Raw genomic sequence first — 72,089 nt, 5'->3', positions numbered from 1 at the left:
ATTCTTTGAAATCCAACACATATGAATTCCTTGAAAAGTCTCAGCACATATGATTATTATCTCTCATAATAACACTTTAATGCATTAAGAACAAGCATAAAAAAAATTTCTTAAAAAACCCTACACATATGATTATTATCAAAATATTAAACTTTAATATAATATAATAAAAAAAAAGACATTTAATTTCTTAAAAAGTCTAATCTATATCTATACTATATATTAAGCAAAAGGGAATTTTTAACCCCAAGGCCTGTGGGAACTTTAATATCCCAATCTGAATTTTCCAAATTTCTTATTAAAAAAAAAACTTAGCATTTATTGATTTGGTCAAAATCCCCTGATCAGCATTTATTAGCTTTTTTCAATCCACATGTCTTTCCACATGCCTGCATTTATTAATTTGGTCAAAATCTCCTAATCAACATTTAAAATCCCCTCATACAAATAATTATAGATACTGCAATACCTTTTTCAACTTCTTCGATACACTATAGTTAGTGATAAGATTGTTAAATTTTTTTTATAAAAAATCTTAAAAAACATAATTTATATATTAAAAAAATTTAAAACAAATATAAATATCTATAATTATCCCATGCATAGCACGGGTGATAGGCTAATATTATATAAGCAAAATGAAGTTTTCGTAAGGAGTATTGTGAGAGCTCCAAAACCTCATGATAAATTTGTGAATTTATTGAATTAAAAAAAATAAATTTAAAACATAGTATTGGCTAATCCATTAAAGTAATAGTTTTCAAAATATTAATAATTACATAATTTATAGTTTTCAAAAGGAATGATAAAAAAATATATATATTTTATATCTTTCCAACCTAATCATCTCCTATTGATTTTTATTTCCTTTAAAAAAAATTAAAACTTGCTTTTTACAATATTATTATTAAAACTTGCTTTTTACTGTATTATTATATTATTCATACCATATATAACTGCTCTCAAATCTTTAAAATTCATGATAAAAATTAAGAATCTTCAAAATATTTTGATTTAATTACACACATTTAATTTCTTCTGCAAACTTTTTTTTTTTTTGATTTGTTTTGTACACTCATATGTACTAATATTTATGCCTAAATTATAAATTTTTTAATACATGTGATTGGTGTGAAAAGAAATTAAGTATGCATGATTATAAGCACCATTCCCATTAGCCACAATCATTGATTTTGTTTTCCAAAAAAAAAATATAAATAAAAAATAAATCTATATCTCTCATCAATTTAATACTTTAGTTAATGGATTTTCACATTATTAAAGACAATTGTTTTAGTGTTTTCTTATAATGGTAACTTCATTTCACAATTAATTAATTATTTTTAAAATATTAAAACATTTTACACAAAAATTTGTATTAAATAAAAATTTAATAAAATTTAAATTGAAAATTATGATTTGTTTTGAGATTTCACTTGTTTGATCAAGTTCTATACTAAAAATAAAGTTTATGAACTAGCTTAATGTGATCTTAAATAATTCTTTGAGATGTAAATATAATTTAATATTAGACATATTTTAAGAATAAATATATAATTTCTTAATTGAAGTTTTATCTCTAAAAATTGAATTGATGTATAGCATAAAAATCAACCAAATTTAGTTTCTACACTACTTTTAATATTTGATTCAGTATTAGCTCGTACCTATCATAACTTAAAAAATTATTAAACATAAACTTAAATTGATTATTATTAACTTTTTTCACTAATTAACTGATCAATTTTTAAATCGAACTCAAGGTAGAACTAAAACAAGCTCTATATCTTAGGTCAACCTAGTATTATATAATTTTTTTCATAAATAAATATACTTAATTATTTGTGTAAGAATTTTTAATATAAATATATAATTTTTTTGTAAAAAATAAATAAATATGACAAAAATATACATACATTTTCTTATTTTTGTTATAAAAAATAATCACAATATATTTACTGATTTTTTTTTTTTTTTAAATGGAAGACAAAGTGGCTTGAATGATCATGAATTAGGTATGAATGAAGAAAATTCTCCAAGAATTTAATTGTTGACATAAAAATTGATCTTAATCTAACTTCTACCTTTAATGTTTAATGTCAGTACTAGCTCTCAAATTAGTTCATAATATTCAAAACCTGAGAAATTATAATAAAATTTAAATTGATTACCAACTATTTCTATTAATTGATCGATCAAAATTTTAAATCGATTCCAAAGTACGGTTAGAACAATGTCCATATTTTAGGTTGATCTTGGATAGTTTTTTCACACATAAATAAACATGCTATTCATTAATAATTTTAAATATAAATATAAAATTCTATCAAAGTTTTAATGTTTTTTAATAACTATGCATAAACATGTACATAATTATTATATTATTATAAAAAATACTAACATATATTTATTCACCAATTTAATAAATAAATGAGTTAAGTGGTTTATGTTTAGGCATAGATTAAAACAATTCTCTAATAAGTAGGATATAGCCAAGTTGAGATAAATATTGAGTCAATTAGATTTTGTCACTTTTAGTGTCTAGTACAACTATAAATCCTCAAGTCAACTCTTATATATTTTATTATAAAAAATATTAATATATATTTATTCACCAATATAATAAATAAATGAGTTAAGTGGTTCATGCATAAGTATAGACTAAGACAATTCTCTAATAATTAGGCCATGACTAAGTTGAGATAAATGTTGAGTCAATTAGATTATGTCACTTTTAATGTCTAACACAATTACAAATACTCAATAATTTTAAATATAAATATAAAATTTATTAAAGTTTTAATTTTTTAAATAACTATGCATAAACATGTACATATTTATTATTTTATTATAAAAAATACCAACATATATTTATTCACCAATTTAATAAATAAATGACTCAAGTGGTTCATGCTTAGGCATAGATTAAAACAATTCTTTAATAATTAGATAATGGCTAAGTTGAGATAAATATTGAGTCAATTAGATTATATTTCCTTTATTGTCTGGCACAACTATAAATTTTCAAACCAACTCTTGTATATTTTATTATAAAAAATAGTAACGTATATTTATTCACCAATTTAATAAATAAATGAGTTAAGTGGTTCATGCATAGGCATAGATTAAGATAATTCTTTAATAATTAGGTCATGGTCAAGTTGAGATAAATGTTAAGTCAATTAGATTATGTCACTTTTAGTGTCTAGCATTGTGATGCTTGGGTAGCTAACCCGTCTTGTTTTCTTTTAATTATGTTTATCTTATTTGCGTTGGGAGTATCGGGTATTAACCTAAGGTCTCGTCGACCGTTCATGTTCACCATCCCTGAAAACCTTTCTCGGATTCTCATCCTTATTTTGTTCTAGAGTAAGATTTTTTTTAATTTTTTTTTTCTTTTGCTCACTTTAGTCAGCGTGAGTTGGAGTCAGAGTGTTGTGGCCTTGCTAGTGCACTTTTTGGGTGAAAAGCAAAACCGCACGTGCAAGGGCTTGGGCCGCAGATGCGATGAGGGAGTGCCACCGTTGGTTGGCTACTGCTTTAATTGCACGAGTGGGAAATGGGCCGCACATGCAGGGGAGGAGTTCGCACGTGCAGGAAAGGACGTACCGCACGTGCGGAAGAAGGCGCGCACGTGCGAAAAGTGCTGGATCTGACAATTTTTTCCCTTTTCTTCTCCTTGGGCTGAGTGTATCTCACTTTTCACTTATCTCTCTCTCTCTCTAAAAACACTTTTCTCTTCCTTCTCTCTAAAATTACTCTCACCAAATTACATTAAACCCTTGATTTCTCCAAATCCATTGGAGTTTTGACCCTAGTCCCTTTATCAAAGTTGGAGAACTCTTCGAGGGTTACGTTTTGTGCGGTGGAGATCGGGTTTCAACACTGTTGATTTTGGGGGTTTCTTCTCTCTTTTTCTCCAAAACTTGAGGTAAGAATAAGTTTTGAGTTATATATACATTTTTGCAAGTTTATGTTGATTTTGGAACTTCTTCTTGTAGTATGGAACTTTAATTTTGATTCATGAGTTCTGGATGATTTTAAAAAAGCGTTTTTCTCAATGTTTTCTAAAAACTCTTAGAAGTATAAACTATATTGTTGAGGAGGAGGGATGTTATTTTGGAAAATCCTTTCAAAATTGATGAAAACCCTAATTTTGTGGAAACCGTAGAAATTGGGAATTTGTTTTTGAGAATAGGTCATGATGTTATGAAATCTATGGTTGTCTAGTATTATGGTGAATGTGTGATTGGGATGTTCTTATGATTGTGCATAAAGAGGAAATTACATGGGAAGAAAATGAGTAGTAATCTAATTAAAGCTTGTTGTATAGCTTATTAATGGTTGGTCTTGAAATGACCAAGTGAAAAAATAGAGAATACATGAAGATTTGAGATTGTTATATCATCTTTTAGAATTATATTATGATGATTAATATATGGAAGATGCATGATGGCTAATGTTGTATTATTTTATCTATTATAATGTATCATAATTTCGCATTGATGGAGATGTAGAATTTGATCACAAATGGAAGATTGTGGGACGAATTATGAAATTGAGATTATTTAATGGAACTTCATACACTTGCATTACCATCCTCTTTTATCGTTGATGCAATTGATTTTAAATATTGCATTGGAAAAGAATTATTTTGAGAATGGAAATTGATTTGTGAAACAAGATCATATCAATTTGTTTTGAGGTAAATATGTTGGTAAGTCCGGATAGGGGTGTAGATGGTATTGATTAAGTTGGTCTGAGTGTCCATAATGAAAGATCAAAAACACGCGTGAAAGAGGTACCACGTGCCTTCCAGCTAGCTACCGATAAAGTGGGGATTTAGTAGTGCTTTTTAAGCCTACTTGCAAACACCAACCTAGGAATTACCTAAGTCGTATTTACCGCCATTGTTAATTACATTGAAATCGTTAAAATCTTGATTTCTCATGATTGCATTATGCACGAAGGTTTTCAAAAGATAAAAATATATGATATTTTGAACATGGCATGGCATGTGTATTTTTCTCGTGAGATTGTATAAAATGTATATACTTTTTTTAAGGTTTTCCTACTGGGTTTTGTACTCACTCCTATGAGATTTAGTGCAAGAAAAGATGTGGTGATTCCGCCAAGTTAGAGGTGTGTGATATGTTTTTGAGAGCACAAGGCTCTTTTCTTTAGTTGTAATTATTTTTGGCAAGCCAAGGGCTGTACGTGTATGGGTTGAAACCATTTTTGTATAACCGGACTTAAGTCTTGGAAATTGTAGCCTTGAGGGCATTTAATTGTATTTGAATTGCTATGCCACATGCTATAGATTCATAAACTAGGAATGTTGAATGTATATTTGCATGTGGAATACCTTTTGTAAATCTCTTAATGATTGATGAATACAAATGTTAGAAATTTGTAGATGATATTAACATTGAACACTAACTCATGTTCATATTTAACAATGGGAGTTGGTGAATGTTTATTGTGAAAATTTTCGGGACGTGACAAGCATAACTATAAATCCTCAATAATTTTAAATATAAATATAAAATTTTATCAATGTTTTAATTTTTTTTTAATAACTATGCATAAACATGTATTTATTTATTATTTTATTATAAAAAATACTAACACATATTTATTCACTAATTTAATAAATAAATGAGTTAAGTGGTTTATACTTGGGCATAGTCTAAGACAATTCCTTAATGATTAGGTTATGGGCAAGTTGAAATAAATGTTGAGTCAATTAAATTATGTCACTTTTAGTGTCTAGCTTAACTATAAATGCTCAAGCCAACTCTTATTCTTTTGTATTTGTGAATTATGGCATAGGAAAAACCATAATTTTATGCCTAAGTAGACATATTTTTAATCTTTTACAAAATAGATAATGGGTAGTTAATAAATTGACAAATATAATTCATTATATGATTGGGCTATCTCTGACATAAAATAAACTAAATTGCAAAACTTATAAAACAAAATGCATTTATATTTCATTGTAAAAATAATTTTTGTAATTTTATTGTACTTTTTTAAAAATACATTCTGCCAAAGTTTATTTATTTCTTATAAATAAATTTTATGCTATTATTTAATTTCAAAATTAATTTTTAATTATTTATTTAACCCTTGCATAGCACGAGTATTATGGTTTATAAAGTAATTTTAAAAAATTATACCCGTGCTATGAAGATTTGTTAAGCAAAGGTAAGTAAGAGAGAATAACAAGAAAATGGCCCAATGTGAGATGCCAAAACTAATAATTGTAAGAAAATCTAAAGGTCACTGGTAACTCATTGTTTGTCATTTTTATTTTGTTAGTCAATTTTTTTATTTAAACAAATTTTGCTAGATTTAGTTTGATAAAAAAATTATTATTATTATTACTATCATATGGCATACTAAAAAAATGTAATTAGTTAAAAATCATAATAATAATTATTGAGTTTCACATAGTTTACGATATATCTAATCTATGGTAAATTAAAATTATGAAACTCTTAGAAAATAATAGTGTATTTATATTTTATTATAGGTGTAGTTTTTGTTCTTAAAAATAAAAACTAAAAAGTGTGATTTTATAATTTATCATATTTTTTGTTTAATTTTTACTAATTACATTATGATTCATGTTATTATTATTTAGAACTTAAAACATAGCACTAATGGTAGGGGGGAAACATAAGCGAAATTGGGATAAAAATACTTAAAATTTAATTAATTTTATTTTTTTACTGTTTAATTTTAATTTTAAAATTAATTATTAATTATTTATTTAAAACAATGCATAGCCAGAGTATTACGCTAGTTACTATATAAGAATATAGTGAATTAGAAAAATGTAGAAGAACTCTCAATTCATTTACATACATAATGAACAATATTGTGTTTTTTTCCATATTTTTTTGCAAAGAATAAGTGAAAGAGGGTGATTTAGATTTTACAAATTGAAAATAATTTTCAGGTAATAATTTATCGGTGCCTTTATCTCTGTTTTAAATCTCATGAGAGAGGTAAGCCAAACCCGCAAACATCACAACACGATATATGACTCCATCATCTTTAATGAAGGATTGGAGCTGTTGTAGAGAGAGGTGAGCCAAACCCACAAACATCACAACACGATATGACCCCATCATCCTTAATGAAGGGTTGGAGATGTTGTAGAAACAGGTGAGCCAAACCCTCAAACATCACAACACAATATATGACTCCATCATCCTTAATGAAGGGTTGGAGATGTTGTACAGACTTTTAATTTAGACTTTGAAGTTAAATTAGTTAGTTTGGAACTTTAATTTTAAACTTACTAACACTATAGGAATTACTTATTTGGGAACCCTCAAAATTTGATGAAATTTTTGGACCCAAGGTGGCTCCGTCTTGTGCCACTGTTGGCCATAAGAACCAAACAAATTATGCAATTTTAGGAGAGAGAAACAATTATAAGATACTAAAATTTATGTGATTCGGTCTAAACCTACCTGAGAAAGATCTACTTTATTTTCCACTAAAATTGTTAGGTTTTTGTAATTAGCAATCTCGTTGGACAAAACTCTTTTCAGTTGTATTTTTATTCCCGTTGGACAAAACTCTTTTCAGCTGTATTTTTATTCGCTTTATTGTATCTATGAGTTATATAGCGATTCTAGTTTAGACCCAATCCATTTGATGTTCTGGATCCGGGTTTCATTATTTTATATGGTTGTTCATGTTTTGTTTCTCCTTATTCCTCATTGCGTTTGGATAGTGGAGTGTCTCGGTTGCATTTGGAACAGGTTAATTGCTTGTTTTTCAAAATTGTTATTGCCTAGAATTTTGCCTCTTCACTCGAGCGGTGATTCCTGTGCTTGAGCAGTCTTTATGAACTTCCATTACTTTTGCAAGTCTACAGAGAAACTAGGAGATGGCATTCTTCGCTCGAGCAGTCTTTCTTACACGAGCGGTGTTGGCTCGAGCGATGTTTCTTGCACTCAAGCGATGGTCCTCTGTCTGTAAAACTTCTGAGAGTTGGTATTCTTCACTCGAGCGGTCCCTTTGTGCGCTCAAGCGGTCCCACTTATTGTGTCTGGTCGCTCGAGCGGTCTGCGCGTATATTAGTCTGTAAAGTCACCTTTTTGGCTCACTTTTTCATCTATTTCTCCCTAAACATTTCAAAACCCTAAGTTGAGACCCTCTCTCTCTAGAACTCACATTTTTTCTACAAATACACCTAGATCCGTTGATTTCTTCATCCTAGTCTCTTTGACAAAAAGGTAAAGCATTCCGAAAGCTTTCTTTTAATCGGAACAAAATTGGATTTCGACGTTGTTGAGGTTCTGTCACACTCTCTCTTGCCTTCTAGCTTCAAGGTAGGGATATCTTTACACTTTCTTATGATTTTTGACTTAGTTATTTGTGTTTTTGAAACAACATTGTGATTTGGGGATTTTTGGACAGACCTAGGGTTTTGGGTTGAAATAAAAAATAAGGCTTTTTAAATAAATTGTTGGAAATGTTTGAGAAAATGTATTTATTATGGAGTTATGAGAAAAAGATGGATTTTTATTCTTGGGATTGGTTTATAAAGAAAAATAGGATTTTGCCCTAAATTTATCGAATGTTGATTTTGTATAGATAAATAGAATTGATGTTGGATTTGAGAAATAGGATTGATGTTTATGAGGATGGCAGAGTTGGATATGTATTATCACTCTCATCTTGAGATTTTGGAAAGCATAACCTTATTGGAAATTTATTTATCTGTTTAGAGATTTTTGTTTTGGATTATTGGTAGATGATAGCTATGATTGTTGTAAAAATTGCATGAGAACTAGGAAAATTGAATATATTTTTTCATCTATTTGCATTGGGTATTGTTGCATATTTAACACATTGAAAATGTCTATTGTTTTGAGAAAAATTGGTGAATACTTTGGTAAATCTGTGTAGGAAGTGTGGTTAGGGTATTACGTTGGCATGTGTGTCCTTGGTGAAAGTCCAGAAAACCGCGAGGTTAGGTGTCGAACTTTCCGGTTAATACTAGTAAAAATGACAAATTGGTAGTGCTTGTATAGTCTGCTTACAGACAAATACCTAGGGATTCCAGAGTTGTATTCACAGTCCTATTTTCTATTATAAAATAAATGATTTCTTGAATTGTGATATAGACGTAGCATTGCATGGTTTTGAAAGGAGATATAAAATGTTTTTACCCAAAAGACAATCTAAAAGGGGGGATGAATTAGGTATTTACAATTAAAAATTAATAATGCTCTAATAAAAATTATGACTAGCACAATAGATAAATATAGTTAATGAAATAGAAATAATTAAAACAAGTGTTCTAACAACTATGTCAGTTAATGATTTTAGCACAGTGAAAATGTGAAATATAGCTACAGCAATTTAAATAAAATAAAGAGATAAAGGAGAGAGAGGTAAACAAATTTATAGTGGTTCGGCTTCAACTCGGCCTACGTCCACTCCTCAAGCTTCACTTGAGATTTTCCACTATGATCTAGCTTCACAGGGGTGCTAGCAACCTCTTTACAAATGGAGCAATCCTCCACAAATTTTACATAGACTTTCTAAGTCAAGAACACTGAGTGTACTACACTCTTATAAGGTTGAAAAGAATGTATTTTTACTTTCACAAAAAGCTATAAAAATTATCTATCAAAGATAGATACATAAAATGAAGTTTTGATTTTTCTATAAATCTCACATAGGAAATATGGACTTAAAACTATACGTCTCAGTATATAATTTCTGAAAGAGGATGTAAACAAAAATTGAAGAACACTCCTCAGAAAATTTTTCAGAGAATAGATGTGAGTGGTTATAGATCAAAGAATATTTTATGATTTTTTATAACTTGTTTACATTAGAGGTTTTGGTATATATAATGAAACTTATAACTGTTTATAGCTGTTGTATTCATTTGAATTTATAGGCGTTTATAGCCGTTGTACTCCATCATTACTAATTTGAATATCTTCCACTCTATCATTACAAATTTGAATATCTTCTACTTGAACCTTTTGAACCTTTTGGCCTGTTGCTGTGCCGGGCTGTTTGAACCTTTGTTTTGGGTTGTTTGAACTCCTGATTTAATCAAATATTAAATACATTCTAACAACATTTAGGATAAAGGTTTATGTGAGAAATAATGGGACAAAATAAATTTTGATTCTATTTTTCTCTTTCAAATAAATCATTAAAATAAATTTTGATTCTATTTTTCTCTTTCAAATAAATTAAAACATAATTAAATAAATCATCAAAATAAATAAGTCTAACAATCTTCCCCTTTTTGATGATGGCACACAATGATGTTTTGATTTGATTTGGGAGTAAGAAAGGCTCCCCCTCAAGTCATACTCCCTGAATTCATTTCTAAATATATAGGTTAGCACATGTGTAATAAATAAGCTTTAATCAACAGCATGATATAAGATTAAGATATTAAGATATCAAACTATAAATACATAATATCAGATTAGTTTGAAAATAATACCATAATACATAACATCAGAACAAAATAATACCATAATACATAACATCATATAATTTCTCCCCTTGTGACATTATCAAAAGGAAATCATGGGTCAGAATCTGGATGAGGAGGAGGAAAATGATAGTGGAGAATAAATGTACGAAGGACTTGAGAGCATTCAACTGATATAAATGTTTCCATATCAATGTAGCAATACACATATATCATTTTAACAAAAATTCAAGTTTCACAGTCTTAACAAAACTTTTTAAGTAGAAATCGACATTCCAAGCTCGCCACGAATAAAATTGAAGCGATCCTCGCTTAGGGGTTTTGTGAAAATATCCGCCAATTGCTTGTTAGTATTTACAAATTCAAGTACAATATCCCCTTTCTGAACATGATCTCTTAAAAAATGATGTCGAATTTCAATATGTTTTGTTTGTGAGTGTTGAACCGAATTTTTGCTTAAATTGATGGCACTAGTATTATCACATTTAATAGGGATATGATGATAATGAAAATCAAAATCCTCCAATTATTGTTTCATCCAAAGTATTGGGCACAACAACTTCCGGAAGCTATATATTTAGCTTCGGCTGTTGATAAAGCAACAAAATTTTATTTTTTGCTAACCAAGATACTAATGAGTTATCAAGAAAGTGACAAGTGCTACTGGTGCATTTTCTATCAAGTTTGCATCCGGCAAAGTCGGCATCCAAGTAACTAATTAAATCAAATGCAACACCTCTAGGATAAAACAGTCCCAAATTTTGAGTGCCAACAAGATATTTAAAAATTCTTTTAACATCACTGAGATGTGATTCCTTAGAATTTGATTGATATCTAGCACACATACAAATACTAAACATAATATCGGATTTACTTGCAGTTAAATAAAGAAGTGAGCCGATCATACTTCGATATTTTGTTTGATCAATGGACTTACCTTTTTCATCTTTGTCTAGCTAAATGGATGTGCTCATAGGTGTTCCAATTATTTTTGAGTCATATATACCAAAATTTTTGAGTAGTTCTTTTGTGTACTTAACTTGGTTAATAAAAATTATTTCCTTACATTGTTTGATTTGAAGCCCAAAGAAATAATTTAGCTCTCCCATCATGCTTATCTCAAACTCACCTTGCATACACTTAGCAAATTCCTTACACAAGGTTTCATTAGTAGCACCAAATATAATGTCATTCACATATATTTGCATAATAAGTAAATCATCATTTTTAGTTTTAACAAAAAGTGTTGTGTCAATTGGTCTTTTAGAAAAATTATTTTCAATCAAAAATTTATTTAATCGTTCATACCATGCACGAGGTGCTTGTTTCAAATCATATAAAGCTTTTGATAGTTTAAAAACATGATTTGGAAAAACATGATCTTCAAAACTTAGAGGTTGTTTAACATAAACTTCCTCATTTATAAAACCATTAAGAAATGAACCTTTTACAGCCATTTGATAAAGTTTGAAATCTCTAAAATATGCAAATGCAAGTAACATGCGAATGGCTTCTAATCTAACAACCGGAGCAAAGGTTTCATCGAAATCAATGCATTCTTCTTTATTGTATCCTTGTGCAACAAGTCTAACCTTATTTCTTATAATTGTGCCAGATTCATCAAGCTTGTTTCGAAAGATCCATTTGGTACTGATAATGGTATGATCTTTAGGTTTTGGCACAAGTTCTCACACTATGTTTCTCTCAAATTGGTTAAGCTCTTCATGCATAGCTATCATCCAATGTTCATCGAATTTGGCTTCTTGAAAGTTTTTAGGCTTAATCTGTGAGAGAAAAGACAAGTTACTACAAATATTTCTAAGTGAAGAGCAAGTTTCAATACCTTTTGTAGGGTCACCTAAGATTAAATTCTTAGGGTGATTATGAATAAACTTACATTCTCTTGACAAATCGTCATTGTTTCCTCCTTCTTCTTGAGGTGGGAGAATAGGTTGTTCAATCTCTTTGTTCAACTTACATGGTTGGTTCTCTTCTTTGTAGATACTTGAATCTTCCACATTTGGTTCCAAATCTATATTATCACTAACAATTTGCTTTTGAGCAGAGATATTAGTTTCATCAAATGCCACATGAATAGATTCTTCCACAACAAGAGTTCTTTTATTAAAAACACGATAAGCTTTACTAGTTAAGAAATAGCCAAGAAAAATTATTTCATCAGATTTTGAATCAAATTTCAACTTACATGGTTGGTTCTCTTCTTTGTAGATACTTGAATCTTCTACATTTGGTTCCAAATCTATATTATCACTAACAATTTGCTTTTGAGTAGAGATGTTAGTTTCATCAAATGCCACATGAATAGATTCTTCCATAACAAGAGTTCTTTTATTAAAAACACGATAAGCTTTGCTAGTTAAGGAATAGCCAAGAAAAATTATTTCATCAGATTTTGAATCAAATTTACCTAAGTTATCCTTACCATTATTATGCACAAAACATTTACAACCAAAAACATGTAACTGACTAATGTTGGGCTTTTTATCATGCCAAAGTTCATAAGGAGTTTTTTTGAGAATATGTCTAATTAATGCACGATTTAAAATATAGCATGTAGTGTGAACGGTTAGGCCCAAAAATATTTAGGAAGATTATTTTTCGCAAAGTATTGTTCTACTCATCTCTTCTAAAGTTCTATTCTTCTTTTCTACCACACCATTTTGTTGAGGGGTTTTAGGTGTTGAAAAATTATGTCCAATACCATGCTCATCACAAAACAATTCAAATTTCTCATTTTCAAGTTCTCTACCATGGTCGGTTCGAATATTAGTAATAAAAAAGCCTTTTCATTTTGAATTCTATGATAAAGTTTTGTGAAAGAAGAAAATGTTTCATCTTTGTGTGCTAAAAACATAACCCATGTAAATCTTGAATAATCATCAACAATAACAAGGCAATAACGTTTACCACCTAGACTAGATGTCCTTGAGGGACCAAATAAATCCATATGCAATAGTTGTAAAGGTCTAATTGTGGAAATATGAGATTTTGATTTAAACGATGTTTTAGTTTGTTTTCCTTGTTGACAAACACTACAAAGATGATCTTTTTCAAATTTAATTTTTTGGAAGTCCAATGACCAAATCCTTTCTCAAAAGTTTAGCAATTAAATCCATATGAGCATGACCAAGTCTTCTATGCCATAACCAACTATTTTCATTATTAACATATAACATTTAACATCACTAGCATAGAGATCATTAAGATGAAAAACATAAACATTCTCATGGCGATTACCAACGAATAAAGCTTTATGATCATTTGTGCTTTCAATTGTGCAATGTGATTTATCAAAAATAACTCGATTACCTTTATCACATAATTGACTAATACTAAGTAGGTTATGCTTAAGTCTATCAACAAGTGAAACATTTTCAATAGAAGGGTTAAGAGAAATACCGATACTACTAATATCGATGATTTTTCCTTTCTTGTTGTCTCCAAAAGTAACAAATCCTCCATCTTTCGATGATAGTTTAATAAAGAATGATTTATCTTCGGTCATGTGTCTAGAACATCCACTATCAAGATACCACTTCCCTTCTTTAGCTTTGGACTTAAAATAAACCTCATCTTGAGTAGAGTCTTCATCTTCAAGAGCCATGAGACATAAGTTGGCTACTTCATTTTCAATTTCATCACTTGAGCTTTCATCATTACTTTCTCCCCAAGCTGCTACCATAGCCTTTTTGTTTTTTTTTTTTTTTGTAGTTTTTTCCATGATTCTTCAATTTTGGACAATCTATCTTCATATGTCTAGGATTTTTGCACTCATAGCAAATTATAGGCTCTTTCTTGTTATCTTTGTTGTACTCTTTCTTGAAAAGTTTTCTTCCTCCATAATTGTTTTTCTTGAAGTGCTTTTTGAGATTTCTACTAAACATGGCATAGCTTTCATCCTCACTGGAGTTTTCATGTTCTTCTTCATTTGATGAGGCTTTGAATGCAATTCTACTTTTCTTTTTATTTTCAACATCCTCATATCCTTTTATGGTGATCTCATGAGTCATAAGAGAACCCATAAGCTCATTCAATCCAAGTGTGGAGAGATTTTTGGCTTCTATAATGGCCGTGACCTTTGCTTCCCAATTCTTTGGTAAACACCTAAGAATTTTTCTTACCAACTCACTGTTAGTATAAGTTTTTCCAAGAGATTTCAAAGAGTTTACAATTTCAATAAATCTAGTAAACATACTTGAAATAGATTCATCAGAGTTCATTTTAAACAATTCATAACTATGAACAAGCATATCAATATGAGATTCCTTCACTTGGTTTGTACCTTCATACGTTACCTCAAGTTTGTCCCAAATTTCTTTTGTCGAATCACAACTTGAAATTCTATTATACTCCTTAGAGTCTAATCCACAAACAAGGGTGAGTTTGGTTTTAGCATTGGCTTGCAATAATTTATGATATCTCTCATCACATTCATCTTCATATTTAGGTACACTAATATTGCCTACTAATTTGGTAGAAATTTTTGGACCTTTGGTGACAATAATCCACATGGCATAATCAGTGGCTTGTAGGTATAGAGTCCTCTTATCCTTCCAATGACTATAGTTGTTTCCGTCAAACAATGGTGGCCTATTTGTGGCTTGCTTTTCAGCTAAGGTTGCCATGAATCGAAACTCCTAGATGGTTAAATCTAAAACAAGAGTCTAGGTTTTGATACCAATTGTTGCCCAAAAGACAACCTAAGAGGGATGGTGAATTAGGTTTTTACAATTGAAAATTAATAATACCCTAATAAAAATTATGACTAATACAATAGATAAATATAGTTAATGAAATAAAAATAATTATAGCAAATATTCTAACAACTATGTTAGTTAATAATTTTAGCACAGTGAAAATGTGAAATATACCTACAACAATTTAAATAAAATAAAGAGATAAGGGAAAGAGAGGCAAACAAATTTATAGTGGTTCGGTTTCAACTCGGCCTACGTCCACTCCTCAAGCTTCATTTGAGATTTTCCACTATGCTCTAGCTTCACGGGGGTGCTAGCAACCTTTTTACAAATGGAGCAATCCTTAACGGATTTTACACAGACTTTCTAAGTCAAGAATACTAGTGTACTACACTCTTACAAGGTTGAAAAGAATGTATATTTACTTTCACAAAAAGTTATAAGAATTATCTCTCAAAGATAGATACATAAAATGAAGCTTTGATTTTTCTGTAAATCTCACACAGGAAAGATGGGCTTAAAGCTATACGTCTCAGTGTATAATTTCTGAAAGAGGATGTAAACAAAAATTGAAGAGCACTCCTCAGAAAAATTTTCAGAGAATATATGTGAGTGATTATAGATCAAAGAATATTTTATGGTTTTTTGTAACTTGTTTACATTATAAGCTTTGATATATATAATGAAACTTATAGCCGTTTATAGTCGTTGTATTCATTTGAATTTATAGCCGTTATACTCCATCATTACTAATTTGAATATCTTCCACTTGAACCTTTTGAACCTTTTGGCCGGCTGCTGTGCTGGGCTATTTGAACCTTTGTTTTGGGCTGTTTGAACTTCTGATTTAATCAAATATTAAATACATTCTAACAACATTTAGGATAAAGGTATAGGTGAAAAATAATGGGACAAAATAAATTTTGATTCTATTTTTCTCTTTCAAATAAATCATCAAAATAAATTTTGATTTTATTTTTCTCTTTCAAATAAATTAAAACATAATTAAATAAATTATCAAAATAAATAGGTCTAACAAATGTTTTTAGCACGAGCATTTCATATGCATTCATCTCATATCTTTGTTAAGATTCATAAACTGTGTTAGTGTATTTCTATTGGGTTTTGACTCACCCTATATGGGAAAACCATTTTCAAGTGCTGATGATATACTTCCGCCAAGGACATAGCTTGAAAAGAACTTGGAGCTGAAGGCTTCTTTTTGTGTTAATTGTTATAGTTAATTTATACAAGCCTAGGGCATTAATTGTATTGGATTTAAATCCATTGTGTTGTAACCAAGTATTGTCTTGGAAAATTGTAGCCATTAGGGCATTATCTTAGTTGTTTACTTTTCAATCTATTTCTCTATTAAGTGACATATGTTACAGATTCAGGGTTAGGCTTGTGAATGTATATCTGCATATGTTATTCTTTGGGGCAAGTAATCGGAATTAATGAAAGAATTTAATATATACATTGTCGTTGTTTATTAATATTGTGGATGTTTTACTGTAATTATTTCGGGGCGTTACAAGTTATGAGAGTTTAGATGCGAATCTAATTCAAGTTGTGCCTGTGTAGAGGAGTTTGTGCTGACATTCTGTATCTTGAGTATTCCTTATTTGCCACTTCGCTAACTAAGTATGGAAGCATCACCTTTCAATCTTATCGCTCGAACGGTAAAGTGTGCGCTCGAGCGGTCTTCGCGACTCTGTTTAGTATAAAGTGTATTGTTTGCTATTTTTAGGATTTAACCTGTTTAGATTCTTAGAAACGAAGATAAAACAAAGTGTTTTATATTAGAATGTGTTTATATATGGGTTTCTTTGATGCATAGAGGGTGATCGATTGATCAACCAGTTTCATATTGACTATCATTGAGGGTTGTTTTGTTCTTTCATTCACAAAAAGAGAGATGTGTTCATTGGTGGATTCCGGAAAACTTCAGCCTGAAACTTTGGTAGATTTTGGAGTGGCTTATCGTCGTAGATTCAACATTGACGTTGTGAATTTGGGCGTTGTGAAGATGGTGATGGAAGAGGCACATCGGGTTCTGTTCAATTCAGGTATGGATTCCCTATATAATTGAGGGTTCTTGTGTGTAATTATTTTTTTGTTTTCTTAGTGGATTGTTTTGTGACTTTGGCTCATAATTTTTTTTTATCACAATTGGAGATATTCCAATTGTGATTTTTTTCATGTTAAATCGTTGTGTCCGTTTGTTATTAATTATTTAATTAAGATTGCTATTCGTTATTTAAAATTAAATCATAATATCTCCTTGTTTTAAAATTTTAAAAAATAATATAAAATTATAATTAATATTTTATAAATAGTCAAGTCAGGCCTAACTGAACAAAACTTCTTATCCTTAACCCAACACGGATATTAAATTTCAGCTCAATCCAATTTTATAGACTATAAATATCTTCGTCAAACTTTAAAAATATCAAATTGAACCAAGCAAATTGACAGGTCATCGAGCCCATGACCATCCCAAGTTTCAAGCAAATATTTTTTTATTCTTTTTGGTGGGCCAAAACTCATGGTCATCCCCGCAAACATCACGGCACGCTCTATGACTTCACCATCCTAAATAAATTCAATTCTCATGGTCTAGTTGAGTATTTTTGCCCAAATGTGAATTTTATATAGGATTCAGTTGAAGGTTCTAGAGGCCCCAAATATAAGTATTATTTATTGTCCTTTTCATTTTGATTCAACAAATCTTGCATTACATTAAAATATTTCGGAAAAATTATTTTAAAAATAAAAAATAAAAATAAAAAGATCTCAATCTTTTTGAACTGACAAGAAATGAAATCCTAACTTGTTAATTCTTTGAATTTTTAAAATAATATCAATTTTAATTATCAATTTATATTCATTGGTTATAATTATCGAACAAAATGTAATTTAGACAATTTAACCTTTTGTTTTTTTCATTACTATTGACAACCACCTCCCATCATGTCGTTCGTCCATCACCACTCCTCTTTCTCAATCCATTGCATCACTTCATTCATTTTCCCAGTCCTCTGTTACTTTTCTCTTTCCCTAACTCATTGTTACCCATATCCTTCCTTGCCTAGTCCATAATAATTAAAGTATCTAATTTAACCCTATTCTATTTTTTATAACTTACAACAAATGATTAAAATTGACATCATTTTAAAAATTGAGAGTTTAAATTAAAATAAATAAAAATCAATGGTTTGATTTGTTACTAAGGTGAAATCCTAATCACTCTGTTTGTTTCCAGTTTTCAGAATTCACTTTTCAGAAAATTCTATTTGTTCTTTTTTCGTATTTTTTTGTTTTCACTGAATTTTTTTAATATTTTAAGCAATTTTTTTAAAAAAATTTACACACACCTAAAATAAATACACTTAAAAAGAATAATATTTGTAAAAAGAAATCTTTAACAAATTCACTAAATACCAAAAATATAAAAATAAACAAAAAATAAAAATTTAATATATTTTTCATATTTTTATGTATTTATTAATTTTTTAAAATATTTTTTCACAAATAATTTACTATTTAGATACATCTAAGTAAGGTAAACTTAAAAAAGTAGAAAATTGCTTAAAATTTAAAAAATATTCACTAAAAATAAAAAAATATGAAAAACAAAAAACTCAATTTATAGAAAACTAAATTGAAATCAAACATACTGAATTTTTTTTATTTTTTCAAATATTTTTTAATAAATTGGAAAATTTTAAAAGTATATGCTTTTTCTTTTATTGAGGCTCATCGTTGGCGTATGATTTGTAGATTATGCTATCTTATTCAATAAAGTAGATTGGTCGGTGGCATGTTGAAATCTAGTGATCTACGTTCTCAAAAAAAAAAAACAAAAACAAAAACAAAACAAAACAAAATCTAATAGTCTATGATTTTTATTTTCAATTTCTTTTGTGGCATTTTAACTGCTTTACTTTTAGCTCTTTAATTTAAGTGCAGTTATTTAGATAAGTATATTTATTTAGGTTATATCACTTCTTTATTTTTTTATATATTTTTTCGTAAAAAATTAAAATAATATACTTAGATCATCCTAAACAATCTAGCAAATGTTACTTTCATTTTCTCATTTATAAACTTGTATATTTTGACATTTTCAACTATAAAAATATATTATTTTCATCACTTCCAGTTCGTCTTTAAAAATGATGTATTTATACGATTTTCATTGTTGAAGGATCAAAATGAAATTTAGGCTAAGTTTGGCATGATTAAAAAAAGGTAAAAAATCACTATTCTATTTAAGTCACATCATCTTATTTAAGTCACATCACCTCTCTAACACATCACTTCAAACCCAACCCAAACCCAACCCATATTTTATAATCTTGTGATTGAGGCAAAGCTTCTGTTAATTGTTATTATTCCTCGTTCTTCTTTAAACTTTTGTTTGGGGTGTCTTAAATAAATGTATTTTTTGTCTTTTTAGATTAAAAAATTGAGGTTGAAAATATAGATGTTTGGGTTAACTTTTTTACTTTTTATGGAAAAATATTTAATAAAAAATTGTAAAAATTAATTTATAAGAAAAATTTTGAATTAAGAATTATGCAACCGTAATTATTGATTGTTGATGAATAATATTAAATTTTTAATTTTTTAAATAATTTTTTAACTTTTTAACTTTTTTATAAGTTCTTAAACTTGGCCTCAATTTCGTTTTTCAGGGTTGAATTTGGAGTAATGACTCTTTGGAAAACAATAATAAATTGTTGCTTTTTGGACACTACTACTCTATTATTGTTCCTTCAATTCCAAACAAAAAATTAGCAATCGTAGCACTAGAGTCTAGAACAATACAAAAAATTAGTAGCATATGACAACATCGATTTGAAATGGGGAATAGAGAAAGATCTGCACCACATAGGAGAGACTTGTATTTCATCAAAACCAGATTATTTTTCTAGTGCCCAACTTCTATGAGTTTTTGACTTTGCCCCTCTTGATTGTGTTTTTTTTATATTTTTTATTTACATAAATAAAAATAATCAATATGTTTAGTTTGAGTTTTTTAAATTAAATTTTTTGAAAACTCAATTTTTTGGTTTTCATATTTTTTTTTGTTTTTAGTGAATATTTTTAAAAATTTAAACATTTTTTTGACCTTTTTAGATACACTTTACTTAGATGTATCTAAAAAATAAAAAATTTGTGAAATAATATTTTAAAATTTTAATAAATACATAAAAATATAAAAAATGTACTGAATTCTCGTATTTTTTTTTTATATTTTTGGTATTTAGTGAATTTTTAAAAGATTTTTTTCACAAATTTTTTACTTTTTAAGTATATTTATGTTAGGTATGTCTAAAAAGTAAAAAAAAAAAATTGCTTAAAATATTAAAAAAAATTCAATAAAAACAAAAAAACACAGAAAACAAGAAAGTATAATTTTCTGAAAAGTGTTTTTGGAAAAACACAACCAAGCAAGCTGAATGATTTTTTAAAAACATTTATCATTAACGTATAATTTTATTTTTACGAAAAATAGCTTTTGATAATTTGAAAATAATTTTTCAAGAATTCCTAAAAAGTGATTTTTCTATTTTTTTAGAAAATTTTCTTAAAATAATATGGGTAAATTATATGACCACCTTTAAAGTTTGAAGAAAATTACAATAAATTTTACAAGTTTGAGAAAATTACACTAATATCATCTACGATTAAAACAAATAGAACTAATGCTGGTGATGTATAAACAAATGAATAATTAAGGTAAAATATATATTTCAGTGTAAAGAGATGGTAATATTATTATTTTTTTTATCTATACGATTAATAAATGACGGATGAAAAGAAGGTAATGGATAATGTAAATTTAAATTTTAAGGGACCACAATGTAATTAACTTGTAATGCTCCATGTATTTTCTTCAAATCTCGAATTATTCATGCAATTTATTCAAGTAATTTTAAGAAACATTTCAATAACAAAATTTTTAGCACAAATTATGGTGATAATCCCTGTATTTTAATCCTTATGTCATTTTGATCATTGTAATTTCAATTGGCTCGATTTTAACTTTGAATTTTTGATTTTATCTTAATTTAATCCAATTGATTATAATTCATAAAAAAAAATTTAATAAAAAATACGCACATAAGTGACATATGTTATGTTTTTAAGGGCAAAATTATAAATTTACTGAACTCAGTGAGTTAACCTTAACTAATTCAATAATAATTTTTTTATCAAAAACACTAAGAGCATGTTTGTTTTGAGGGATAATGGTGTGGGATTGGACTATTAGTCCCACCGGACTAATAGTCCATTGTTTGTTTGCAAAATTTTGCTCCGGACTAATAGTCCCCCGGACTATTAGTCCCACAAATATGGGACTATTCTATCCCATGGAGGGTGTGGGATAGAAACCATGAGATTGGTATCCCATGGGATTATTTGGTGAAATGTCCATTTTACCCTCCATGCTATTACTTAGTAAACAATTAGAAAGGGTAAAATAGTCTTTTGAACATTTATAAATTATTTTTTTAATATTGTTAATTTAAAATTATATATTAAATAAAAAAATTAAATTATAAATTATAAATTAAATTTAATTAAAAATAATAAATTAAAAATTATGGCCTTATAAATTAATTTTTTTTAGTGTCGTTAAAAAATTAAATTTACATTTTTCTGTAAAATTATTTTTTTAGTGTTGTTAATTTAAAATTATATATTAAATAAAAATTATAAATTATAAATTAAATTTATTTAAAAATAATAAATTATAAATTATGGCCTTATAAATTAAATTTTTTTAGTGTTGTTGAAAATTTAATTTATATATTAAATAAAATTATTTTTTTATTGTCATTAATTTAAAATTATATATTAAATAAAAAATATAAATTATAAATTATAAAGGACATTTAATTGAAAATAATAAATTAAAAATTATGGCCTTATAAATTAAATTTTTTTAGTGTTGTTAAATTATAAATTATAGATTACAAATTTAAAATTATATATTAAATAAAAATTATAAATTACAAGGATAAAATAGTCTTTTGAACATTTATCATTATCCAGTCTGTCTAACCAAACATTGGATTCATTAAAAATAGTCTAATCCAGACATCTAATCCCATGACTAAACAAACATAGGATACAAATCCAGTCCAACTAAATAGTCCGGGGACAATGTATCCCGGGACTAACAGTCCGATGGATTACAATCCCCCCTTATTCAGTCCGTCCAAACAAACGCACCCTAACAACATTATCAATTGAATTAAATTGACATAAAATCTAAAAATTAGGGATTAAAATTGAGCCGATTAAAAATATAAAGATCAAATACATCGTATAAAATATAAGGATTACTAATATAATTTGCTCGAATTTTTATGTACTTTACAAGAAAATGAAACAAAAATTAAAAACACATTCAAATGTTGTTGTGCAGCTGAAAATATTCAGCAGAACTACAGGTCAGTGAATAATATCTTGTGATTCAAATTTGTTTTATACAGAGGTTTCATATTACACAAATTTAATCTCTATTATTTATTTTGCACGTAAATTTTATATTACACAAATTTAATTTTCACTATACAATCACTTATTTAAATTTTTTTGAATAAATATATATATATATATATATATTTTTTTTTTTTTTGAACCAGGAAAAAGGGCTTTGTGGTGTCATCATGGCCCTGTTGGGCCCTAGTCCCGGGGTAACCGGTTGCCAGCTAGGAATTAACCCCCACCAAGTAAGGGACCCACCACCAGGGCACCAATGGAGGGCAGACACACGCCACAGCAGAGGCCAGGAACGAAGGGAGTAAAGGGCGAGCTCTCCGTAGAGATAACACACAGCCCCCTCCCAGGAATAGAACCTGGGCTCCCTGCTGTGAAACATGCCGCATCCTCCACCAGGCCACCAACCCTGGTGGTTTGAATAAATATATATGAAACCGTAGAGTTTTCCTTTACTCATGTAAAATGTTGTGGTATAAGTTTTTAGTGTGTTTTCAGACAAGATTCTCATTATTTTTAAAATTCGGCTCCTTTTTTAGCTATTTTAGTCATAACAAACAAAACATCACATCTAACCTATAATCATTACACCCTCCTCTCACAAAAAAAAGTCAAAAAAGTCAAAAAGTCATTTCCAAACCAACTTTTTAGCTCAGGCTAAAATAACCAAAAAAGTCAAAAAGTCAACCCACTTCCCAAACGGAGGCGTACTCTATTCCCCACTTATCCGAAATATTATCCTCTTTTTTTCTTTTCTTTTTTTCGATGTTGTCTGCAACGCAACATACGGATGTGACAGTATATATTATTGAATAAATTACAAATACACCATCTGAATTTTATTTAAAATATAAATTATTCTCTGTGATTTGAAAAATTATAAATATCTCTTTGTTAATATTTTTTATTTAACAGAATTAACTAAAAAAATAAAATTTATAATTGTTCTCTTATATAATAATAAAATTATCTAAATTCTTAATTGAAACATATTTCTAGTATCATTAAAAACTGTTAATTGACTTGATGATTTATTAATAAAAGGGACGATTTGTTATGAAATTAAAAATCTCAAGGAATGGAATACAATTTCTAAAACTAAAAAGACGACTCGCATTTTAATTAAATATCAAGAGTGTATTTATAATTTACCCTATAGTATTTGATAGCCTTGAAACAATTTTTAATACTATTTATTACTGTAACAACCCTCACCACTGTTTACCGATAAACTACTGATTACTGCTAAACTGAGACTGATTATGAAAAGTAATTGAACTGATTGAAACACTGAACTGACTGACTGAAATTTGAAACTGATTGATTGACTGTATCTGTTTAAATGCATTATCTATCTGTTTGACTGTTCGATTATCTGTTCATGTTTTATGTTTAAATTGCGAGTTGAAGGCCTTATCGGCGGCCGAATCGGAGATTGATTAGTGTTTCATGATCATCATAATTTATGTGATTTTATGGTGTAATTATCTGAAAACTGATTTGGTATGATTAAATTAGATTAAAATGGGTTAAATTGCATTGTTGACTCAATTACTATTTTGCCATAGTAGTGGCCCACTACTTTACACATATTGAGACTTGTAATACATTGAGCAAACCATTTCCTCAGCCTTATTCATTGTTTTTGCCGACTAGAGAGTGAGAATAGGGAGATTGAGTGATTTCATCTAGAATTGCTTGGAAATTAGAGGAATTGAAAGGAGTTCTTGCTAGATTGAACCTCAAGACTAGTAATTAAGAAACCTAGGTATGAATTTCATCCTCTTGATTATGTTTTTAAGTTGATTCATGCATGGTTCATGTCTAATTGAGGAGCTAAGTCATAATTTAGTTCTAACATGTTGAATTATAACTTAATTCATGCATGCATGTTTGAATTGTTGAGTTTTGAGTTGTTTTCATGGCAAAATGTTACATGCATGCTCATAATTATGTTAAGTCCATGATTTCATCTTGTTTTGAAAAGAATTGGCTCCTTGGAGCATGTTTTGGAAGCTTGGAAGCTAGCTAAACTCATGCATGTCATGCTTAGATTATGTTCTTGAAATTTGGTTTGAAAATGAGTTTAATTGATCTTTCTTTGGGCTTTGATTTTACAAATTGAGCTTTGAATCATGTTAAACTATGAGTTTTGAAGTGTTTTCTAGAAAATGAGCCCAAGAGGATCGAATTTGGTGTTTGAAACTTGATTTTGAGCTTGAAGTTTGAATCTGGGAATTCCAGATTTTGAACTCACGCTCGAGCGGGGTGACTGGCGCTCGAGCGTGGAAATCGTGCTCCCAGCATTTTATTCTGTTTTTAAGTCAGCTCGAGCGGGACCTTGTGTCTTACGCTTGAGCGGGTGTCGAGCGCCCAATCGAGCGTGGATTTCACCTATCCAGCACTTTTGACTGTTTTGCAGTACGCTCGAGCGGAAACCTTTGTCTGCATGTCCGCTCGAGCGGATTAACCTACGCTCGAGCGGGACCCCTGTTTTCTGAAAATTCTGAAAATGCTTTTAAAGTGTATCTTTGCATCCTCATTTCATCCTAGGCATTCTTAGGCCTAGTTTAAGGCATCTTAATGAGGATATAGATGTAGAACACACCGAGGCAAATTAGGGATTAAGCTTTTATCTTTCCCAACTATGTAGCTTAGTGTGTGTTCAATCTGTAAATTGTGTAGGGTTGGCGACTGGGGATGCGCTCTAGCTTTACTGCAGCCCAGAACTCTGTGAGTAACAACTGTGTAAAGATATGTTCAAAAATGATTATCTTCTAAACAATTGAACTGTACTGTTTCTGAATTGATACTGTTAATAGAATGAATGTGTGTCCTTTATTCTGAACTGTATTGTGGCATCCTTAGCAACTACTGTTACTGGCTGTTACTGTTACAGAGATCTCTGTCGGTTCCCTTGTTGGAACCACTACTGTTTACTGATTGATGGCCATCATTGACTGTTCGGTCTTTCAAGACCTACTGTTTACTATACTGTTATGCTAATGGATGTACCACATATGATTGTATTGACTGAACGACTGATATACTAATTTAATGAACTGTTTTCATTACTGCAAAGACATTCATTCTTAACCTCTTTACGCATTATGTTATTCACTGGGTTTTAGCTCACTTCTCATATATATATGTAGGTGTTCAGGCACCAGACCGCAGCTAGAAGCGTCGGGGTTAAGCTCCAGTTTTGTCAAGCCAACCACTGTGCCTCACTGCGAGGTTCTGAGCCTGTCAAGCTAAGGCTATGGGGTGCTTTATTTTTCCCTCGTCTGTCTGTAACTGTTTTGTAGACTGTAGACTGTTACCGTACTGTTTAATAGGGATTAGGTCCCTGAACTGAATAATTGCATATATGTACATACTGTTTTGTCACTGACTGCATATATGTATGAAAAAGTCTTTTGCATACAGACTGTCACAGTTCATTGGACATTGTTTTTTTACTGTATTGGCTTCCGCTAGGCCCCTGTACTCTATTTTACTGTATTACTGATAAGCAGGCCTTCGGTAATCTCGGATTACTGACCGATTACGGTGCTAAACTCATAGGGGCGGATTTGGGTCGTGACAATTACATGACATGATATGTGTCATATTGTGTTCTTAAAATCAATAAAACTATTTAGCTTGCTTGTTTTTCAAACCAAACCCAAACACATTAGGATTCCCTATTCCATCAATAAAAATTAGTTTGTAATGGTAACACTAAGTTTTAGTTTAAAAAAAAAAAAATTAAAAATCACTATAAAAAATTAATTATTCTCTTTATTTTTCAACACGTCTTTTTTAAAAAAATTAAAAATCTAAATTCTCAAAACAATTCTAAAACTGTATTTGATTCAAAGATTTGAGCAGAAATTTGAAAAGAAAAAAGAAAAAAAGACGATAAAACGTGAATAAAATATACTGATATTTCACTTAATTTTATACATTATTTCTCTTTCATTTTTTAAATTTCTCCCAAAATTTGTGAATAAACATAGCTAAGTGAGTAGAGTTTGAAGAGATTGAAGTGCCCTGCCTCCAAAGGAGAATTGGTTGTTTGACAATGGTTTATCACCTATTTTGCCATGACTTGAAAGCATGGATAGTGACATTTAACAAACCTTTCTCCTCAAAGTCGGTTTCCATCAATATTTTTTTCCTGCTTTCAACATCTTATTGGTGAATGGGTTACAAAAAAGTCCACTGTTAACAGTCAAGGTTCATTTACGGAATTTCAGCTTCAATGCTAGTGTTAAAACTTTTGTAATTGTGCTTTAAAGTCATTCTGTCATCACTTTAAAAAACATATTATTGGAAACCGATTCAACAATTAAACCTTTATAAATTTATTTTTGCTCTTTATTTCAAGTAAAACTTCTTTGAAGTATCAACTAATGGAGGAACGACATTAAACAATCTGTCATTTTTATTAATTTTTTCACAAATAAGAAGTTTTGGATTCAATTCAAGGGAAATTCTAATATACATCCTTTTAAAAATGGTATACTATATGCACTCTTAATTATGTTATTTTTTTCTTTAGTTATAATCAATTTTTTTCTTCAATTATGACATTATTTTAATTTTAACTCATTAGTTATATAGTTATGCCTCATGTTTTATTTAGTTATGACATTTTTTTTTTATTATGACTTAAAAAATTAAAATTATGCTATTTTTTCTTCTTGACTATAAGGTGTATATGGTGTACACAGTGTGCACCATAGTATTTCCCTCAATTCAGATGTAATAAGGATTATCATATATAACACAAAATTTCTCTATCTTTAAAAGTTAGTTTTTGTACGACCCTCAATTGGAATTTGGAAAAGAAAGCTTTTTTGGATAGCTGAAATACCTTGGATGGAGTCTGTAGAAATTTAATGTATAAAGAGAAATAGAGAATTGTATTATTGATAGATATAATGTTATGGTTACAATGATTCCTATATATAGGAGAGGGTGAGTGTGTAGTAGGTGAGGAGTAGGTGAAGTGGAGGTGGTAGTGGTGTAGTGGGTTAGGTTTAGTGGAGTAGGTGAGGTGGTAGTGGTGTAGTGGGTTAGGTTTAGTGGAGTAGGTTTAAGTGGGTGAAGGTTTAGTGGAGTAGGTGAGGTGGTAGTGGTGTAGTGGGTTAGGTTTAGTGGAGTAGGTTTAAGTGGATGAAGTAGGTGGAGAGTAGGTGGATTTTAACAGCCCCCCGCAAACTCAAGGGGGATAGGAACTAACCAACTTGAGTTTGGAGAGAGTAACAAAATAAGAAAATACAGAAAAATAAAAGAGGATAGGTGACACTGTATGGTCGTGTCAGACCATTGGTGAAGACACTGGATGGTGGTGTCATAACGTTGTAGAGGACACTGTATGGGGGTGTCATAACGTTGTAGAGGACACTGTATGGTGGTGGCATAACGGTGTAGAGGACACTGGATGGCGGTGTCAGACCGATGTAGAAGACAGTTTATGGGGTCATGTCGGACCGTTGTAGCAGATAATGCTGTGACAGTTGTTGTGACAGTTGTTGTGACAGTTTACGGAGTCTTGCTGGACCCTTGTAGAAACTAACCGGAATCAATGTCGGGACAGTTTACAGAGTCTTGTCGGACCCATAAAGGAGCTAACCGGAATCAATGTCGGGACAGTTTTACAGAGTCTTGTCGGACCCATAAAGGAGCTAACCGGAATCAATGTCAGGACAGTTTACAGAGTCTTGTCGGACCCATGAAGGAGCTAACCGGAATCAATGTCGGGACAGTTTACAGAGTCTTGTCGGACCCTTAAAAAGTCGCACCCTCAAAAGGTGTGCCCAATCCATAAAAAGGCGTGCCATCAAAAAGCGTGCCCAATTCATAAAAAGATGTGCCATCAAAAGGCGTGCCATCAAAAGGCGCGCCCACTTCATCAAAAGACGTGCCCGACAGAAAGCGTCGAGCCATCAAAAGGGGTGCCGGACACGCGGCGATGCACGTGATTGACAGAGCGCGTGTCGGCCTCGTCGTCTCTGTCTTTATAAACCAAAGCGAAGTCTGAGGCTTGGAAGCATAACAAACCAGTTGAAACCTCTTCGTTCTCTGTAACATTCTGTAACCAACCCTTCTCTGAAACACTCAGCAACCCAAAAACATGGCTTCTTCTTCCCGTTCAGCTACCCAGAACATAGCCTCTTCTTCCCGTGGTCTGCTCACTCTCTTTCCCGACCTCAACGAGTCAACAAGAGAGATAACTGGTGCGGTGGCCTGTGAACCTCAACCAAACACCTCTGGTTTTGCTCCGTTGAACTTTCCGATGCGGTCGGTGGAGCAAAAAATGGCAGTGCAAACGGATATTGAAGCTAATCAGTATACATTGAAGTCCTGTGTTGAAACTATGACTGCGGTCACAAACTTGTCGCACCGGCTGCAGAGTAGGACAAATGAGGTGCAGCAGTTAAACGCCCAACTGGCTCTGCTCCAACGCATGTATAAGGATGCGCGAGCAGAGATAAGTGTGCTAAAGGCGGAAAATAAGGAGCTGAAGCGGAAGGCCACCGTGATGTTCCGATTTGGAGGTCCACCATATGCTGTAGTGGAGGAGCAGAGAGGAGTGAATGTGCTTGGTGGATTAGGAAGCACAGAGGCAGCACCGTCAAGGACCACCCAGGACGGAGGCAAGAAGAAAAGACCGGCGGATGAGTAGAGAAGAAAAATCCCACTGTGGGTGTGGTAGTTTTGTTTTTGTTTGTGGGTTTTTTTTTTTTTTTTTGTTTTTTTTTTTGTTTTTTTTTGATGTAAAAGTGTGATCAGGGTTGATCCCTTGATATGAATAAAATGAGTTTGGTGTGCAGTTTCGTCTTCTTCCGGTTTTTTTTTTTTTTTTTTGTGTAAAAAATAAAAAATAAAAGGAAAGAAAACAAGAGATAAAGAAAATAGATAAAAAGAATTGGTAGATGGATTATATGAAAAAACATTAGTGTGGGAAATGAAATAAAATAAAATAAAGAGTTGAAAAAAAAAAAAACAGAGGTGGGTGAATAATATAAAAATAAAAAGAAATGAAAAGAGGGGGACAAAAGTTGGTGTCTGGTGTGATGATAAAGAAATAAGAAAAGAGGGGGACAAAAGTTGGGTGAGTAAAGATATTAAAAAGAAAGTGAGTGGTATCCATGTTGGGTGAGTAAAAAAAAATGTTCTCCTCATAAGAAAAGGAAGTGAGTGGGTCTAGTGTGTCTTTACCTTTCAAAACTCAAAGCTTCCGAAAAAAAAAAAGAGAGAGTCAGTGCATAGAGAGAGAGAGAGAGGTTCGTAGCCCCTCTCCATTTGTGCTGGGTTTGCTGAGAGAGAGAAGAGAGAAAATCAGTTTGTGTACTTTAGACACAAGATGTTGATGCTAATGGTCAGGCTTAGCTTCCAGATCCATTTGGAATATTCTCTTCTTGTTTCATGGTTGCAACCAGTAGACAGAATCACTATCATCACTGCCAAACCAGCGCATGCTGCGTTCCCAATCACTGAGAGGGGCTGCCACACTGAAGGCAAGGCTGGAAAAGGGGTATGGAGCTACAAGTATATCCCTGACTGACGAACAGGTTGAAGAAGCAAATGTCTCAATAGCATTGAACTTTGTTTCTAAAGGGGGCGAGCTTCTTAAACGCACCAGGAAAGGAGCTCTCCACTGGAAGCAAGTTTCTATCAACATAAATTCAAATTGGCAGGTGGTAGCTAAAATGAAAAGCAAGCACATGGCGGGAACATTCACAAAGAAAAACAAGTGTTGCCGTGTCGTCACCTTTGTCAATGTTCAGAATGTGTAGAAAAGAAACGGAATAGATTAAGGTCCGGCGGACGGCTAAGGTGAGGTTGCCGCCCGCCGGTGAAGCGAAAAATATTAGGTTCTAAACCTGCTCTGATACCATGTAGAAATTTAATGTATAAAGAGAAATAGAGAATTGTATTATTGATAGATATAATGTTATGGTTACAATGATTCCTATATATAGGAGAGGGTGAGTGTGTAGTAGGTGAGGAGTAGGTGAAGTGGAGGTGGTAGTGGTGTAGTGGGTTAGGTTTAGTGGAGTAGGTGAGGTGATAGTGGTGTAGTGGGTTAGGTTTAGTGGAGTAGGTTTAAGTGGGTGAAGGTTTAGTGGAGTAGGTGAGGTGGTAGTGGTGTAGTGGGTTAGGTTTAGTGGAGTAGGTTTAAGTGGATGAAGTAGGTGGAGAGTAGGTGGATTTTAACAGAGTCCTTATTTTGAATGAAGTGGTAATTGGTTGAAAAAAAAAAAAAAGAAGAAATATTGCTAAAGATAGATTTTGAAAAAGGGTAAATTGATTTTTAAATTTTTTTTTATTTTCACAATTTCTCGATGAAATTTTTCAAAAGAGTGTTGTCCTTGGTAAAGATAAATTTTGCTAAAGATTAATTTTCATAAAAGTGTTGTCATTGGTGTGAAAATTTGTCCTTTCTTCATTCAATTAACAAACTTTTTAACAGATAATTTTAATTATCCTACTATGATGCTCTTAATCAATGACTTTACCAACTTATAAGTTTCTCTCTCTCCCTGATGAAATTTTTTGAAATTCACATTAAGTTTTTTTACTTTTTCATGTCCTTAAAAATTAAATAATTTGAAAAAGACAAATTAAACCGCTTAAAAAAGTCATCATAAAAGTAAAATATAAACCAAACCAACTAGTTTTTTTAAGCATTAATTTATTCGTGTATTTTAAGGCCTCGTTTGGAAATCAAGACAGACAACTCAATTTATTCCACTTATAAACAAGAAGTCTTAATTTGCACATGAGTATTATTATACAAACCAAATATATATATAGAAACTAACTATCCAGAATGATGTGTCTTATGGACGGAAAGCCCTTCATTTTACCAGTTTCCTCACAACTAGAATCTGCAGCATATAGCATATCACACAATATGATCTACTCAAATCGGCTTCCTCACGACGAGAACTGGGCACTTGGCATGGTGAACACAGTAATTGCTGACACTTCCCAGAAAAACCCTGTCTCAAGTTCCAAACATTTGTGTTAATATCCAAAATATGATCAGCTTTCATGAAGGAAACTGAAAAGAAAGTAAAATATGCAAATGCAAAAATCATAAATTCAATGGAACAGGAAATGAATAATAAACGAAGAACCAAATTTAAACCAGGGGGAGTGCATCATCAAGAGTGTTGTTTCCATTGCATTTCTAAATTTCTAATTGCCATCACATTTGGCAATGGTAGCCAGAAGAACACATTGTAAAGAAGCAAAACATTGATTAATTTAAAAGCATATCAATAATAATGTCAATTTCACTAGTTTCACATTGCGCATACTGCAAGACACTCTTCATTCAACTGCTCAGTATCATACTCTAGACTATGGTTTCATACTAAGAAGCATGGAAACAATACGAGCACATGATATGATGATTTTGAAAAAATCAGCATACGGATTCGTAGGGAAACAACAAAAAAATAAAATAAAATATATTTATTTGCTATGTATCTAAATATAAATATGGGGAACTAAGATACAAGAGACAACCATGAATATGTAGGGCACTCAAATCAGCTTTCAATTTTTATATTTTTTTTTAGGAAAAAAAAAAAAAAAAAACCTCACAAAAATGTCCCGAGGTGTGTCCCTAAAGTGTCCCGCAAAAAAATAATAATTAAAAGAATTGACACACAACGTGGCATGTCAGTGTCCCATACCAGTCCGACACAGACACGACACTCAATTTGATGGGTCAGTTCTTCATAGGTTTCATACGCATGGCCTTCAATTGAAGGGAAAATGAAGATAATAAAATGGCACTAACCTTTTCAGAGCTCCTTTACTATGGCTGCCCAATATAAGCAATTGGATGTGGAGCTTTTCCACTGTTTCACATATGGTCTCTTTCGGATTTCCAGCTTCTGTCATTGTCTCTGCAACTACCTGTCACAAAGTAAGTTATAATTTTAGCTACATTTAAACCTCAGGTGGATTTTCTGTTGAACTTCTACTACTTCCATACATTCAGGTCAGCAACAATATATCAATGGAAAAAATAAAAAATACAGTTTAAGAATTTTGACAAGCAAAGGCATGCACAAAAGACAGTCTCATCATCTCAGATGTGTGTCTTTGTGTGATATTACAAGTCAAAATACTAACAGCAGTTACGTCAATAAGTTTCAGCAGGCAACTCAATATTCTACTTGTCCTCATCCTACTTGACTTCAGCAACAAATTACAGTTAACACGAAGGTCAACAACTATAAATTATATCTTGTCATCTTCACATGGTCAAGTATGTAATTTCAAACAGTGATTTTCCAAAGCCAGACAACACAGACGATGAGCATACTTCCCAGAGAGGAACAATGTAACAGAATCAAGATTTAAATAAATGAACAATGAAACGGAAAAATAAATAACTAAACTAAGAGTGGGTAGGGGAGCAGGGGAAGAATAAGCTACTTCGGTCATCATGACTCATAAGTAATTCACAGAATTTGTTATGTAAAATGAATCTCGTTTGTTTTAATGCAAGACTAACAAATTGAAAATAATGTTACTCTTATGAAAGCAGTTCCACTGCAGTCACAAATAAGTAACTTCCTATTGAAAGTGTACCGCCTCCATCTATACTAAGTAATCCAACCACCAAGTGGCATCATATGCAAAGTTTTAAGCAATGGTGGTAGCCGCCGTAATGGTAACAGTGGCATTGATGTAGTTGCAGGGTGCAACAGCTGCAGCGTGACAGTCACTGGAGCTGTGATTTTTTTATTTTTTTGCACAAATACTAAAAAACTTACAAATAAACAGTTTAATTTCAAAATCACATTTAGTAGGTTTTAAAATTATTTTTGATGGTTTAATATTAAAAATGATAGTCTCACGAACATAAGTTCATCATATAAAATGCCAACATACTAATGTAAAAGTACGTAACATGATATCCATGCTTTGTTTAACAAATCTAACCTAAATCCAAATGGACTTGAGTTCATAATCAAGGAATCAAGTGAGAAACTAATTAAAGTTTATTGATGAAAGAACAAAAATAGTGAATGATTAAAAAAAGAAGAGGAGAATGAAGCTAATCTAACCTTGATAGCAACTCCAATATTCTAGAACTTTTAGATTGGATACTCCAGGCATGTAGATCAAAGATTTTTGCACAAGTTTTGCATGGCTTTTCTATGATTTTAACACATTGAAAAAATAAAAATGAGAAAAAGTGATCTCATATACAAAATTTGTTGAAAACAGAAATGCAACTGATGTAATGGTTTTGTAATGGTCATTACAACATTTACGTGCAGTGGTCATTATGATTGTGAATTTAGTCACACTGATATAGTGGTGGTAACCATCACGTAATGGATGTGGCCCATTTTTAAAACCCCGATCATATGCCATTCATGGATTGTTGGCCTTCCATTGCACAAGCCACCGGCATTTTTATGTCTCATAAGAAGATAACAAATGTAGTTCCACAAAGTATGCTACGAACTTTACTGTATGCAATATATACCAGCCACAGAGCTATGAAAAAAAGTATCAAAAAGCCATGATATCATCTGATTCTTTGTTTATTGGTTGGGATTGTATCACCATATTCACAACCAATACTTTTGTTATCAAATTCATTATGCAACTTAAGGTCAAAGAACCATTGATAAAGCTATACCCCATATTTACTGCAGATGTCCTTAGCTTTCTCTAGCAGAGCCAGGGAAACCTTCTTCTGATTTTCTTGGAAATTTCTAACCAATTCGGGGGCTGCAACAAAGGATAATGAAAAATAAAATGAATAAGTAAATAAAACACAATGTGAGATACCCAATTTGTATTTGCCACACTTCAATATTTCAACACCATTTAATTGAATTAGTCTAGCTGAATAAAGGCCTAGAAGGATTGATGCAGTGGAAGCAAGAATCATCCAGTAGGCATATGGAGCCCTTGTGTATACTATTCACCAGAAACATACGATTCTAATCTCAGGTACGAATGTCTATGTAACCAAAACATTTGTACACTACATCCTTCAAAACAAATACTTTTCTAAATAAAGAAAAACTTACAGGGTATTAATTTTTGCGCCAAAAAAAATATAAAAATAAATAAATTGTGATGAATCAAAATCTGATGGTTAAAGTGCTTAAGCCTGCCAATGAATTGTTCGAATAGAAGCTTACTAGGTTCAACTTGACAGCAATTGTGAATTAAGGGAGTGCAAGCACTTTGGTGCTTTGCCAAGGGTGGGGAGATTTTCTCCCTTAGGTGCTAATCTAACAACTAACGACTAACATTTGTCGATAAAAAAAAAAAAAACTTGACAGCAATTGCTTTTATCTTTCTTGACCAGAATTGATTGGGGTTTCCCTTTAATAAATGGGTTTTCTTGGTCTGGTGGTTTCTCCTACCCAAATGACATCCCTATTGCCAAGGGAAGGGGTGGAAGGAGAAATCAATGGCTCCATAGCCTCCATTAACCTTTTTATGTAGAATTTGTCTATAAAATCCTATCATCATAGAGTCATTAAAGAAAATATTAACCATATCTGTTAGTACGCGACCAATTCACTCCAAATTTTGCACACCCACTCTACAATCCACTCACAATTACCCAACAAAAATATCCATAAAATGAAGCATATGGTACATATTTAAAAGTTGATGCAGTGTGTGCCACACTCAAAATGTATTTAGCTATATACTGAAATTTTTTAGTACTGACAGTTAACTAAAAAACTATCCTTACGTTAAAAAATAATACCTGCCATCTCTCCCTAAATATAATTCATGTTGAATTAGGATGTAAAACTTAAAACACAAAACAAACAAACTAGCTTCAAGCTTATGGAGAACAATTATAAAACTTAATGAATCTAATATATTTTTTTTGTTGTTGAAATATGGATATGTTAAAATTCTTCTTTGGCAATAGGGTCACCCTTTAAATTACTCTAAGTTCTGCAATTGTAAGTTTAATGTAAATCCATCCAGATTGAAACTTTATCTGAGAATTGAAATTGCGAATTGGTTTCAAGAAACAGAACAATCCCAATTTCTTGGTCATGAAGAACTATAATAACAGAGTGATTTGGCCGCATATACAAAGAAATAAATAAAAACAGAGCAATATCAAATAACAAAGCAATCAGAGAGAGAGAGAGAGAGAGTACGAGTAGCGCCATAAGAAGAGGCATATAAATAGCTGTAATCAGCAATGGGTTGAACGGTGAAGAGGAAGAGATCGGAGTTGGCGATGGAGTTGGAGAGGTTTTGGAGAGCCCAGTCGAGAGCATAGTGACTGCACTCGCTCTCATCTATAGCCACCATCACCTTCTTCTTCTTCCCAGTACTGCTTCCCTGATCTTCCTCCATTTTTTCAGAATCGCAAGGCAAGGGGTTTTTTTTTTTCGATCAATTTTGCACGCCACTTGTTTGTATTTATTTGTAGAAGAAAAAAGTTGGAGTTGAGTGATGTAAATGTGCAGATATCTGTGTGCTCATGCAGTGCAGCCGATAAAACCGGGGTTTATCCGCAACCTCAATGCAACTAACAGTCATCAATCGACCCACCACGGTTCACGTGCTCTCCCTAAGTCTAACCTCAACGAAACAATAATATGGGATTGGATTGGCCAATACACAATCCACATTTATCAGGTGTAACGCTTATAATAGAAGAGAAATACAATAAATTAATTATTTTGAAATTATTTATAATTATCATTTTACGGTTTCAATTCCTTCTAACAAGAGTTATTAATAAATTCTAAATGTTGAAAATGTATTCCATTTGATCCTAAAAATATTCTTTTAATCCATTTGGTCCTTTCCATTGTGGAAAGACATAAATACCACTAGATGCCCTGCTGCACCGCCTAATACATGGGTTTGGTGATTTTGATGCGCGTGGCGGTGACGTGCCACTTTTTCATGTTTTAGGTGTTAGTAGGTGGCTATGACTTGCCAATTAAGACTCTTTATGTTTGATTTACAACACTAATAGTGAGGTATTAATAATCCTATCAAATTAGTGTGGTATTAACTATCTCACCCCTACCCCATTATTAATAATCCTACAAATTTGTTGGATTAATTATCCATTGGATTAATAATCCTAAATCAAAATGTCAAAACAAACATAGGATGATTGGGCCCACGGATTAATAATCCCAATCCCATGCTTTAATCCTTCCAATCAAACATGCCCACGTATTATGTATGATGTATCACTTAAAAAAAAATAAAATTATTAATGTGACAGATATTATATGATACTCTAATGTATTAGGTATTAATATGATATTCTAAAAAATTAAAAAAAATTTGGTGTACTTTTTATAAATGTGACAATATGGCGGATATAATATGACATTCTAAAAATTTTACTCCAAAAAAAAAAAATTTTTTTTAGTGTACTTTTTTCTAATGTGACAACTTGACAGGTATGGTGTGATACTTCAAAAAAAAAACTGCTTAGTGTACTTTTTCCTAACGTGACGGATATGATATGACACTCTAAAAAAAATTAAAAACTCCTTAGTTTATTTTTCTCAAACGTGATAACGTAATATGAATGATGTGACACCAAAAAAAAATTAAAAACTCTTTAGTGTACTTTTCACAAACGTGACAACGTGACAGATATGATGTAACAAAAAAAAAAATAAAACTTCTTAGTGTACTTTTATCAAACGTGACAACGTGATAGATATGATGTGATACTAAAAAAAATTAAAAACTCCTTAATATACTTTTCTTAAACGTGACATGTGACACTCTAACGTGGTGGGTATGATGTGACACTCTAAAAAAATTAAAAACTCTTTAATGTATTTTTTCAAAATGTAACATTCTAACGTGACGGGTATGATGTGATACTAAAAAACTGCCATAATGGATAAACATGGAGGAAGAATGAGACACATGCATAACTGTACCACAGCCACTGCAAAATGAATGAACTATACGTGGCAAGTTATGCAATTGAAATGTGTGGCATAGTATACAAAAACCCTAACGTAATGATGTGAATGTTTTGTACTGTAATATTTCAATTACCAAATGTTTGGAAGTAATCCCACCAAAATCGTAAAACGGAAAAAAGAAGGGTATAATTGACCACCCAATGTTACCAAACAAAGCAAATAAGATTAACTGATAAGATATTCCCCCACTAATTAGACTAATCAGGACATTAGAAATAACCTTAGGATCAATTGGTAAAACTATTTGTGAGATGAGATTTATTGGTAAATATATTTTCATGGTATACATAGATTTCACATTATATAAATTCAATTCTAACAGCACAGTCTCTTTTGGATAAATTTAGAAGAGTTCCGTTAGATGGGATACATAAAATTATTCATAAAAAGAAAGGTATTTGTCTTGGTTTATATCACTTGTACGAATAAATAAATAAATAAATTTGCTATTAGCATCTCATTAATTATTTTATACCTTATATTTTTTGAACCCTTACTTATAAATTTTAAAACCCTTAAAATTTCTTTTCTCACCCTAAATAATATCAAAATTATCCTTTTAAAAACATTCCACCCATTCAATTGAATGCACATCCCCACATCCCAAAAAACCTCTTTCCCAAAAATCCTAACAAAATCTACGAAGGTGATTACTATTTCATCTCTACATACTTGTTCATGACCTAAGAAAATAAATGTAAGATTTTTTGTTAATTCAACATTTCCCTTTTGTGGGTTCTACGATCTTCATGAGTTTCGATTATCTGTTTTCGAACAAATAAGAAATATTCGGTTACCCGTTCCCGAACAAATGAACAATGTTCGAGCCTATGTTCCTGAATTTCGGTTATATGTTTGGTAGTTCAGTCCCAAAAAAATGACGAATAGTTTTTATTATTTTTACTATTTTCTTTTTCTCCAAAAATTTACCCTTACAATGCTAATCATCTCTGAGCTAAAAACATCATCAAAGTTATGAACCTCCGCTGAACTTTTATAGTTTGTACTCCTCTTGTCTCACAAAGTTGTGGTTGCTGAAAAATTTTTCACTCATTGTTATTATCAGAGAAGTGTATGTAATTAAATGATTGTTACCATTACTACTGCAATATCAAATGATTTTCAAGGTTTTGAGGGTAGTAAGTTTTGAAGATGGGATTTGGGAAAGATTGGTGGATAGTAATGGAAGTAGATGCTCTCATAAACCCTAACTGATGATGTACTATGTGTGTAGCTCTCTAAATAAAAAAGAGTGAAATGATGAGAAACTCATTTCTCTTATCATTTTTTTTTTTAACTTATGTAATTATTTTATTTTTTTTCTCCCCTAAATTTTCAAACATAGCGTACGTAGTTCAGCAAATAAAAAATTATACTTAATTCCTAAAATAAATTCAGATGGTGTCTTAACTTCAATTTAATTAATTAAAATAGTGAAATTTATTATTTTTGTGTCTCATTTTGGAGAAACAAACAACAAGATAAGTGTTCATATATAAGCAGTGTACTCCAACTTCACTAAATAACTTCTCATACTACAAGGGTGATGTGCCCCTCAGCAGTGTTTGTCTCGGATCTATCTAGATAAGTATAATTAAATTAATTGTAAATAAGTAATTACTGGCATATTATTCGTGCTATACATGTGTATGAATAAATAATTAAAAATTAATTTTTAAATAAAAATAAAAATATAAAATTTAATTAAAATATGTTGTAAAAGTGATTTATAATCAATTAAATTTTATTAGAGTTACACTAAGAGAAGATTTTTATTCTAATGTCATTAATTGTATATTATAAGTTCTTAATAAAAATCTGCATGTCATAATTTAATTAGTAACATTTAAATAATAAATTACAAAAATTTTATTTACAATAAAATATAAATACATTTTATTTTATAAGTTTCATAATTTTAATTTACCATATGATAGTAATAAATTATATTTTTAATATACTATTTATTTTGTAAAACCCAAAAATTTGTTTACTTAAAATTGCTTCAAAAATCTTATGTGAAAATATATTAGAATTGACTTGTGGTGTTGGATTAAATATTAGAAGTGACCTGAAAGCTAGTTGACTGAATATTTATGTCAATGTGACATTCACCTAGTCATTAAAAATTGTCTTCATTATTCAAAATTATCTTTATTGGTTTGTAACCGGTATGAGTTAGTTTGAGGGTTCTAATATTAGATTAAATATTAAAAATGAGTCTAGAAAATTTAGTTTGAGTTGATTTTTTTCCCAACAATTCTTGGTTTGAGCCTATAAGACATCTTATTTTCATAACTCAATATGTTAAAAAAAACAATAATCTTAATGTTTACGGTGCTTTTTGTCAATCAATAAAAAAATATTTATAAATATTAAGAGAATTACATTTGCACAAATTCTAACATAAATTTTTTACTTTAAAACTCTAAGACCTATACATTTTGTTTGATTCTATCTATATCACTAATCTTTGGAGGTTTCATGATTTTTTTTTTTTTTAATGGAATGTCTGTTTGCTATAATATAGATATATAGATTGGAATATTGATGCATATAAAATTATTAAACATCAAGAAAAAAAAAAATCTATGAAAAATGTAGATTAATTCCTATATTTTAGTAGTTTAAAAAATTCAAATTCAAATTTATATTTTAGTTAACTTTCCTTTTCAATTTCTAAATTTAAATTTTTAAATAAATTAACTTTCTTTTTGAAACATGTAAATCAAGGCATAAAAGTTATTTAAATTTTTATATAGATTAACTAACTTTCTTTTTAAATTTAAATGTTTAAATAAATTAATTAACTTTCCTTTTGAAATATGTAAATCAAGGCATAAAAGCTATTTAAATTTTTAAATAGATTAATTAACTTTTCTTTCAAATTTAAAATTTAAAATTTAAAATTAATTAATTAACTTTCCTTTTGAAATATGTAAATCAAGGCATAAAAGCTATTTAAAATTTTAAATAGATTAATTAACTTTCCTTTTAAATGGATTAATTACTATTTTTTTAAATGATTCAATAAAAGTTAACCAATAATTTTTTTTAATTATTTAAAAAATAAGAATTCTAGAAAAATAGCATGAGGGTTTTGAACTTCACAAGGGCTTTCTCATTAAAAACTCCATTTTACTTATATAATATATAGATATGATTGGATTATATTCTCAAAATTATGGCCCTATTTGATTTCAATTTTAGAATTAATTTTCTAAAATCTTTTAAAGAAATAGAAGTTAATTTGACAAAAATAAATATTAAAAATATATATTTCTTACTTTAAAAATTATTTTCATATTTAAAAATGTCAAACTATAAAACTATATGAAAATGATAAGTGTTTTTTTATTTATTAGTATTTTCACTAAATCAAATTTTACCTTTTTTCAAAAAAAATAAAAAAATAAATTCAGAAAGTAGATCCTTAAAAAAAAAATAAAGCTAAGCCAAATTTAAGTGATCATGTGTTACAGATCAATTTAATTTTTTAAATAGATAATTTATTTAATAGACCCTACAAAATTAACAACATAAATCATAATGGTAAGTCCAAGATATGCCCACCAGACTTCCAAACCCAAAGTTGCAAGTATATGGCGTATCGCATAGCGTTTTGTAATTTTAAAATCTCTCTTAAAAATTAAAAAAAATACAGATATAATTATATTAATTTTTTTTAAAATTTTAATTCACATAACATTTAATCTTATTTTTTATTAATAATTTGTTAATTAAATTGATAAAAAATGATGTTGTCAAATGTTTTACACTAAAATATATATGTTTTGAAAAATTGTTGATAAATCCACGCTCGTGGTGCATGAAGCATTAGGTTCAAGGATTTTTTTTGATATTTATAAGGATACACTACAATAATATACATTTTTGGCGACCAAATTTGACGACTAAAAGGGATTTAGTCGCCAAAAGTTCAATTTTTGGCGAACTAAAAATTATTTTGGTTGCCGTTGGTTCAGGTTTTTGCTACTAAATTATTTAATCGACATATATTATTTATTGGCGACTAAAAAGAACATTAGTCGATAAATTTTTCACAATAGGCGACTAAAAAAATTATTGGTCGCCGTTACTTTAGTTTTTCAGCTACTAAATTTTATTTTAGTCGTAGTGTAATAATTTTTGCCGACTAAAATAAATTTAGTCGCCAAATAATAGTTACATTTGCACTGTTACTCTTTGGCGACTAAGAATTTGGTCGGTAAATATGCAATTTTGGTGACCAAAAAATATTTAATCGCGGAATACTCAATTTTTTCTGACAAAAGAACAATTAGTGGCCAAATAGTGAACTTATGGTGACTAAAATGTGGGCAAATATATTACACACCCAGATTTTATTTTATTTTTTTTGAACAGATACGCACCCAGATTTAGGCGCCCATATATTTACATCCCTTTCCTCTGTCTCTCTCTCACACAAAGAACCTCACATCTTCTCACTTCACCGAAGTCCCTCGCCACCGTTGCTGACGTTCGTCGTACATCGCCACCGCCACCGCCGCAATACGAACAGGTTCTTTATCTTTCTCCTCTCTCTCTCTTCCTCTATTTCTCAATTTCTCACTCTTGCTCTAGGGTTTTACATGATTTACTAGGTCTAATTTCGTGTTGATTTCTGAAATGGGTTTGGTTTAAATGGTTTGATTTCTAGGGTTTTATGGGTTTGGTAATAATCAATTTCTTTGCCTAATTTTGGGGCTATTTTTTATGACTGAACCCTTATTGTTGTTTATTGGGTAGACAAATACAAAAAATTGGTTTTCATTTGCATATGGATGGGGTTTGCTATTTTTTTATGATTTAACCCTTAATTTCATTATCCTATGGTTGCTTGATTTAGAATTCTCTTGGCTCTCTGTGTCTGAGTTTGGTTTGTCCTCATATTGAATTGGATTCGTGGTTGTTGATTTGTACTTTTCATACATTTGTTCTTTTCCATGAATTTGTTCTTCCTGTTATATCTTTCGCTCTCCAATTGTTTGATGCAATGCCCGAATCAAAAATTTACTTGCTATGTGCATATATTGAAAATTAAATGTAGTGCCTATTTGTACTGATATCATAAAAAGAAAAAGAACAACTGTATACAATAAATAGAAAACAATGGAGGATCTTTGTAACTCCCACCCATGGTATAATGTTGGCAACGGTAAGGACTGAGGAGTGAATTTGAAGAATGGCTTCATGTTGGATTTTGATGTTTTTAAACAAATAATGTAAAGACAATGTGTTGTGTAATCCTTTACTGGAACTAATAAATGTCCAAACTAACTGTTGTTGTACAGTTTTATGTTGTTTTTTTCCCTCTCCCCTTTTATAAAAATCCATGCCTCTTGCAATGTATATCGGATTTTCGCTCTGCTCTTCTATGATTTGTTTGTGGTGTTACTTTCACTTGAATTGGATAGACATCATATATCTTCATAAACATTTATGTCCTTGTTTCCACTATAACCCTTTTATGTTATGGCTATGGACTTCTTCTTCTTCCCAAATTCATATGATTTGTGTTTTGCCCCATCATTAATTAATTCCTGCTCACCTAAACTTCGCGCTCCAAAGTAAGAGACTTGTGAAAAAATTGCTCCCATATGAGATAAATAAATAAATCTCACATAAACAAAATAAGAACAATTCAAACTTATTCTATTAGTTTCTATTTACTTAATGTTTATTTATACATAACAAAGACAATTTATAGTTAGACATCAATCTCTAATATTTTCACATTTTAACACATATATTACAACTAAGTAGAAAAATTAACACATATATAGAATGTATACATGTTCTCAATGGCACTACCAACTTAGAAACTTCTATACACTCCGACTCCCATCCCTACCCCTTCAGATTCTGTTACTGTTGAAGAATATTTGACTAATTTTCTCTTCACAAATTCACTCTTTGTGTTCCTTAAACAAGCAGTTTTTGGTTGTTCAACGATCGGGTTCTATCAATAACTATCTCGCTTAAATATAAATATTTCGCTCTTGAGTTACTCAGCAGTGAAATTTTTCATTCTTAAGCTAATTAAGCAGAGGCAATAATGAGCTGCATGAGTATTTTCAATAGAATGTTTAGCAGAAGATCTGCTGATTAGAAACTTTTATTTCTTTACTCAATATTTAGCATGAATATTTTGGGATGATGCTTATCTGGTTGGAGCTTCAGATGATTTTATGTTTACTTCCAGATGCAATCAGGCACTGGTATGAATGCTTTTACTTATTGCAATAGAAGGCTTTTGTTTGTTAGCACAGTTGCATTTCTGGTGAGGAAACTTTGAGAGGGTACTCCAGTTTATTGCAGTGTGATAAGGCTGTCATCTGTTGTATTTTGCTTCTCTATAGTTTTGAAGCTTTTCTTTTTGTTAGTGCTGAACTGCTTGTTAGGAAGATGTAACAAGGCTTGATGTTAAGCTTTAACTTGCACCCAACAAGCACCTAGGTGAAGAGGTAGAAGTAAATGACGAACTAAGATATGAGATATGGATAAAACACGATAGGTATATGATCACATGGAAATTTTTAAAAAAGACACAATTCTTATTTGAAATTCATGTCCGTATGTCGATGTAGCTAGGAGTCAAGTACTTATGATGGATCGAAATGTATGAGACAAACCTATCTCTTTGAGACACGTGGCTTTATTATGGAAGATCCTTTGAACTAATAAATGGGTTGTTTAGTGAAATTAGTTCATCATTGCTCATAAATGAATTTTTTTAGCAGTTACATGTAGTTAGCCAAGATGCCATTATTTTTTTCTTTCGTCCTTCATTACAACTTTAAAGAGTCTTGTTTCTTGTAGGATTCAACGTTGAGACAGTGGAGTACAAGAACATTAGCTTCACAGTTTGGGATGTTGGTGGTCAGGATAAGGTATGCATATTTTTTAGGTTCAAGTGTTTATTGAGTGACATTGTCACCAATTTTGAAGTTCTGGAAATTTTCATATTTTTAGTTGCTGATTTTAGTGTTCAGGACTTAGCCTACATGGGTGCTGTTAACTCTTTAAGAGGTAGTTTGAACCAAAACTGCACTTTTATTAAAAAAATCAATTGGGAAACTATAAATGTAATTAGGGTTGCAAACAAGCCAAGCTGAGACGAGCTTTGCTGAACTCGAGCTCGGCTCGTTTACTTATTAAGCTCATTTATTGAGCTCGAGCTTGGCTTGATAAGGAATTGGGCTCGAGCTCGGCTTGGCTCGGCTCGTTAATATTAATGAAACTCAAGCTTGGCTCAATAATTTTTTTAATATTATTTAAATAAAAAATATTATTTATATTATTTAATATATAGATAATATATTACATATTATTTAATATATAAATAATATATTTATTATATAATTTAAATAATGATAAACGAGCCGAGCTTATGCGAGTTCAAGCTCGGCTCGTTTGCTAAATGAGCCTAATATTCGAACTCGAGCTCGACTCGTTTACTAAACGAATCAAGCCAAGCAGCTTGTTCATGAACAGCTCGGTTCATTTACAACCCTAAATGTAATAGATTACAGATTGCATAAGAACTCAATGACTATAATGTGTTTAGAGTTTGCTGTTTCACATGAACAACTTTGCTTTCATTTGGTTGAGTGTGTGGCCCTGTTAATGCTGTGAAACAATTGTGATAAATTTTTTTTTTTGTTCAAATGACACTATCATTGAGTTGATCAATTAACTTATCGTAAGCACTTTGTCAACTAATTCAATGACTGGTGTTTTTGAGGTTCACTGTCTTATCTCCTCCTACTGTATGTGTAGGCTTGCTTCTTCAAGAAATCAAAGACTTCTGGCGTGTTGCACTATTGGCTTCTATGTTGTTGTACCCCGCCAACATTGATGTTACTACATATTCATCAGATGAGCAGTTCAAATTGGAGAAGAGATCAGAATCATTTTAGATGATTGAGAATGTGATTATAGAACTAGGTATTCTTGATTTCTCTTTTTATATATGCTATTATCTTCTCAATTGACCTTGAATTTTCTGTTATATTGCTATATCTTATCATAGCTTGCTAATATTATAATATATGAATTTAGTTGTTAACTCCTGATCATACCCTTAAGATGTAAGCTTCATATTTATTTAATTGTCATGTCAAGGACACTTGGACATGACTTTATTTCGTATTTCTTAGTACTTTTTATTATTATCTAAAGGGTAAAATGATCTTTATAAACTAAAATATAGTAGTTTATGCAAGAACCAAGAGTCTAAATTGTTCCTATTCTTTCCCCTCCCCCCTTGAAGTAGATGTATATCTATTTGTGTCCTTACTGACAAAGTAAAAATAAATTTGAGCAGATTCTTCACCCACAGAGTGCACAGGTGTGTGTGTGTGTTGGGAGCTCAAGAGGTGATGTAAATCCCTTTGTCTCAAAACATTTGAGAAGTAAAGAAAAAGAGAAAGGAAGAGAGAACAGCGAGAGAGAGAGAGAAAGAGAGGGAGAAGGGGAAAATTTTGATGGAAAGCTTAGAGGAAAGGCTAAGGTTAAAGAAAGGAAGAACAACAAAGAAGAGAAGGGGAAACTTATCAATAGATTATCGATCAAGAACTCTAGGTAAGGATTATGTGCTTGATTCTTGCAGATTAATTATCTAATAATTAAAATCAAGAAATGATTAGGCTCAATTTCATGTAATTGGAAAGAAATTAGGTTTAATTTGCATGTCATATAGGTAAATTAGAAAGAGGATGAAGAAATTGAGTTAGGTTTAAAAACAAAAATTAAAGGAATTAAGAATTGGTTTCATTTTGGTTCTAAATTCATACCCTGTAAGATATATTTTGCTGCTGCTGTGGACAAATTCTTTGCTGGAAATATGTAAGCTCCCTCAATCTAATATATAGGATAACTAAACTAATAAAATCCCATAATTAAAACCGATTGCTTTATAGTGTATGTTGAAGCGAAGGAAATTGGCATATTTGCAAATTGGGTTCTGTTATTGAAGATAGAGATAAGGGGATACATAAATAAAATTATTTTCTTGAAGTTTTGTCTCTATTTTTCTTATACCTAATGTGTGTTTGTGTGTTTTTTTTTTTTTTTTTGTAAACCCGGGACTTGCAATTACGTCTTCTATTGGTAAAATGCTCTATCATGTTTACTGTTCCATGCTGGTGTTGAATTTGTGTAGATCACATCACATGACAAAGCCCAAAATTGTGTTGAATTTGTGTATGTCATTTGGGTCCTTATTTGGTATTGACCTTAATTGTGTTGGATTTCAGTTTGTCTTTATTCTTTTATCCATATTACTCCTCCATTTGACCCAATGTGCTTGCATGCCTTGTTCAATGATCTGTGATTTTAGACTCAATCCCTATTTTGTGTAACATCTTTAGCTGAAGCTATTACTTTTGTACTCTTTATCTACGACTTAGAAGATTCATGGAATATATTCACTTTGTGGCCTGAACATTAATAAAATGATTTGATCACGTTGATAAATCCCTAGCCAATATCATTACCTTAACCAACAAACCATTATCTCCAAGAAAGCAAGTCAAAGAAAATAACAAGCAAAGAAAATAAAAGTATAAAAAGAGAGCTTAATGACTTGAAAATGCAATTCAATTTCCTTCCAACTTGTTTTGAGACTAGGAGCTATATACATTCATTTAAGTCAATTGACAAAAAAATTAAAATAATCAAGGTTAAATAAATGTCTTTTTACCTATAAAGAGCACATTCTGTTTTAGTTGATGAAAGACTACTGATATAATGTGCTATTATAAAACAAGAAGACAAAGGAGGAAGCCACTAAATTGACTTGCAGTGAAAGTTGCCTAAAATTTGAAGACATTGCACCATGACAGAGGCTTAGGAATTTATTTGGACTCAAAAATGCCTTTGTCCCACACTCCAATTTTCTCCATTTTCAACCACTGTGAGAATAATATTTAATTTTTTTTCACTAGCAAAGATTTTCAGTTGAACCATGGATAACAGTATTAAAAGATGAATCTAACCTATCGATTCTAGCTTCACTTCCTTTGCACGCACTAGACCAAAGCAATCATTCAAAGAAAACTTTGAAAGCCTTCTTTTAAGCACAAAAGTTCATAAAATATAGATGTTGATTTAGAGTTGATTTTGTGCTGTCCCTACTCTACATTTTATTATGTATTACAGGGATTCCTTTTTTCTCTTGGTGATTGTGGACTCGCCTTTTTTCGCGCCCCCCTTTTGGAAGGTTTGAAATTAAAGGCCTCACATTTCGGACTCCCGCGGTTCTGAATCTAGTCTTATAAGTGTAATGTGAAACTGATAAACACCAAAGAGTCCAAATCTGCAAATCTTCTTAGAAAATCGATTTTAAATCAAATAATGCCAAAATTGGACTGCTTTGCCAGATACAGAGTCGCCACTTAAATATTTTATTTTTGGGAAAATTTAGGATACCCTGACTCGTGCCAAAGGCCATGTGTCCGTCATCACCAAAGTTGCCTCGGCTCAGGAACTTAGGTATGAGAGGGAAAGGTCACGAATTGAGCACCCTCGCTCGTCTGATCAAAGATCGGCCTCTATTAACCATGATATGATCTTTTATAAACATTGTGTTCTTATTCTAGTTATTAAACTAGTTTCACTATGTGATGCGTACAAGCAAGTATAGACTAGTTTGCTCAATTTGGAACAATTCAACTCATGCTTGTTTACGAAAATGATTTGAATTTGCCACCTCAAGTGGGCTTAAAGATTGTGGATTTTCCACCAAACATAGTGGGCTTAAAACATGATTTGCCACTCAACAAAGTGGGCTTAAAACGCACATTCGTTGAATCGTTCAAATTCAGACAACAAGCCTTCATCCACAGACATTCATACAGTTCAGCAAGTAAGCACATAGCCTCATGGCAAGCATGCTAATCGTAACAACATTCACACTTATGCAAGTATGCTAAAGCGTAAAAACTCACCTAGTACTTCGAGCCAAAACAGAAACTAGTTAGAAAGATGCATGATCCTAACTATACAAGATGCCTAATGCAACAAATGCAATATGCAATTAATAGACTCGGCTTCTAATAAGGCATACAAATTTATTTGAACAACATGCGATTAAACACATATTCAAATAAGATATTGAAATTGCGATGTAGTTTGAATGATGTGTCGAGCCTCGGTGCATGCAAGACAAAATGAATGGATGCAAGCATGCCATATGCTAATTGAAATATGATCTCTAATCTAACCATCAAAAGCAATTAAATAAAAGGAAGAAAGACGTGGGGTTGGAAAACATACACACACCCACGCACACTTATTACAATATTACGCCCTCTCGAAGGAGGGTCCGAATGAATAAGAGCTAAGTTAATCTAAGCTAAGCTAATTAGACTAAATATTACAAACCAAATGAATAACTAGCTAAGCTAATTACTAATTATTACAACACTTTAACTAACTAGTAAACTAATTAATTAATTTACAACACAAATTTACACAAACTAAACATTTAAGATATTAAACTATGCTGCCACTGCTTCACCTCGAGAAGTGGAAAATGCACATGCTCGGCTCTCGCTCAAGAAGACCACCGTTTTTCTCTCGAAAGCCTCTATTTACAGGGTTGAACACTTCCAAAATCTTTCTGCTTCACCTTGCCAAATATTCTCTGAGGCTTACATCAGTGGCTTGCCGACAATGGATGGCTGTTGCCGGCCAAAAAGGTGTACTGCCGGCCAAAAATGATGCACTGTCGGCCACTGGTAGTGCATTGCCGGCCACTGATGCATTGGGTCACCATGTTGCAACAGAGCACAAACAGAGCAAAAATTGGGGTTTTCTAAGGATTTGTTTGTACTGTATCCCTCCTTATCATCTCAAAATCTCAAAAGAGTGACACATTTGGATCCAAAACCACCAATCAAGCAAGTTCATTGCATGATGGCCAAAGATCCAAGTTGTACAATTTCGATAAATGCACAAATATGACCAACAAGACCATCACCCTATCATGCATGATCAAGGGCAATGGAGACCAAGGAAAGTGGCACATTTCATCACTTTTGAGTATGAAATGTCCCATTTTTCTTGTGTTCAAACTAACTTCCGGTTTGAACACATGCGATGCAACACAAAGAATGCTTATCTTGCGTCTTTTATTTACCAATTTTGTTTACACATTTTAATTACCAAGTCATTCCTTAATCACTTAGTCCATTAATGAGTGTCCTCTAAATGGAAAGAAAGCTCAAACCAAAGGTTGTTTTAGGCATGAAAGAGACCTCATGCCGTTGGTAATGAATCCCAAAAAGGATTAAGCCATTAAGCACAAACATCTCAATTTCATGCTTTAAACAAGTAAATGGTTTAAACCACTTTCAAAACAAAACAAAACAAAACAAAAAAAGGGAGAAGGTTGCAGATATGATTAGGTGCTGAAAATGAGTACTAAAAGCACTAAAACATGCAACCAACTCAAACCAATGATAGTTAAAGCCTTAAAACACTAAGCTAGTGAAGGAATTAACACTACAACCATGCCATGCAAGGCTCAACAACCAAAAATAGAGGCAAAACAACCTTAAATATAGTCTAAAACATGCTGGACTTAAGCCACAAAAAGCTAAAACAATAAGCTAATACATGGAGTTAACTAGGCATGCAAACAAGACACAAGGAGGGGAGGCTAACCCCTCCAATTTTGGAGTTCAAAATGAGTTTTTTATCACTGAAAAACCTCTGAAATTCAGTGGTTAAAAGACCCAAAAAATTTGGTTTGAAAGTGATGAACAAAGGCACAAAAACCTTTACAAGCAAAGAAGCAAGAAGGGTGAGCTACCCTTTAACCAAAAATGGCCTCAAACCAACACTTTTAAGTCATAAAAATAGAGCTTTCACAATTCAAAACCAACCTCAAAACAATTGAAAGAAGATAGAAAAAAAAACAAGTATTAAAAGCAAGCTAACAAGACTAGCATTCTACCTCTTGAAGCAAAGAACACTTTTAGGCACAAGTTCAAGCCAAAACCACCTCCAAGAAGGCCCTAAGTAACCTCAGTTCAAAGGTGAGAGGATTTGGTTTAGGAGATGTAGGCTAAAGTGTAGATAAACCAAGCAAACACACACAAATTTGCAAGAGAGAGAAAAAAAATTTATGTCTCAAATTTTTCTAACCCCCTCACATGAGAGAGAGGGGTCCTATATATAGAAAACACAAAATTTCCTCACAACAATCAAGCCATACACGTGTTGGAAGATGCATGAATCTGTGCAAACAGCTAGCACAAAATATCACAAAATATCTGCAGGAAACACTGGTAGCCAGCCGGCCATCAGTGATGGCCGGCAAGGCTTGACTGATGGCTGACAGGGCACATCAATGGCCGGTAAAGGAGAAGTGGTGGCCGGTAGCCTCCAAGGATGGTCGGCAAGCCATCTGAAACTTCATGCTGAAAAGACCTAGACATGGTCCAAAGATGAGACAAAATGGATGCAGAGTTTGAAATGCTTAAAGCTGTGGCATTCCGCTAGAGACTTCAAGCGTTCGACAATCAAATAGACTCATGATCGGATGTACCTACAAGAACATCTAAGTCTTAAAGGGCCGTAAAAAATGGGTTGTCTACAGTGATACTTGTTTAAGATTAATCTAAGATGAATAAAGTTTCGAATACGAAGCATTGGTAATCTGTTGAGTTTATTTAATGTTTTATTATCTTTTTATTCATTCAAATGTCCTTCATGGGTTGTGATAATGTCATTAAATTCAATCTAGCTACTTGTGCATTATATTTTTCATTGGCAATCGGATGCCTTCTACATATTGAGAGCAACAGATTTGTAATTGACTATAGTCATAGAGACTATTGATTTTACTTCCTCTGCCATGCCTTTATTATAGTGTTGTTATACTACAAGGTTTTCTCTGATAATTGTAGACCCATTTGATGAGACTTAAGACTTGGTTTGGTTTAATTGTAGCATCTTCTTGTAGCTGCTTATGTTATATGTGCGGGGCTAGTTTGCTTTTCTATAGGAGTAGGAAATATGCATTTGTATCTGTATTTTTTAAAAATTTTTTTGCCTTGATAAGATGTCTCTATATTTGTATTTATGTCTCTAAGGGTACTTTGAGGCTTATGCTATATTTGTTTTGTCCCTTTGTAGGTCGAACTTACTCAAAATGGGTAATAGACAAGGAGTATGATTGGTCTCCTAAATGCTGCCTATGTCATGCTGTGATTGAAAAGGAGGCCGATCCTCAAACTACTCGATTGGGTTGCTTGCGTATGTGATCATGCCGCATATTGTCAAACTTCATACATGCAAATTTTTTCTTTACATGCAAGCAACCTGAACTTATATTGAATAACTTCTTTCTTCTTATTTGTTTTGTATGAAATTATTATTGTAAGTTGGAATGTACTTGGTTTATATGCAATGTTGATATTAAAAGTTATTCTCTTGTTTGGATGGTTGTAAGTGAAATAGATGCAGATTGTGGAATGAGTGATAATATATATGTATTGTTTTGTTTGTATATCTGTTACAAGTTGCATGAAATACATACAGGTTGTGGACAAATTAATTAAAATAAATAAAAAAAAAACATAAAATCATGTTTTTGACGAGTAAACAATTGGTAACAAAAAATGGTGTTAAATATTTTTAGCGGCTACATAGTTAGTAGCTAAAAAAGAATTAAATGGGAACAAATCTTTTGGCAACTAAATATTTAGTAGCCATTTAAAAAAGACTTTAGGCAACTAATGATTTAGTAGCCAAAAATTATATAAAAAAAAAAGAAAAGGAAAAAAACTTTTGGCGACTAAATATTTAGTTGTCAAAACATAAAAATTATATGATAGACGACTAAAATTTTAGTAGCTAAATAAAAAAACTACGCTTTAGGCGACTAAACTAGTTAGTAGCTAAACAATAAATTAGACTTTCGGCGACTAAACATTTAGTCGCCCTAGATACCTCAAGTTTTAGCGACAAAAATTTTAGTAGCTGAAAATGTGATGTTAAATTAAATTGAAAGCTTTTGGCGACTAATCTATTAGTCGCCAATTTAGCCTAATTAGCGACTAAATATTATTTTGTCGCCAATACATTTACTTTTAGTGACTAAAAAATTAGTAGCCATTTATAGGACTTTTGGCGACTAAAGATTTTTAGTCGCCAATATCTTCCCTGACAATCTTCCCGCGACAAATCTGACGACCAAAATATTTAGTTGGGAAAGTTTTTCGGCGACTAAAATCTTACTTTCGGCGATTAAGTGCAATTTCTTGTAGTGATACACGCATGACATTTCATTGTTGGTAATTAAAGACATATGGTGGCAAAGACAATTCTTGACATTTTTATTCCTTTTATGTATATTTTGTGCTAAAATTTTTAAAATCTCATAACTTGACTTGTGCAATTTATTTTTAACAAAATTAATATTAGTAGATTTGTTTTTTTTTTTTTTTTTGTAGATATTTAAAAAAAATCAATATTAAATATGAAATTTTAAAAAATGAATAGATTGATTTTTCAATTAATCGAAATAAAACAATAACAATTTTTTTTTTTGGAAAAATAAGTGCTTGAATTTGGCAGTTTAAGATAAATTTATTTTGAAAAAATACATGGAATAAAAAAAAAAATCATCCAAAACAAATTACTGAGCACATAGTTATAAAGTTTTAACATCGTAAATGAATTTATTTTTTATTTTTTATTTTTTTTTGTACAATGAGCCTTCAGTTACCTATCTGTCTAAATTTTTTTAATTTATATGGAGATGATTTTTTAACACTTTTTTTTTATCAAATTTAAATTAAGAATTGAAAATGATCTAAACCAAAACATATTTAGTAAGGGTCAGGAAAAAAGAAAAAGAAAAAGAAAAAGTGAAGTTACCAAATTAGTTTGGCCCAAAAGTTAAGTAGATTTGGACATGCCAATAGGTTTCTAAGGTCTCGTTTGTCAACTATATATTTTAGTCAAAAAGTCACTATAAGTTATCAAATCATTCTCTCTACTTTTCTGCACATTTTCTCGTAAAAAGCTAAAAATTACTAAAATAACTTGTTCCCAAACGAGGCCGAGGCTTGTCGATTTGGGTTTCATGAGCCATTTGAGCTAGAAATTTTAAGTCCAACCTCCTCTTTTCTCATTACTATTTTTTATTTTCTCTCTATTTATTTACTTATTTCTATTTTTTTATTACCGTAATACTATGTTGACTAAGATTTTCTGTTCTTTTGGTGTATGTGCTGGCTTTTTGGCTTTCGAAGGTTATATTTGTAATTATGAGTGTGCCAGCAAGGATTAATCAGTCCTTACAGAATGTTAATTGCCAACCAATTATCAGACGATTGTGTTTTAGTTCTTTCAGCCTCAATGAAGAGGACTTTTACTGGCAGCTTTGTTTAGGAAGAATTAAATAAACAACAATTAAAGGAAGGACAATTGTAATATTTCATTAAGTAAAAATGAAAGACTTACAAAGATCGAAGTCATCCTCGTAGAGGTTTACAGCAACAATCTACTTGAAACTACTCCTATGAACGAAGTGCAGTGCAGGAATTTTAAAGTACAAAAATACAAAGAACAGGAAATGTAAAGCTGGAAGGAAATAAAGTAGATAAAACTGGTTTCTTTGGATCTGAGTCTGGGGGTCTCCTTGAGGCCTTCTCTGCTCTTTATACTTTTTAATGACAACCGTCGAAATGGACTTCTAACTGTCGAACCATCCCTCCATGATCACTGATCATGCTTCCTTGCAGTTAACTCTACTATGTCATATGCAGTTAGGCTTCCCTCCTAATTTTGAATTTAAATATATGAGTAACCGTTAAGGCCACGTCACTTTACATCTCTTTGTTGATCCAGTGCTACGCAGATCTTGTAAGAACCAATACTAACTGCCACGTGTACGATACGATCGAAGGTTTGAATTGTCTTCCTGTATTGCCCTTAGTTTGCCACGTGTCGAACTGTGATTGGCCCGTACAAAATATATAGCCAACATTACCCCCCGCACTAATATAACCAATACTTAGTGATATTAGTGGATCAAGGTATTTTCCTACGTCTTAGAACGTGCATGGGCTTTGCATTTTTAGAAACACAACCGTCATTCATTGATGAACATTTGCATTAACTCCTCTTCGATCCCTTAAACAAGCTCACTATCTCAGTATTCGAAAAGTCCAATTCAGTTCTCATGGATAAACAGACCTTTTCTTATCTCGATCAAGCATATGAAGAGTTGTTTGATAATACCGTTTGTCCTCGAAAGAATCTTCATGCATTGATTAGCCACCTTTACCCACCTTCCTATATTCAAGTCATGGGAGCTTTTGCAAATTATCAACCTTTGGATTACGAACACACTATCCACAATTCTTTGATTCAGAAATTTGCAAATATGGACATGGAAAGTTCTTCCTCTGACCCAAAGCCTTCTGGATGGGATGAAGCTGTAACTTTTTCCTCTTTTGGGGCTTCTGGTTGGAAAAGCTGGCCGGAATTAAGAGAGTGAGTCAACTATCATTTTGTCAAGTTCATTGACCCTCTAGAATTCCTTTCCGATGCTCGGAGTTTGGTGGTTTATCCCTACGTCCCCATCGATCGCCGACGTTGTTTGGAAGACAACCTACTTGTAGCGTGGTACACATCTTCCACGCCTACGAAAATAGTACATGCCGCTCATCGCCCGGAAGAGGCACAAGGGTATAACCCTTCATTCTTGGCTTAGAAGGCTAAACTTTGCTCTTCTGACTGGCTTGACATCGTCAATAGCCCCCGATTTCTTCCTACTTTCGAGATGGAAACTCCTGCACCTCCTCTTCCACAAGACCCTCACTGGATGGAGGAATTGAGGCATACTCTCTCTGAGGACCAATTTCTTCCTTCCTATCACCCTCCATCTCCTCCTACTACAGATCAGCGAAATCAAGCCCAACTTCTGCTTGCGACCTTTTCCTATTTGCCCTTCAATGTTCTTGAGGACAATGTTCCTCTCAAGAACTTTCGATGGGGTTGTGACATTATGACCCGGGGTCATATTCTCAACCCCATCGCCCAAGCAGAACTTCAAATGTTCTTGGACCAACTCTCCCTACTCCTTCATTGGCATCACAATTCTGTCGCCACTATTCAGTCCTTGGACCAAATGTCAGCCAATCGAGTTCATACCCGGTATGAAGCGGAGAACCTCATTGATGAATACGATAATTTCAAGAATAAAGATTATGCATACTGGGATGACCTGGATATGGACGAGACAGAACAAGGGCTAAAAGAGACAGAGTTTGAAATAAAAGCTGAAAAACTTTTTTACCAAGTAAGAGCATATCAACTTCAGCATCCTAGCCTGGAGAAGATAGAAGACAGAATAAAGAAAGAATAGAAGCTAATTGACCATAGCTGGAACAAGTTCCATGATCTTGTTATTTATTCTATTCCTTACTTTTATGAACTTGAATATGTGCCTAGGCAAGGCTTCTGATGTAATCATACTTATCTTAATAAAGCGGAAAGATTTCTTTTACTTGGTATGGTCTAATTTTACTCCACTTATCCGGGACCAATCAGAATTATGGCTTCGAATTCTTCAATTTTCTCTTTGAAACTTGACAATCAAAGAAATATTTGGAAACCAATTTGACTTCTTCTAATACATGGAGGTCCCCTTTTAGAATTAGAGCCTCGAATTTAACAACCTTGCTTCTTAAAGCTCGTTTTAACCATATTTACCATATGGTTAGTACGATCAATCATTTTTAAATTGACCATTTTTGCTTCGAACATCAGTTTATACTTTCAAAAACATGGAGGCTTCCTTTAGTGACTGCATTGTTTTATTCTAAAAGAGCAAACTATCCTGGATATTATCAAACCAATTATTGGTTTGGAACTTAGAACAAACCATTTCTAACCTTAAGGGATTCCAAGTTCTGCTTCGAAGGATTTATTCTCACTAGGGAACCCTAAAACAGGTTCTCAATCCTTTTGAAGTAAAAAAATACTTGAGCATTCTTGCTGTCCTGACCCGAACTCGCCCCTATGGGTTAAGGACATAACTAGCCAATAATCAAGGGATTACCTACGGCCTCAAACCAAACAAGACATATCTCATCACAACAAAGGGGCCAAACGGAAGCAAATTTAAAACTTTTGTCCATAGAGCTGTGCTTACATGGCACATCATAACAGTCCATATATATATATATATCTGTTAATAACTCATATCAGAGGGTTAACAACACAAAGTTCTGTACATACATAGGATCATTCAGGTCTTAGTCAGCCTAGCCAAAACTTATATACAAAGGCAATTTGATGTTTTTGCCAATATAACGAAACTATATCAAAAGAACAAAAGAGGCGAAGACAAGTCTCATGCGTGAGACGTTTGGGCTGACTCTTCAAAACCTTGACTGTTTCTCACATGTTTCACCGAGGCTGGGTTTAGGCATCCCTTGGTTCACCTACATAGACATGAATGAGCGTGAGCGAAAGCCCAGTGAATAATATCAAATAAGGAAGATACATAAATAATCTTTGAAACAGTTACATCAGACGGCCTTGGGCCCAATTCATGTTTCTATTTAATGTATTAATCGACTAAAGTTCTAGACGTATCAAACGGCCTCGGGCCCAATTAACTCATACCTAACGGCCTCGGGCCCATCCATTCATGTCTAACGGCCTTTTGGCCCAATCGATAAGATCCGACGGCCTTCGGCCCAATCGTTCATATCTGACGGCTTTTGGCCCACTTATTCATACCAAACTGTCATTCATGTCAGACTATCATTCGTGTCAGACTATCATTCATGTCAGACGGCCTTTGGCCCAATCATTCATATGTTAAACTATCATTCATGTCAGACTATCATTCATGTCAGACGGCCTTTGGCCCAATCATTCATATGTTATACTATCATTTATGTCAGACGGCCTTTGGCCCAATCATTCATGTCAAACGGCCTTTGACCCAGTCAATTGTATCCAACGGCCTTTGGCCCAATCATATGGCATAACAAATATTTGTCCCCAATTCAACGTAACAAACTTACAAGACTTGTATGAAAGTAAGCAATTGGACAAATAACATACTTCAGATATCTTTATTAAGATATTACTCACAGTGATCTGAAGGTGGATTTGCCCTCGTGCTTGACCCTACACATTTCATGAACATAATGGGTGGCAAACGATTCATTCTGTTCTTAATTCATATATTTCTCTTAGGCGTCGTTCTTATCCTTTTAACTCATTTACAATGCTTAATGCATGCCTAAGAGCGCTTAGAGATGGAAGAGAACGAAAAATGAAACTCAATTCAACTTTAAAAAATTTCAGAAACATGGTTCCCCACTCGAGTGCAGGTTTCCCCGCTCGAGTGGACCCCCTTTGGTCTGCAAAAGTACTGGTTGCCTCATTTTTACGCTCGACCGTGAATTCGGACGCTCGAGCTGAAGGTCACACTACATGGCTCCCTGCTCAAGCGTGAATGTCCCCGCTCGAGCGGACATCACTGACTGCAAAACTGCTAGGAGCTTGCATTTCACGCTCGAGCGGCGCTTTCCCCGCTCGAGCGGACATGCCAAATTCTGGGTTTTCCAGAACTGTTCTTGAGGCTCAAACTTGCATTCAAACTCAAATAACTTGCATACCACGACTTATACTTCACATGCAAACCTTCTAACGCGATAGAAATGCTAGATTACAACATTATGAAGCTTAATTTCCATGAATTACTTACATACACACACGATTCATATCAAACCCATCATCAATACTTAAATTCATGCACCCAACACTCATGCTTCTATGAATTGCACTTGCATGTGAATTACAACTTTCATTTTCAACTTAGATGATACAAATGATGATCAAAAGCATGAACTTTAACCACAATTCTACATGGATCATATTTTTCATGCTCAATTATACAACTTCATGGCAAATTCTTATATACATGTACATATAAGCTTTAAATTCTTCAATTTCATTTCAATTTCATTTCAATTTATGTTCTTGATTATCCAACTAGTTTGAATACACAAATTTACAAACTTATATTCATGAATCCATGCTCAAATGCTCACATAGAGGTTCAAATCTTCTAAATTATAGCTAATTCTTGAGCTACACTCCAAGATCTTCAAGCTTCTTGAGCAATTCATCAACTTGAGCTCCCTCTCTCTCTAACCGGCACACACTCTCTCTCTAGAGTGCAATTTCAGACTTGAGCTCAAAACCAAATGAATATAAGTGTAATAGAGCCCCTTTTATAGTCTCACACTTAATCAAATTGATTAAGGTTAATAATAGTGCTTAATTAATCTTTTTGAATCTAATTATTCTGACCCAAATCAATTGTCAATTAAATTTCACCGTAGGCTCTAAAAATCACTATGGCGTAGCAAATTTCGGTTTCTGTGGCCAATAAGGTCTTCAATTTTCAGTTTATAATAGTAAGTCGAACAGATATTCCTACGGTGAACAGATAAAAATTCAAAACCACATATATTCATATAAATGGCACTCAAAATCATATCAAACACATAATCACAATCACAATTAAGATTAATTAGCATAATACGGAGCAGGGTTATCACAGTCTCCCCCCCTTTAGGAAGTTTGGTCCTCCAAACTTATTTTACCTTCGTCGGGAAACAAATGTGGATAGCGTAGTCGCATTTCATCCTCTTTTTCCCATGTGGCATCCGCCCCATAGTGTTCTTTCCATTCCACTTTCACCATTGGGATGGACTTGCTACTCAATTGTTTCACTTGCCGGTCGATGATTCGTTCCGGCCATTCTGCGTATTCCATATTCTCATCAAGAGCTATCTGGTGATAATCAATCACGTGGAGGGGATCTCGGAGATAACCCCTCAACATTGACACATGAAACACATTATGGATTTGCTCAAATCCTGGTGGCAAAGCAACTCTATAAGCAACTGGACCAAGTCTCTCCAGAATTTGAAACGGCCCAATGTAATGGGGCGACAACTTACGCTTCTTTCCAAACCTGACTTGGCCTTTCATCGGAGTCACACGGATAAACACATGGTCACCAACCTCATACTCGAGAGGTCTTCTTCGAACATCTGCATAATTCTTTTGTCGGTCGTGAGCTGTTTTAAGCCTTTGCTGAATAATTTTGATCTTCTCAGAAGTGTCTTGCACAATTTCAGGCCCAAGAAGAGCTCTATCCCCGACTTCTGTCCAACAAATTGGTGATCTACACCTTCTACCATACAAAGACTCGTATGGTGCCATACCGATGCTGAAGTGGAAGCTGTTATTGTATGCAAACTCTGCGAATGGCAAATAATCTTCCCAACTCCCTTGAAAATCCAAGGCACACATCTTCAGCATATCTTTCAAAGTCTGTATTGTTCGTTCTTATTATCCGTCTGTCTGTGGGTTGAATGCGGTACTAAACCTCAATTCTGTCCCCATAGCCCTTTGTAAACTTTTTCACAATCTAGACACAAAATTCGGATCTCTATTCGAAACAATAGATACCGGAACTCCGCGTAAACGAACAATCTCATCAACATATATAGTAGCCAGTCTATAAGCATCAAAAGTAGTTCTAACAGGTAGAAAATGTGCAGATTTAGTCAGTCTATCAACTACAACCCAAATGGAATCCGTACCTCGAGGAGTCTGAGGTAGACCAACAACGAAATCCATAGTCACATGCTCTCACTTCCATTCAGGAATAGGGAGAGGTTGAAATAGATCACTCGATTTCTGATGTTCAGCTTTAACCTGCTGACATTGAAGACATTTGGACACATACTCTGCAATTTCCTTCTTCATTTTAGGCCACCAATAGCTTTGTTTCAAATCCCGATACATTTTGTTATTGCTCGGATGCATAGCAAATATTGACTTGTGAGCTTCATCCAAAACTCTTTTCTTTAGCTTCGGAATATCTGGGATACACATTCAGTTTTGAAATCTCAACACTTCGCCTTCAATGCTGAATTCTGCTTTCGGACTTGTCTTAAATTCATCAATCACTTTCTTGAGGAATTCGTTCTCTTTTTGTTTCTGTTTAATCTTATCAATGATTGCCGGTTCGGCTGAAATAGCGGCTATCAATCCAACCGGTTCACACAATACCACTTCAATTTCAGACTTCTCAAAATCTTACAAGATCTCTTTATGTTCAGTAAGCAAACAAGACATACTCCCCATCTACTTTCTGCTTAGGGCATCAGCAACTGTATTAGCCTTCCCGGGGTGATATTGAATTTCAAGATCATAATCCTTTATCAATTCAAGCCATCTCCTCTGCCGTATATTTAGCTCTTTCTGTGTAAATAAGTACTTTAGGCTTTTGTGATCCGTGTAGACTTCACATTTTTCCCTATACAAGTAATGCAGCCAGATTTTCAAAGCAAACACAACTACAGCCAATTTTAGATCGTGTGTTAGGTAGTTCTTCTCATGTGGCCTCAACTGCCGGGAGGCATAGGCAATTACCCTTCCAGTCTGCATTAATACACAACCCAAACTTTTATAAGATGCATCACTGAAACATACAAAGTTTTCTGTACCTGATGGAAATGTCAGAACCGGTGCAGTGGTCAGTCTCATTTTCAATTCATAAAAGGTAGATTCTCTTTCGTCGTTCCATTCAAATGGTTGCCCTTTGCGTGTCAGTTGGGTAAGAGGCCCAGCTATTCTTGAAAAGTCTTTCACAAATCTCCTGTAGTACCCAGCTAAGCCTATGAAGCTGCAGACTTCTGTTACATTTGTCGGTGCAGGCAAATGCACAATTGCTTTTATTTTCTGTGGGTCCACTAAAATCCCCTCTTTGTTGATAACATGCCCTAAAAAGTTAACTTCATCCAACCAAAATTCACATTTCTTTAGTTTGGCAAATAATTTCTTTTCTCTAAGTGTTTGCAGGACAGTCCTCAAATGATGTTAATGTTCAAGTCTATTTTTTTAGTATATCAAAATGTCATCAATAGATACTACAACGAATTCATCAAGATAGGTTTTAAAGATTCGGTTCATTAAGTCCATAAACGCTGCAGGAGCATTAGTTACCCCAATTGGCATAACAAGGAATTCATAATGGCCATACCTTGTTCGAAACGTGGTTTTCTCAACATCTTCTGCTTTCACTTTCAACTAATGATACTCGGATCTCAAATCAATTTTGGAAAACACTTGTGATCCCTGCAACTGGTCAAATAGGTCATCAATACGAGGTAGGGGATATTTATTCTTTATTGTTACCTTGTTCAATTCTCGATAGTCGATACACAAGTGTAAGGTTCCGTCTTTCTTTTTCACAAATAACACCGATGCACCCCACAGTGAAGTATTAGGTCGAATAAACCCTTTGTCAAGCAGGTCTTGCAACTGTTCTTTCAATTCTTTCATTTCAGTAGTAGCTATTCTGTAGGGAGTTTTAGAGATAGGTTGAGTGCTTGGTACCATTTCAATAGTAAACTCTATCTCCCTGTCCACCAATTCCCCTGGCAATTCATCTGGGAACACATCTGGAAATTCGTTAACAATAGGGATACTACTCAATTCGATATTAACAGATTGTTCAGACAACACATAACACAAACAACCTTGGCACCCTTTCCTGATCAGTTTACATGCCTTCATTGCAGATATTAAATAAGGTAGAGGTACTACCCCGTTACCCACAAACACAATTTCTTCCTGTTCTGGTGGTCTAAACACAACCCGTTTTGTCACACAATCAGTGGCGGCACAATATTTAGTTAACCAATTGTAGACACCCCATTTTTGACCGTCCTCAAGACTTAGACGTCACCATTGGAACACTTGGTGATTACCCTTGTTTGTGTTCGTTTAGAGTCTCCGGAGGTCTCGGCTACGCGCCCTGCCTCAGGATCTCCGAACTCGACCGTTTTGTGTCTGGTTTTGCACCAAACACTTGTGTTTTGCCTTGAAGGGGTAGGGAATGCCTTGTGAGGCATCCCCACACACCACCGGCAGTGGCTAGAGGCCACCGGCTGGTTTTTGTTGCTATCGGCAATGTATGTGGCCGGTCGGCAATCATTTTTGTCAAAATGACATTTTTGGCCGGCCGACTACTGTTCATCTACTTTTTGTAGATATTTTGTGCCAGCTGTGATAGTTGGCACCAACTCTGTTTCTCTCCATATACGTGTATGGAGGGATTTCCCTCTAAGCAAGCTTGTTTGATTAGCTTTACAAGGGGGATTTCTATAAGAGGAGCCCTTCTCTCCCTTTGCTTGGGGTTAGAGAATTTTGGAGAGAAAAACATAGAGAGAAGCTCTGGTTTTAGGGTTAGGGTTCGTACATATCTCCTATCTCTCTTTTTCTCTCTTTGTGTTCTAGGTGTTTTAGTCCATACTATTGCACACAAACACCTAGTGTTTCACCTTCCTTTGGCTACTGAGGTTCTAAGGGGCTGGTTTTGGTGTTTTGAAGCTGGATTCAAGCCAAGGAGGGCTGTTGGAGCATCATTTGTGAAGGTGATCTACAAGGGTGAGAAACTTCCCTTTTATTCCCCATTTTTGCATTGCTTTTCTACCTATCTTAGAGCTATTTTTGTGCTTAGTGTATAATACAAAAAAGTTCTATTTTTTTAGCCCTTTTGATTGTTTATTAAGAGTGTTTTGTGGTTTGGGTTTGTTTGACCCCTCATAAGCCTTGTAAGGCTCCTTTTTGTGCTATTTTGTGCAAGTTTCGAGACTTTGGTGTTTGGGCCTCTTCACCACTGAAATCTTGAGGGATTTTAGTGGCGGAGATGGTGCCTTGAAGTCTCCAAAAGGGGAGGGCCACCCCCTCTCCTTGTTGTCCTTGAACGGGACCCTTTTTAGCCTCTTGAGGGAGCATCATGTTAGAGTGTGTATTGATCATATCTTGGCTTTTTTCCATGCTTATTATGCCATGATATAACCTTGTTGTGTATTGGTTTTGGTACACCATGCATACCTAGCATACCTACCATGTAATGCCTTGTTATTGCCTTAATATGCCTTAGGTTGTTAGCCTTTGCTCTAGCATGTTTTAGGTTTAGCCTTGTGAAGGTTTTGTGCTCATTTTGCCATGTTTTAGGTCTGTCCATAGTCATTTGGGTTGATCTTGGCATGCGTAGTATAGCTCATTTGTATTTGAGCTTGTATGCTTCAAGTATGTGAATGTGTAGTATGTGTTGCTTGCATCATTTCGGTGGTTTGGAACCACCCTACATGTTATTTCAGTCCCTTTGACATGCTCATATGTTTGCCTTGGATGCCTCTTTGAAGCTTTGGAAGCTTTCCTTGCATGCTCCATGTTTTAGCATTTATGCATGCCTTTAAATTCAAACCATCTAGATGCCATCTAGTTGGTCTTTTGGGCTTAGTTTCATGTGTTAAAACTCTGTTTTTGGTTGCCTAAGTCCTGCTATGTGTGGTTGTACTAAGTGTAGTCCATTGCCTCTTTGGTGAGCCTTGAATGCTTGGACCATTGTTGCATGTTTAGCTTGACTTGTTGCTTGGTTTGGCACCATGTTTTAACATGATTTTCAGAGCTTATTTTGCATGCTAATTGTCCATGATATCCCTTTTCAAGTGTGCCTTAGAGTTGCTTATTTAATGCCTAAGTGTTGGTCCAACTTACTTGCATATGTGTATGTATGTTTGATCCCAATTCCTTGGTTTTTGGGCCACTGTTTTAGGCCTATTTAGAGTTGCCTAAATCATGTATAAGTCCACCTTTTCACTAGTTTGCATTGCCTCATGTTTGCTTGTATGCTTGCATAAGTGTCTTGCCATGCCATGTTGCATCCTTAGCTTGCATGCCTAGGTTGCATTGCATCTTTCATGCATGCCTTGTTCCTTGACTTGGTGATAGGAATTGGGCCTTGGTCCGTTTGTTTGGTTTGCATTTCATTTGACATGAAAGTTGCACACTTGATTCTTTGGGCCATCATGCATGGAAATGCGTGATTGGCGGTCCGAGAATTGAGACACATGCCCTTTTGAGTCACAAACATGATAGGGGACATGATTGGTGCATACATTACTTGAATTGTATTGCCATGCAAGTTTTGTCCTCTGCTGCTGTGAGTTGCAGGTTCTGCAGGCATTCTTTGCCGACCGGCAGTATACATTGCTGACCGGCAGTAAATCACCAGCCGATGGATTCATTTTGTGCCGGTGACCACAATTCAGTGCCGGTGGTAATCCTACTTAGCCGGTGGTGATTCTTAGTAGCCAGAGAGGCATCCTTGAGACTTTGGCAGTCTTCAGAGAGGCAGAGCAGGGAAAACAGAGGCAGACCATGCATGGCCGTGCACTTCCGAGCAGGACCCGAGCATGCGCTGCATCTGGCTCTCCTCCCGAGGCGGTTTACTACTTTTCCTAGTTGAAATTAGTTTGTTAACTGATTAGGCAATTTGTAATATTTAATTAGCTTGCGTAGTTAATTAATTTGTATTATTTATTTGGTCCCTCTGGGCGAGGGCAAATCTGTAATAAGTGTGTGTGAGTGGTGTGTATGTCTTCCAATCCCCACTTCTTTCTTCCCTTTTATTTACCTGCTTTGATGGTTAGTATTAGGGCACGTTTAAATTAGCATACCTCATGCAATGCATGCGTGCATTCATTCATTTGTCTTACATTCACCGGGCTCGGTACATCACGCTAACTGCATTTGTACTTCAATTCCAAATTGAATACGTGCATTAATTGGTTGCATTTCACATGCCATGTTTAGGTTAGCCGAGCCTACTCTAATTGCATTTTGCATGTGTTGCATTAGCCATTCTAACATGAACTAGGATCACGCATGTTTGCTAACTAGTTTATTGTTTTGGCACGGAGTACGATGTAAGTATTTTCGCTTTAGCATATTGCATACGTGTGAATGTTAACATGATAGCATGCTCACCATGTGGCTAAATGCTTACGTGAGATAAACTGTTTGAATGCCTGTGGGTGAAGGTTGGATTGTTTGAGTTGGAAAAACTCGTTGAAATCCGTATTTTAGCCTACTTGCGAGTAGCAAATTCCAAAGTACTTTTTTTTAAGACAAACGGATATGCAATGCTTATTTCCAAATTAGGCAATCTAGTCTATACTTGTTTACTGTGCGCATAATATAGTAATTCTAGGCTAATAACCGGAATAAGAACACATAACGTTTTCAAAACTGGATATCATGGTTAGTAGAGGCCGGTCTTCGGACCGGGCGAAAGGGAGTGCTCATAGCTGACCTTCCCTGATCGTACCCAAGGTCCCGAGCCAAGACAACTTTGGTGATGACGGACACGTGGCCTTAGGCACCGAGTCAGGGTTTCCTAAATTCCCCCATAAAAAAAATATTTAGGTGGCAACTCTGTATCTGCCAAAGCAGTCCATGTTTGGCACTTTTTTTCAAAAAATATGTTTCTCAAAACGATTTGCCGGATTTGGACTCTTTGGTTCAAGATTAAGAACCGTGAAGATTCGAGAGTCCGAGCTGTAGTGACCCCAAAATGAACAGAACGGGACTCACCCTCCCGGGGCGTTCGGGGGACGTCTACAGTTTCTGGCGACTCTGCTGGGGATTTTTAGAGAGCTTGACTCGAACTCATGATATCCTGTTTTGATCTCATTTATGTGTCTCTTTGCATTGCATGTGCATTGGTGCGCCTAGGACACCGTGTTTGCCATCTGCCATTCCTGAACGGTTTGCCGGAGGCTTGTCTTGTCAAGGCATGACCATAAGGCTGACCGGTTATGGGCTCTGACAGTATGGAAACACAAACCCCGGTTTTACCGGGGCACCCCTTTCGACCATTCGACCTAGTGCATATTCGGATCCATAGTGACCATTCCAAGCTAGGACAGGTTGCTTACCCAATGTTAGGTTGTTTGAAAACTGCTGCGTGCATAGCGAAACCCTAGCTCCTGACAAAATAGGACAGGGAAATCCTACCCCAGTATCGGGGTGTTTTGGTTCTCTTTACTTGCTATGTGCTTTTAGAATGTATCTCTACAGGAACGTACATATCAGTTTGCAAGTTTGAATATCGGGCCCGAGGGCACCAGTATCAGTGTTGTTGAGAAACCAGTTATCTGCAGGCATCAGGTTCAGTTTGGGGATAGTGATTTCTGGGGAACAGTAATCAGTAGTAGAGTGCAGTCGTTCGGCTACACCCATGTTTGATCTGTTTGGGCTGAAATGCTGCTTGTTGTCTCTTTCAGTTCGGAAAGCTGGTACGGAATAGCTAGTGCTCCCCCTTGCTGAGGCAGAACTTATGACGACGCAGAATTCAGAAGAGATCGTGGTTATGACAGCTGCATTAGATCACGGGATCACTCTGCAAAGTGAGACCAACATTGATGTATCACATCCACCCAGGTCGCCTGTTGCGCACCCGGTTTGGGCCCCCCAACTATACCAGGCTCGCGAGCCTACTACATTTGAACTAATGGGGATGATAGGTGATCTCCAGAGGTCTGTGGCGGATCTCGCCTACGGAATGTCAGCTTCACCTCCAGCCGCACCATATGCCGGGAGTTTTGTACCACAGGAGCCCCCGCTGTTGGGGCGAATTGTGATCGAACTTAGCCAACCGGAGATGGCCTCCAGCTATGGTAATGACATATCAACATCAACTCAAACCCTCGATCAGCCTGAGACCAGAGGAAAAGACAAAATGAAGGTAGATGCCGATCCCATTGAACAACTGCCGTGGGCAGTCGAGGCTTGAAAGCCGGGGGAATGAACAAGCAACAGATATCCGCAGTTGTGGCAAAAACTGTGGAGGATGCTTTCCCCACTCTACCTAAGGGTAGTTCAAACCAGTCAGAAAATCGGGATAGGCCCTGTCATGCCAGAACAGTTCCTCCTGTTCCCGCCCCTACACCCGGGAAAGATCAGAAAGCTAAGGTGGCGCCTGCCGACCCTTTCGCTTGTGCGGCTAGTAAGAGCGCTCAGACTCCAAAGTACCTGCCCCAGGGGCGCAGGACCTTTCATGCTCTTTACATGCCTCTGTCCAAGGCACTTCAGATCCTTGCCGAGAGGGGACACCTTAAACCCTTGGAGCCTCGGCCTCTCCCGAAGAATCTCCCTGCTACGCATGATGCTGCTCAGTACTGCGCGTACCACCAGCAGACAGGCCATGCCACCGACAATTGTTTCCGCTTCCGTCATGAGGTGCAAGATTTGATTGACAACGAGGTTATCCTCCTGCCTACCTCAGCCAAGTCCGTTACCACCCAGTTATTGGATTTTGAGGACACAGATACTGCAAGTATGTAATCAGAAAGTGAACCACCTGCGGGCGGCATCTGGTATATTTTGAATGTGGCGTCTGGCACGTATTTTTGAGCATCTGTGAACGCTAGCTTTGTAAATTCTGGCTTGGGTATCGAGTCAGTCTTTTGTTTTGAGTCTGTCTCTTTGTCTGGAGTCAGTCTTTTTGCTTAAAGGTCTGTCTTGTTGTATCGAGTCAGTCCCCTTTGTATAGAATACTAGGTGATTCTGGGGTTGTTGCCTCGAATACCGTTTTGTCTTGTAATTACCCGTTTTTGTTTTTGAGTCTGTTTCTGCCAAGGGGCCAGTTATACCAACAAATCTGAATGAAACAGCTGTGGCTATCTCACTTTCATGCTTGCTTTCAGTGTGAGTTATTTGTGCCAGAGGATTTGAATGGGCTGACAGTACATCTCGCCTGCTCTCTTGCGCGCCAGGCTCATTGCATTAACCTAAGTTTTTCAAAAACCCTTTTTGAACACTGCGGTGATAAAAACGAAGAGGAAGGAATTCCTCGAGTTTTGTAAAATTTTGATCATTTTAAGAGAAAGAGAGACGCGCTAGGCTCTTAATGAATGAAATCATGCTTGTCAGCGTGAGTACTGGGAAGGACCCTGGCTTGATCCAGATTAGTTGCACACTATCTTCGGTGCGAGCGATTTGTCGCTTTCTTAAAAACTTTCAAAAACAAATGTTTTGCGTGGCCCTGTGAAGACCTGTGTGGAACCGCTCTTGAGATTGTGCAGCCAAGGATCGCTCTCAGCCTCAAGATTCGACCTGTTTGTTTTGAACCACGAACTCATCCGGAACATTCAACGGTCAACTGTCGGAGAAGGCCCGTGTGGCCAGTTTTGAAGCAGCCCTCGAACAAGAGGCACCAAAGCCGAATCGAAAGATTAGATCTCACCAGAAGAAGCTCGTGCAGCAACCATGATGGACTCTCCTACAAATCATTGCAACAGCCGTTCTCCTAGATACAGAGAGGCTTCAAACTTCAAAAACTATTTGCCATGGGCTTGTTACACTTTTACCCTTTAAGAGGCTCGCTGGGCCGAAAACCCGGAAGGGCGACCCAGGCAAAAGTTAGAGTAAGAGAAAAATACAAAAAATACAAAAAAGAAAAAAAAAATGAAAAAAAAAATGAAAAAAGAAAAGAAAAGAAAAAAAAATGCAAAAAGAAAAGAAAATATAATGCGAAAAAGAAAAGGAAAAGAAATGATAAAAAAAAGAAGAAAGAAAAAAAAATCTTGCAAGGTCGAAAACCCGCATCGGGCGCCTTGGCAAAAGTTAGAGCCTGAAAAGTGAAGGTTAAAATACCCGAGTGTACCCTAACCGGAACTACGTAAGGTTTGATTCCCATGTTTGGGATACGTAGGCAACTTCATCATGAAGTCCAGCCCCCAACGCTTTCATAGCGTCTCAGTCCATGCAATGGTTTCAATTTCATCCCAAAGTCCAGTCGCCAACACCCTCCAAGGTGACTGTGTCCATATATTTGTTGTGACCGTCTTCGTCATCTCTGTGTCCAAGAGCTCGACCACCGCCAATGAAGACTGTTTGCGGACTGCTGCGGCACCATCCAAACAAGGGGCAACTTTCCGTTGCCACGAGTCGCCATGAGTCACCGTTCAAACCAGGGGCAACTTTCCGTTGCCATCCACCCCCTTTAAGCCAAGGGCAATTTTCCATTGCCTCTGATCCGAGGTTGCGCATCTCAAAGAGTAAGTTCCATGCTCGTTGAGCATCAGCCGTTTGCAAAAATAGTTTTTGAAAATTTTTACTGAGGTTGACTATTTTCTCGAAAACTATTCCATTTTCCAAAACTGGACCATTTTTCTTAGACCCAAAGAGGAAAATTTTCAGTACTTATAGCCTGGCTGGCATGGTTTTCAAATCAAAAATCAAACAAGTACGTTAATCCGACTCTCATCTTGATCAAAACTGTTTTAGTAGAAAACCAAAACAAAAAAAATGGTCAAAATGATGAACTAGGGGCACAGTTGAGTCAGGCGTTCTGTCTTTCCCCCGTCGTCAACATACTTGCCAGAAGGGCACTCTACCCACCAGAAGAAATAGCTGTGAGCTAACGGCATTGGGCATGAACCCGTAATTTCCTATTCATTCATTAATCACCTTGGGGAGGGACGAAAAATGAGAGAATGAAGAATAGAGAGGTGTAAATTGAGAGAAAAAGTGAGCCAAAGGGTTTTGAGAGAAAAACCGAGCTTGAGTGCCAGAGTGATGTGAGAATCACAAATGAGAAAAGGGTGGGAAACTATACCCAGATTGAACTGGCTCCTCATGATCCGAGGTCCCCCGCCTTCGTTAACGCGTCTATTGTTGTATCTTTTGTTTTGTTTGCCTCAACCTTTGCTTTAGGTTTCTTCCGAGCGTGTCTCGTTGTGTTTAGGTCGCGTACCTTTGTTGAGTCCTCCCCGCTGTGTCCAGTTGTAGGCTCGATACCCCGGTTGAAAACCCTTATTTAAGTTCAAAAATCGTTTATGCTCAGAATGCTGTGCCATTCTCTACATTTGGGCGAACCAAAAGAAGGAAGGGAAAATTTGGGGCATCCGAGCATGTTTCAACCCTAGCCGGTTTCACCTTTGAAGGCCGTCTTGTCAGATTGGGCTGTTTTGTTTGCTGAGTGCAGAATAGACCAAGTGTCGGGTTATGGGCTGTATGCAGATTAATTCTCGGCAGAGTATGGACCGTGTGTTCAGGTTAAGCAGTGGTTTGTATGGGTTGCTTTGCTGTTACTTGGTTTGGTTACCTTGTTATTACAATGCAAGTACTCAATTTTTCAGACAACAGGTCAGTTCCATTCACATTGAGGTGTAACATGGTGTGAGGTGATGCAATACATGAGATATGTAAATGTAACACTTTTTAAGCAAAAAAGTTTGTTCATTTCATTATCTATCTTTTTCAAATACACAAGTTTTGGAAAACAAAAATCTGCCTACGGCAGTACAGAGTATCCTAACTACCAACAAAAAGGAAAAGTACAAGAAAGAGGAAAAAACAACAAAAATCTGTATCCATGTCAAGCGACTCCGAGGGCTATCGGTCTGTCCTAGTCCTCTTCCTGGACGAAGGTCCAGGAGCATCGTCAGCATCGTCGTCAGAGCCCGAGTTAGTGCCGCCTCCGGTCTCCTCCTTCGATGACTCCGCCTCCGACTCTGGCTCCGCCTCCAACTTGTCATCCTCATCGTCGTCATCATCAGGGACGGGAGCCCGCGAACTACTCCCGACATGAGTGTGCCCCGCCTTGGTGCGGGGGAATACTCTGCCCTCCTCATCTCTCCCTCGGGCGGGGACGGAAGGTCCAGCTGGAGCACCTCCTACCACGGGAATCTGGAAGGGAGGCTGAAAAAGTACATAAAAGGCAACTGCATCAGTATACTGTGGATAGTTTATCAGTGCAGAATGCAGTGTATGAGTACAGTGTGTGAATGCCGTGGACAATCTATCAATGTAGAATGCAGTGTATGAGTACAATGCATGAATGCCGTGAGCAGTTTATCAGTGCAGAGTACAGTGCAGAATGCAGTGTATGCAGTGTATCAGACGCTGTGAGATCAGTGTATCAGGTGTTGTGCCGTGCATCAGATTACGTGAATCAGCTTGTGAGTGATTTGAGGCCGTGATCAGAAGAACATACCGGAATGCTGTAGAGGGCCAGGAGATCAAAGGTCCGCTGTAGCATCCCCATCATGGAGGCATTCATCTCCAATGACTGCCGGGTGTACTCAGAAGAAGCCTGCAAAAGTATCAGATGCATCAATATTCTGTGGAATATCAAATAAACTGAAATGAAATGACTGTACAAAAATGCAGTAATACATACCGGAGGTAAGTCGGGGACACCGACAAACTCGTGATCAGCCGGCGGAGAGGCGAAGGGGATCTGATAGGTCGCCCCACCCTGCCCTCGGAAAGTCAATAAAGTGGGCAGAACAGGCCAACCGGTCCCCCGTCCTCCCTGAACTCCCCCCTGCCACGGACCCGAGCCCTCCTCGATGCTCCTACTCCCGCTCCCGCTCCCGTCCTAACTGCTGGCGCCACGGGCCTGGCTCCCTCAGCTCGACGGCC

The 72,089-nt window shown here is 34.0% G+C and overlaps 1 protein-coding gene and 1 long non-coding RNA gene across 3 annotated transcripts; one reads left to right on the top strand and one right to left on the bottom strand.

Annotated features, from left to right (window-relative positions):
- Positions 1–31,441: 31,441 nt before the first annotated feature.
- LOC114272247 (Adenine nucleotide alpha hydrolases-like superfamily protein) lies at positions 31,442–36,636 on the bottom strand. Its single transcript, XM_028213905.2, has 4 exons — positions 35,901–36,636; positions 34,400–34,491; positions 32,537–32,655; positions 31,442–31,727 (listed from the first exon to the last, which is right to left on the bottom strand). The coding sequence occupies exons 1-4, from the start codon at positions 36,100–36,102 to the stop codon at positions 31,649–31,651; spliced, it is 492 nt and encodes a 163-aa protein (XP_028069706.1). The 5' UTR covers positions 36,103–36,636; the 3' UTR covers positions 31,442–31,648.
- Positions 36,637–42,037: 5,401 nt separating this feature from the next.
- LOC114272248 (uncharacterized) lies at positions 42,038–52,176 on the top strand. Of its 2 annotated transcripts, XR_003632624.2 has the most exons (5): positions 42,038–42,258; positions 44,559–44,629; positions 45,519–45,686; positions 46,066–46,322; positions 51,885–52,176. It is a non-coding gene; the product is annotated as an uncharacterized LOC114272248 (long non-coding RNA). The 2 variants fall into 2 exon arrangements; XR_003632623.2 differs by lacking the exon at positions 46,066–46,322.
- Positions 52,177–72,089: the final 19,913 nt, after the last annotated feature.

This window comes from Camellia sinensis, chromosome 5 (genome assembly GCF_055761805.1).
Source record: "Camellia sinensis isolate YWXY chromosome 5, ASM5576180v1, whole genome shotgun sequence".
Taxonomy (NCBI): Eukaryota; Viridiplantae; Streptophyta; class Magnoliopsida; order Ericales; family Theaceae; genus Camellia; species Camellia sinensis.
This window is presented reverse-complemented; position numbering and strand designations above follow the sequence as displayed.

Excerpts from the sequence above, each read along its gene's own strand:
- LOC114272247 (XM_028213905.2), bottom strand. The coding sequence starts at position 36,102 with ATGGAGGAAGATCAGGGAAGCAGTACTGGGAAGAAGAAGAAGGTGATG. Across the intron at positions 34,492-35,900 it reads CTCTTCTTATGGCGCTACTC|CCCCCGAATTGGTTAGAAAT; the intron begins GTACTCTCTCTC and ends CCTTTGTTGCAG. Across the intron at positions 31,728-32,536 it reads AGTAAAGGAGCTCTGAAAAG|GGTTTTTCTGGGAAGTGTCA; the intron begins GTTAGTGCCATT and ends AACTTGAGACAG.